Here is a 72,089-nt window from a genome sequence, read left to right as displayed (position 1 = left end):
GGTTCACATCACACACAATGGATGCTTTTTAACTCTGTATGGTGACCCCAGAAGCTCCAAAGCTCTCTTCCAGCCTCTGTGGGCAACTACACGAATGTTCACACACTCACACACAAACAGGCAACCATATTCATGTGCACATACTCACACATAGCCAGATACACACGTGTATCAACAAAACACAACAATAAGCAAAACAAAATCGATAAACAAACAATAAAACAATAAAATAAAATCTTTAAGACAAAAGTTGAGAACTTCTGACACCTCCCTCATTTAGACAACAACGGCAGTATCATAAACTAAAGTGGGCGGCTGAGGAAATATCAACAGACTTGAGTGGTGCTCAGGGACAACCATAGACTGGATAAACACTAACTCTACCTTGAGCATGATGTCTAGGATGATGTTAAAGTCTGTCACTCACAGTTCAGGTGAAGGCAGAGCCGTTAACCAGATAAAATCAGGAGAAAGGGAGGAGACAATGTACTCAGATTCAGACAGATAATTCCCTGGTGCCTGCAAGGCACCCCAGTGAAGATGACCAATAACATGGATTTAAGTGGGAAGTTCAAGTGAGAGAAGATAGACTATGGGTGTGACTGTCCCTGGCCCACCAGGTGCTCATACAAAAGAAGATGAGGGGGGTAGCATTGCAATCACAACAGCACAAGCCAGCCCAGCAGGCTAACCTGTCCCTTGCATGTCGGCCATCTTTTCTACTGAGTTTTCAATCCCTCATTTTAACTCAGTCATATCTTTTTCATGAGTGTTTTATAAAAACCTCACAGTATTTCACAGAAAATCATAGCCACAGAATACACACTATGAATGCAGATTGTAAATGCTTGTCTCTCTTTGGGCCAACAGAAATCTCCTCTAATATACGCTTGTTTTCCAGATAGAAAACCTGAACGTGCTTTTCCTGTATTATATTAACTCTTAATTATATTTCGAGTCTAAAACTTGGGGTCTAGATAGAACCTATTAAAAACCTGACCATCCACTGGTTATTCTCAGGTTGACTGATGACACTGCTAATGGCTCCAAGTAGAAATGACACCAAAGAAACATACCGTATGATTCAACTTTTCTAAGACTGTGATTATAATAGTGTGAAATAAAGAGGGATCGAAAAGAGACACGAAACACAAATGTGATCAGTGGATCATTTTCCTTTCTTTTGTAAATAAATTTTCATGCACAATTATATTTACACCTGCATGTGCTAAATTCATTTTTTCATGTTGAAGACCATGAAGCAATGGATGTAGTGTGATAAAGACGCTGCTTTCACAAGCTGAAGAGCTGGATGCTACACAGTTCAGATCAGCAGAGAAAAGTGACAGAGAGTGTGACAAGTTTTCTCTTTACTCCTGTTTCAGATCTCATTTGCATGAAATGTTTGCTAGTGTCAGAAGTGAAACTATATGTATTAAACATACCGTTTCTCTTCATTCAAAACCAGCTTAATTTTTCTAGTATTTCTGCCTGGGCCTAAGCAGATTACAACTTAGCATATAAGTCATTTTTTTTTCATCTTCAAAGAGCATAATAAATATTAAATAATTATTCTTCACAATGCCTCTTCAACGTAGGTATTTTTGTTTCAATCCCATTTTATAGACCCGAAAACTGAGGGATGGGGGCCAAACCAGGCATCCTCTGATCCTAAGAGATTAAAAAAATATATATAATAACAACCTTTCATATCTCAACCATCTTTTTCTCTTTTTACTTTTGTTCTTTCTAAGGACTTTAAGATATAAGAAAGAGATTAGGGGGGAAAAATTAACTCTGTGATGTTTTCAAAGGAAAGAAAAAATTTCACACCTTTTAAACTGCCATTCAGCTGCAGGTAAAGAATTTAACAGCTTGTGGAGTGCTAATTAGAGCCCATTACAACTTGATTGGCCTGCCTTGGCAACCACACTGCCTCAGTCTTTGCAAGAGTGAGATTTCCCTGCTCTGTATAGTTCTGATTCTGGTTACTTGTGCTCCTGACTATGGAAGCAGTGGTAATTCAGAGGCAGCAATCAGAATTGAGCTGTGTCAATCAATATTTAAAATGGAATTTTACCTTTGCATGCTTGGGGAATAATAAACGCCAAGTTCTGTTCAATACTTCCAACGGCCCCGGTGTTATCACCTTCCATTGCATGAAGAAACAGAAAATTGAGGTTCATTATCTGCCTTTAACTTCTTAATTAACAATGTTCAAAGAATATCTAAGAAACATAGTATCTGTATTTGGCCTTTGCGGCATTTGGTATTTACTATGTGCAGAGGAAATCAAGTATGTGTATTTACAGGGTAAATTCTTTGCACTCAAGTGGCAAAATGAGCTTTTCTGAATGAGTACATATTTGGTCCAAAAGTGTTTTCTCTTTGCTATGTTTGATTATTTTCTTGATGACCTAAGGGGATTTCTTCTGTCTCTGATAATTAAGTTTAATGATGTTCTGTGCATCTAGCCACTCAGTCCCACTCTTGGACCACGTTTCTATTTGCTGATTGCATAGAAAGCTTCTGTGTGGAAAGGCCTCAGTGCACCCAACCTCTCCCTTCCCAGATAGAATCCCCTCATTTGTTTCTTCATTTCTTTTCTTTTTTCTTGATATTACTTCAATATTTTTAATTGGTTATTTTATATATTTATATTTCAAATGTTGTTCCCCTTCCGGTTTCCCCTCCAAAAACCCCCCTTTCTACCCCCTCCTCCTGCTTCTATGACGGTGTTCCCCCACCCATCTACTCCTGCCTCACTACCCTAGCATCCCCCTACTCTGGGGCATCGCACTTCAACAGGACCAAGGACCTCCTCTCCCATTGCCAGATAAGGCTATCCTCTGCTGCATATGCAGCTGGAGCAATGGGTCCCTCCAAGTGTACTCTGGTTGGTGGTTTTGTTCCTAGGAAATCTGAGGAATCCAATTAGTTGATACCGTTATTCTTCCTCTGGAGTTGCAATCCCCTTCAGCTCCTTCAGTCCTTCCCCTAACTCCTCCATTGGGGTCCCCAGGCTCAGTCCAATGGTTGGCTGTGAGCATCTGCATCTGTATTGTCTCAGGGGACAACTGTACCAGGCTCCTGTCAGCAAGCACATCTTGAAATCAGCAATATTGTCTGGATTTGGTATCTGCAGATGGGATGGATCCTTAGGTGAGGGGCGGCAATCTCTGCATAGCCTTTCCTTAGTCTCTGTTCCACTCTTTGTCCCCGCATTTCCTTTAGACAGGAGCAGTTCTGGGTTAAAATTTTTGAGATTGGTGGATGGCCCCATCCCGTGATTGGGGGCTGTGCCTATTCACTGGATATGGTGAGTGAGGTAACCCAATTATTAAAGAAAACACAAGGTATGTACTCACCGATAAGTGGATATTAACCCAAAAGCTCAGAATACCCAGGATACAACCCACAGACCATATGATCAAGGAGAAGGAAGACCAAAGTATGGATGCTTCAGTCCTACTTAGAAGGGGGAACAAAATAATCACAGGAGGTAGAGGGTGGGGGGACCTTAAAGGGAAAAAGGACAGGAGAGAAAAGGTGGGGGGGAAGATCAGGTGTGGGAGGAGATGGGGGCAGGGCAAGAGGTACAGAGGTTCAGGCCATTGAAAGGAGGTTTGTAGCAGTGGGGGTAGTCACTAGAATGCCCCAAATGCCAGGGAAACAAGAGGCTCCCAGAACCTAAAGGGGATGACAATACACAACAAAGGGGAGATAGAACTCGCAAAGACCATATGGTTTTCTTCATTTCTAGCATCTCACTTCTTTGTCATTAGGTTGAATACTAACAAATATTAAGAATGAACACTACAAAACCTTGAGGAACTATTTCCAGCTTTTTCTCCTTTTTTAAAAAAAGTATTTCTTTTATAGTCTGAGATTATAACATAATTTCTCCCTTCCCTTCACATATATATGTATAGGTACTTCCATATATATGTGTGTGTATATAGATAGATAGAGAGAGATATATGATAGATAGATAGATAGATAGATAGATAGATAGATAGATAGATAGATAGATAGATATGGATATATTACTAAATACTTGAATATAACCTGCTCAATCTACATACTGTTACTTCTATGCATTTTTAGAGCTGACTATACAGTTCCGGGGCAGTTTGCGCCTTCACACTGTGGGTCAACCATATCCATCTTCAGAAATATTTTCAACTTGCCAAAATGAAACTTGGTACCTCCTCCTTAACTAATGGCTTGCCCCTCACTCTCCTTCCAGACCCAACAACCACCACCCCACTCTCCAGGAGCAGTGGTCCTCAGCCTATCGAACACTGTGACCTTTTAATACAGTTCAATATGTTGTGGTCACACCCAACCATAAATTATTTCATTGCTACTATAGCTTTGCTACCGTTAGGATTCATAATATAAATATCTGCTATGCAGATATCTGATATGCAAGACCTACAGGAACCACTGACTGAGAACCGCCACTCCAAAGATTCTGCATTGAGGAGAAATCATACAGTATTTCACTTACTGTTGCTCCCTCAGGTTTTACCTACATGTGCTGAAACGTCCTTCCTTTTAAATGCTGACAATATTGCAATGTAGACGCTTGTCTCATTTAGCTCAACATTTCTTTTGTGAATGGATGATTGGGTTGTGGTGCTTGTTGTAGTAAATAATGTTTCTGTCAATAGGGAAACAAACAGCTATATAATGTCAAAATTCAGAACAGGCCACCTCAATGTATGTTCTCTGAGCATTTGAGAAAACCGTAGCTGCAGAAAGCCATGCTCTATCATTCTGTCTTGAAGGAGACGAAATAATTCTCTTCTCTGATCTTCCTCTAATGCATATCTTATCATTATCATTCTAGAGGGCTTCTGCCTGTGCTCTAGGGAAGGAATAAAACACAGTCATGGATCTGAAGGAATGGCCCATATCTGCTTCATTCTAATCATCACGACTGCATTTGTTCAGCCTATGTCCAGGTAACTTCTTCATAAAAACTTAAACAAAAAATTCACTTTTCTTTATATTTTAGGTCTTCAGTTTTGAAAACCCTTTTCATGCAAAATATATAAAGTACAAGTGTATCCTTTTTTTAATGGGTCTTTTCCAGAGGTATCTCAGCTTCTGTTAGGTGAAGATATGGAACCGTGTGGGTGTTAGGCAATTATAGTTTTATTTTTTAAGAAACTCCAAAATCATTTTTTACAGAATCTGCACCATTTCACATTCTAAACCACAATTTAAAAGGTTCCATTTTTTCCACATCTTTGCAAATAAGTGCTCCTGTTGATGGTAGCCACCCTAACAGAGATAGTATCGTATTGTGGTTTTGAGTTCAAGTTCTTTAATTCTTTGTAATTTAAGCTTCTTTTGTGCTTTTTTTCTTTTTAAAATTTTTAAAAATTTTTTTGAAAATAAAATATATTAGAAACTATCCTCTAATTTATTTTTCTGATTCCTCATTGTTAGTAGATAGATATACTATATAGAAATGTCAAGATATGGATATGTTGACTTTGATTTTATTCCTTGCCCTATTAGTTCTAGCAGCCTTTGCTTTGTATATGGCTTTTCAGTGCTTTCTATACTTAATTAACATCATCTACAAACAAATATAATTTTACTTCCCCCCTTCTTTCGTTCAGAGGCTTTTTAATATCCTTTTCATGTCTAATTGCTCTGGCTAGAATTTCTAATACTCTAGTGTTTAGAATTAGCCAGAGTTGCTGAATTAGATGGATTCTTTTAACTCCTTCATTGCTGGGTGGTGTTTAATGTTCTGATTTCCACACAGGCTATATAATGCTGAGGCAGCTCCTTCTGTTTTTTGTTGAGAGTTTTTATTATAAGAGGATATTCTTTGAGGAAAATATGTTTAAGGTGATTTTTTCCTCCTTCATTGTAATTATTCTGGTATATTACCAGGATTGATTTTTATTTTATGAACCTTGCTTATTTTTTGTGTAATGATGCTATGCAATTATTAGAAGACATCAGTTTATAGTATTTTTAAATCAATGAGCAAAAAGAAGATCCATTTGTAGTTTTTACATAGTATCTTTGTTGGGTTTATATAAGAAAAATAGTTCAACATTTTTACCAGGGCTGACGAAGAATCCACTACAGCGAAGTTACCAAAGCTGATCACGATGGGCAAGAGAGGAATCTATACAATCATACACGTTACATCGCACTATCACTTGACATCACCAAATTGGAAGCAGCATACACCAGTGCTTGAAAATACCATAGAGAAATGACAGTAAAATTAGATTTTATTTTGCTCACATTTGTTTGTCATATCAAAAATGTCTATGGCAGCTGACCTAGATCATCTGCCTGACATGTACCTCTCTTCTGTAGCAGCAAAATGCACCCCCTCAATGAGTAAAACAAAGGCGGGAATATTACTTAGGACCATTGACACACATGCCTAAGCAGAACCTTGAGAATACACAATGAACTTGCCATGGAGGAAGGGTTCCTACTGAAGCAATGAGCTCAGTATAGGCACTATGGGCTCTATCTCCTGGCAAGCGAGTGTTTTGGGCCAAAGGCTAATGTATGAGACCCAGCAGAAGTTGAAAGACTGCATACATGAAACTTCCTTTTCCAGTAAGAGTATTTGCCTTAATTTTTCAGAACTCTGGGGAGAACTGGTATGAGTTCCACTGAAGTATGACACAAGTAAAACCTAGCCAGGCATGGTGGCACCACCTTTAAGCCGAGGCAGGCAGGCAGGCAGGCAGGCAGGCAGGCAGATCTCAATTCCAGGCCAACCTGGTCTACAAAGTGACTTCCAAGACAGCCAGAGTTACAGAGAAATACTGTCTTTGAGAAAAAGAAAAAAGATTTTTTTCACTACATTTTTAACTAGTGACTCTACCTTCTTTTTAAATGAAGTTATTTATTTTTAATGTGTGTGTCTGTGTGTGTGTGTCTGCGTGTGTTTGTCTGTGTGTGTGTGTGTGTGTGTGTGTGTGTGTGTGCACAGATATGCATGGTATGCATTCATCAGGCTTATGAATGTCAAAGGACAACTTAATGTTGGTGGCTCACCACCCCCATCTTTATTTCTGACACAGGATCAAACTCAGATCTCCAGGTTTAAACAGCAACAACCTTATATACTATCTGAGTCACTCAGTGGCCCCAGTCAATTTTCCTACTGCATATAAGTCATTTAAAATCATTCTATTTCTTAGTGGTTTAGCATCAGAAGGTTTTGCAACTTTTTTTTTGAAAAGCATGTTCTTTTATTAAAAAAGGAAGTAAAGGCCGGGCAGTGGTGGTGCACGCCTGTAATCCCAGGACTTGGGAGGCAGAGGCAGGCGGATTTCTGAGTTCGAGGCCAGTCTGGTCTACAGAGTGAGTTCCAGGATAGCCAGGGCTATACAGTGAAACCCTGACTCAAAAATCCAAAAAAAAAAAAAAAACATTTTATGATAAAATTAAAGATTTACATAAAAAATATTTCTGATAAAATAGAAGATATATAGAAAAACACATTAAAATTGATAATTTTTGTGTAAAATTAAAAAGTAAAGTGGTAGACATAAAAAACATTGCTAAATTAATTGAAATATGAAAAAGAAATATTTCATGATAGAATTGAAAATTTATGTGGAATATATTTCTAATAAAACTGTAGAAAAATGTAGAAAAATGTTAAAATTGAAAGTTATCAAGAAAAATTTTATGTAGATATAGTAATGATAGGCATAAAAATATTCCTAAGTTGATTGAAAGTGGAATTATGAACATTTTCTGATAAAGTTGAAGATTTACATGGAAATATTTCTCATAAAATTGAAGAAATACATAGAAAAACATGTTAAAATTGAAGATTATCATGGAAATTATAAAGATAAAATGGTAGGCCTAAAAATAATTTTAAATTGATTGAAAGATTATAAACAGTTTTAGATAAAACTGAAGATTTACATGGAAAATATTGCTGATAAAATTCAAGAAATACACAGACAAACATGTTAAAATTTACTATTTCATGGAAATTATACAGATAAAATGGGAGATATCAAAAACTTTCTAAATTAATTGAAGGTGTAATTAAAAACATTTTGTGATAAAATCAGAGATTTACATGGAAAATATTTCTGATAAAATAGAAGAAATACATAGAAAAACATGTTAAAATTGAAGATTATCATGAAAAATAATGCATATCAAATGGTAGACATGAAAAAATTACTAAATTAATTGAAAGATGAATTACAAACATTTTCTGATAAAATTGAAGATTTACATGAAAAAGTTCTTCTTTTAGCCTATGTCTTTTTATTGGAGGAATTGAGTCCATTGATGTTAAGAGATATTAAAGAATAGTGATTGTAGCTTCCTGTTATTTTTCATGTTATTTTTATGTTTGTGTGGGTATCTTCTTTTGGGTTTGTTAGAAGATTACTTTCTTGCTTTTTCTAGGGTATAGTTTCCCTCCTTGTGTTGGCATTTTCCATCTATTATCCTTTGTAGGGCTGGATTTGTGGAATGATATTGTGTAAAACTGGTTTTATCATAGAATTCCTTGGTTTTTCTATCTATGGTGATTGAGAGTTTTGCTGGGTATAGTAGTCTGGGCTGGCATTTGTGTTCTCTTAGGGTCTGTATGAGACCTGCCCAGGATCTTCTAGCTTTCACCGTCTCTGGTGAGAAGTCTGGTGTAATTCTGATAAGTCTGACTTTATAAGTTAGTTGCCCTTTTTCTCTTACTGCTTTTAATATTCTTTCTTTTTTTAGTGCATTTGGTGTTTTGATTATTATGTGCCTGGAGAACTTTCTTTTCTGGTCCTATCTGTTTGGAGTTTTGTAGGCTTCTTGTATGTTCATGGGCATCTCTTTCTTTAGATTAGGAAAGTTTTCTTCTATAATTTTGTTGAAGATATTTACTGGCCCTTTCAGTTTGAAATCTTCACTCTCTTTTATACCTAAAATCCTTAGGTTTAGTCTTCTCATTGTGTCCTGGAGTTCCTGGATGTTTTGGTTACAAGCTTTATGCATTTTGCATTTTCTTTGACTGTTGAGTCAATGTTTTCTATGGTATCTTCAGCACCTGAGGTTCTTTCTTCTATCTCTTGTATTCTGTTGTTGATGCTTGCATCAATGACTCCTGAATTCTTTCCAAGGTTTTCTGTCTCTAGAGATGTCTCACTTTGTGATTTCTTTATTGTTTCTACTTCCACTTTTAGATCCTGGATGGTTTTGTTCAGTTCTTTCACTTAATTGTTTGTGTTTTCCTGTAATTCTTTAAGGGATTTTTGTGTTTCTTCTTTAAGGGCTTCTGCCTGTTGACCCATGATCTCCTGTATTTCTTTAAGGGATTTTTGTGTTTCCTCTTTAAGGGCTTTTACCTGTTGACCAATGTTCTGTATTTCTTTAAGGGAGTTATTTAAGTCCTTGAAGCCTTCTATCAGCATCATGAGATACAATTTTAAATCCAACTCTTGTTTTTCTAGTGTGTTGGGGTATCTGGGACTTGCTGTGGTGGGAGAACTGGGTTCTGATGTTGCCAAGTAGCTTTGGTTTTTGTTGGTAGGGTTCTTGTTCTTGCCTTTCACCATCTGGTTATCTCTGGTACTAGTTTGTCTTGCTGTCTTTGGCCCGAGCTTGTCCCTCCTGTGGGTCTATAAGCCTGTGTCTGTACTCCTGGGAGACCAACTCTCTTCTGGCAGGATCTGTGCACAGAGGCTGTGGAGTCTCCTGGCTCCCTGATACAAATGGCTGCCTGAAGATCTCTGTTCCCGCTGCTCTGCTGATCATGTGACCTGTGCACTCCTGGCTGTTCCCCTCTAGAAGGAGGGTAGAAATCTCACTTCTGTGCTCAGAAGTGATAGCACTGCTAGGAGATTACTCTCTCCTGGTGGGCTGTGCATAGAAAGCTGTGGAGTTTCCTGGGTCCCTGGTGCAAAGGGCTGCAGGAAGTAGTTTTGCAACTTTTATCTAAGTTAGCCTGCTGGCTGCCACACAGCTGAGTCTCTCTCTCTCTCTCTCTCTCTCTCTCTCTCTCTCTCTCTCTCCTTTATTTCTATGGATTTGGTAGTAATGTCTTCTTTTTTACTATTTTAGCAAATTGAGCCTCTTTTAAAATTTCATTTCCATCAAACTTTACTGATTCTGTTGAGCTTCTGAAAGAACTATCTTTTGTTGAATTTCTTTTCTATATCTATTATTTTTCTCTCTGCTGTTCCACTTGTCTCTGCTGCAATCTTTATTATTTCCATCCTTTTTGAACAACTCTGAACTTAATTTGTTTTTCTCTTATGAGGCAATTGATTTGTAAAGTTGTTATTGAGTTGAAGTCTTTCTTGTGTTATGGTGTGTTTATAGATATAAATAACCCCCTTAGCACTGCTTCTATTGCCTGATACATTTGATATTTCAGGTATAAATTTTCATCTCCAACTCTTTCTCTAGTTCTCTTAGCATTTCCATTACAATGCAAGGCTGTGTGAAAGCATGCTCTTTATTTACTGACATGGTGACACATGCCTGCAACCCAGGCAGGAACTGATGCAAATAGATGACAGTTTTCAAGACAGCCTTGGTCACACAGAGAGTTCAAGGTCATTCTGGGCTTGATAGCAAAACCTTTTTTAAACAAGCTCCACCTGAGGAATATCGAATGGTGGAGAAGCACCTAAAGAAATTTTCAACATCCTTAGTCATCAGGGAAATGAAAATCAAAACAACCCTGAGATTTCACCTCACACCAGTCAGAATGGCTAAGATCAAAAACTTAGGAGAAAAACAGGTGCTGGGAGGATGTGGAGAAAGAGGAACACTCCTCCACTGCTGGTGGGGTTGCAAGCTGGTACTACCATTATGGAAATCAGTCTGGCCGTTCCTCAGAAAACTGGTCATGACCCTACTATACCACTCCTGGGCATACACTCAGAGGATAACCCAGCATATAATAAGGCTACATGCTCCACTATATTCATAGCAGTCCTATTTATAATAGCCAGAAGCTGGAAAGAACCCAGATATCCCTCAGCGGAGGAATGGATACAAAAATGTGCTATATTTACACTAAGGAATACTACTCAGTTATTAAAAACAATGAATTCAAGAAATTCTTAGGCAAGTGGGTAGAACTGGAGAATGTCATCCTGAGTGAGGTGACCCAATCACAAAAGAAAACACACTAATAAGCAGATATTAGCCCAGAAGTTCAGAATACCCAAGAAACAATTCACATATTAATGATGCCCAAGAAGAAGGAATGAGAGGCCTTCTTTCAGGTCCTGGAAAGGCTCAGTGCAGCAGTGTAGGGGAATACTAGGACAGGGAAGCAGGAAGAGGTGGATTGGGGAACAGGGGGAGGGAAGAGGGCTTATGGGACTTTCAGGGAGGGGGGAATCCAGGAAAGGAGAAATAATTTGAAATGTAAATAAAGAATATATCGAATAAAAATACGAAAAAAACAAGCTCCAAAGAATTTAAAACACTGCTGCTTAATGACTAAAAATTCATGAATTTTCTCACTTTCCATTTTTACTTCACCCCAGTGTGATCTGAGAAGTTACACTGTTGGTGTGGAGTAATTCTACAAATACTCAGTTTGTTGCCCAGCTTACAATCTTTCCTGGAAAGACTTGAAGCAAACACACATTCCATTGCTATTAAATAAGAACATTTACAGTAAGGCATTTATCTGCTTTCTGGTTATTTTATCCATTTTGAAATTATTGGAATTTCCAGTTTCGACTGCAGAACTCTGTTTATGGTCTAATTGGTTCAATCTTGCCTTGTATATTTGATGGACTGTTGTTAAATGTATGATGCTGATAATTATTTTATATTACTATGTACTAACATGTCATTCGTTATACACTGCCCTACATATCCTAACCTCCTATTTAGATCTATTTGGATTGATAATATCATTTCCATATGTGATCTTGTTTCTATACTTTCATGTTCAATGGATTTGCATCTTACAAAGTGAATCGGCTGTTGAAAGAGCACAGCTACTTAAGGTTTGCAAATCCATCATGCTATTCTGACTTTTAAAACTTTAATCCATTTACATTTAAAATAATTGCAAGTGAAGAGTAACTTCTGTCACTTTCTATTTGTTATCCATGTTACAAAGCTGTTTACCCTTAATCTCTTACATTATACTCCTTTTTATTTAATTTTTAAATAGAATGCTTAATCTATCTTCTTTATCTATGTCTAATCTATATTCTTTAAGGATATCATGGATATTATAACATCTTAAATTTATACCACTCTAATCTGAATTTATGCAAGTGTAGCATCAATAACACAAGAAGGTTTTCTCCTTTAGCAGCTATACCCAGCTGCTTTCTACTGTAGATTAATTACATCGACATATATTATTTCCAAAATATAAGCTATTACTTTAAAAATATCAATCTGCTAATATTTATAGAAAACAAAAGGTAAGATACAAATCATTATTACTATACCAGTGTTTATAATTACCCACGTGTCTGCATTTCCTGAAACATTTGTTTCTCTCTCACACCCAAGTAACTGTAGAGTCCACTATGCATTTCCGTCCACGGGGCTCCCGTTACTGCCCTCCATGGCCTAACTAGTGGCAGTGAAGTTCTGCTGCATTTATTTGACTGGGCATGCCTTACTAGTTCTTTCTCTTTTAAAGGATGGCTTTGCTAAATATATGATTCTTCCAACACTGACATGAGTTGTTTTCTGGCTTAGTTTTCAACTCTTAGTCCACTGACTCCGTGTCTCCGAGATTTCTGATGAGAAATTTTTTGGCAGTCTGATCAAAGATCCCTTGTCTGTGATAAGTCACCCCTTTGCTTGTTTCAAAAGCTTTTAACAACATAATTATAAAGTGCTGTGGTGTAGGTCGCTTGTAATTCATCCCATTGAAGTTTGCTGAGTTTTGCAACAATTATATTAAAGTATTCAAATTTGGAAAGTTTTAAACCACTTAAAAAAGTACTCTTTCTACACTTATTTTTTTCTTTCTTCTCTTACCCAAAGTGTCTGTGATGGTTTTCCCGAGGTCCTACTTTTTCCAGTAGACTCCATTTATGTTTAAATAGGTTTTTGTTTGTTTGTTTGATTTCTGACCCTCAGACCCCCAAATTTCCATTGTCTCATCTTCAAATATGCTGATTCCTACTCCTCTGATCAATTTAAGAAATTGTCTTTGAATCCTTGTCATGAAATGTTCCTTTCAGTTATATTAATTTATTTTAATTAATAAACAAAGACTTCAGCATATAATTTGTCAGCAAAGTTTGTTTGTTTTTTGTTTTTTTTGGGGGGGGGGTTGTGCCATTTTCTTCTCCATCCCTGCCTCTCCTTTATACACTCCCACCACCCCAACCCACTTTTTTATTTTTACATTACCTTTGTTCTTACCCACTCCTCACTTCCTCCACATTACCTTCCTCCCTTTCATGTTATAGGTAGAGTCCCACCCACTTTGCCAGCTATTTGCTCTGCTAATGCTGTTCTTTGTTGGGCAGAATCCTTTTAACTTCCTGTTGAGAAGGCTAGGGTGATAGCATGACAGGCTTCAAATTTTCAGTTAAGGAGACTATGCCTAAATCTGTCTCCAAGAACTGGGCAATTCCAGGTAAGTCCAGCCCTCACAAGCCGCCTGGCCACCTGGCCTGAGGCAAAGAAAATGGGTCAGTAGCATTTTCCAGACTTCCTCAGCTACAGTTTCCAGACCTCCCCAGAAAGTTCTCCCCCCACCCACCCCCCATTCCAACAAATGGAATGTTCATAGAGATGGACCCAACCGATTATCACTGAGGTCACCTACCAAAATTTCCTAATGTCTTTTCAATCATGCCTTCAAGCTCACTTGGTTGTTTCTCTATTCTGGTAATATGAGACCCCAGCATGCTGGACTTCTGCAGAATAAAACACTCTTTGCATTTACCTACTGTTTGAGTCCAGGATATCATTCTTCAGGGGATCCTGGACCCTTCCACTGTAATCCATGTTTGTTATTTTGGGGGATGCTTACTTTTTAATTCAGAATTAAATCAACTTTTTTCTATACTTCTTTTGATTCATATTTTTATTCATTGATTGTTCAGTTTTGTTTCTTTTTTTAATTTATATTGTTTGTTGATAGTTCAGTTTTGCTTGTAGATAATTTCTTTGTTGTCTTTCTATAAGATTTTGCTCATTATGTCTAAAGTGATACTTTTAATTCACATTTAATAAACTATCAAAACTGATTCTTACAGATCCACATCCCAGGGAGACCTTGGCTTTGCAGCATGTTTTTGTCTTTCTAACTGTGTTCTGCCAATTCCCAGGGGTTTGAGAAGAAGGTGACTCATTTATTTTGAAGGGCTTGATGATGTGCCTGATTCAGACCAAGATTTTGTATATATGGGAGACCTTGGATGATGTAGTCATCAAGGAAGACATGTGTAAACCTCCTCTGTCCAAGGCAATCATTAAAATTATTTCATTTGCTAAATCATGTTCTTTCTTTGTAGGATGTTATCAAAGTCCTCACACCTTGGTTCCTTCTGTTGTTAATCTTATCCCTGAGTGCTTCACGTTTTAAGTCTGTTTTTGTTGCTTTTGTTTCTGTTTGCATTTGGTTTGGGTTTTAGATGTTTGGGTTTTGGGTTTTGTTTTTGGGTTCCCAGGTTTTGTTTTTTGGAGACAGAGCTTTTCAGTGTAACAGAGCTCTGACCTTGCTTTGTAGACCAGGCTGGCATCACACAACACAGAGACCTACCTGCTTCTATATCCCAAGTGCTGGGATTAAAGGTGTGCTGCACCATGTGCAGTTTTAAGTTTGTGTTTTAAGTATGAGTCATAAGAATACGTTATAGTTTGAACATTTCACAAAATAGCTAGAAAATTTACACATCTAAATGAGAATTGGTTTTGATCTCAATCATCTAAATTTAAAAATATGTTTAATTCCATTTTAAAAATTAGTTTTAAAGTTTAAAGCATTCATAAAAATGCTTGACTTACATCATATAAAAGGAAATTCGGATTTGATGAGACAATCAAAAGCCATATTGAGCTTTGAGTCATATTTATTTTAGTTTAAAAAATGTGCTGACTAAAATAACAAAAATATTCCCTTTCAGAGAAAATAGTATCTAAGGGAAAATATGCAAAAGTTATATGACATGAAAATTCATTATAGCAGAGGCAAAGCTTTAAAACTTAAGTCTTTGGAGGAAAACAACTCTGTGCTTATTCATGCACGTGTGGGTTGTGTATATTTGCATTAACATAGAATCATGATTTTGTAATTATACCTGCATGCAATGTATGCTGCCCGCTTATTGTTACACTTGATAGACATTTTCATCGTTTTCCATGCAACTTAGCTTTTTGAATAAACTGATATTTTATTATTTTTCATGTTAAAATTTTCTTTATTTTATTTTTATTCTTCTCTCATACAACACACATGAACCTGAAGCCATATTAAGGAAAGTTCTAGGACTCATGTGAAGGTCTTTAATTTATTTCAACATTCAGCACTGCTACTAAGGAAGCCAAAAGAGACAGGATCAGTATAGGAAAACAAAAGTTCAAAAGACAAATTACGACATAAGCTGCCAAACTCTCTAATGAGAGATAAATACAACGGAAGATCTGATTGCTTTTGTTGACCTATCATCAGATGATCAGGTATTTTTAATTGCAGCCGCCAAGTGCTTTCACAGAAGCATGTAGACTAACATGCTTCTAACTAACATAGTAATCTATGGATTATGTAAAAGAGGTAAGCATGCTACATGTGGCTGCCTCCCTCTCATCTGAAGCTGTTTCTGAATTTCCTGTGTGGGATTGGAGAGAATCTCGCTGTTCTTGTAGAGGACAGGATTCAGTTCCCAGCACTACATGGCACTTGGTTAACTGTCTGTAACTCTAGTTCCGGGGAATTCGGCTTCCACTTCACACATGTGCTACATATTCATACATTCAACATAGTTGCTAATGCAAATAAAATAAAATTAAATAAATCTTCTTAAAAATTTATCTTCTGAGATCAGCCTAACTAGAAACCCACCAGAGAAAGCAGTTCTGAACACTATGGTCTAGCCCAAGTAGACATGTGCATCATACGTGGATAGTTTATAAGAAGAGGATTTGGCCAGACACAGTTTTGTAGCTAAGAGTATTTGCTGCATCAACTACCCCTAAAAATAAAGTACAGATAAAGTGTAATGGAAAAATTACCATTTCTAATTATATCTAATATTTACTGACAAAGCACATATCCTGTGACAGTTACTGATTTAGATACCTTATATATTAACACATTATTAAGCACCTTATGACCTAAGACACTATAAATAACAAATAACACTATTTACTATAAGAGACACTGAGGTACAGATAGATTAAGTAACCTGCCTTAAGTTAACAGAGCTTGTAAATAAGAGAACTAGCTTTCACTGAGAGAAGCTAACTACAGAATCTATTGGTATCATGACAGTGATGACTCTGCGCTACCTAGGTATCAAAGGTCTTCAAATTTTGTCCCAGAACCATTTTAAATATCCTAGTTCTAACTTTTGGGACTTCCATTCTTACTAAACTTGTTTTTTGCGAGTTGCTTGTTTTATTTTTTGTTTTTAATGTGTGTGTGTGTGTGTGTGTGTGTGTGTGTGTGTGTGTGTGTAGTAAGCCATCATTTCAGGACAAGAACTCAGCATTACTTTCTTACTATGTCTCTTTCCAAGCTGTTATTTCTTGTAATATCTTGACCCGCACCTGGGCAGATAGCACTCAATGAGAAAGGATCAGGAAAAGTTTTTAACATCTCTGGTCTCCCAGGAGAAGCATGATCTGTACTCCGTTGCGATCTTGCCGGGTGTATTTTTGGATTATGTGTGATGCTGTCCATCCCGATAGAGCCAGATGCAAACATGCAGTGAAGGATGAAGGAGACATCAGTAGGCTGAAGGATTTTAGTGTAACCACTTGCTGTACGTGTGAATGACTAGGATGAAGAGTCTGACAGCACACAAAGCACTGAAAACTCACCAGTTTCCACCGTCTTACATCACCCACACTGACGTGGTTCCTGCAAATGAAAGCACCGAGGAGGCCAAGGATTTCCTTTCATAGGGCTTGTGCTATTAAGAGATTGGAAAATAGGGGTGTCATTAGGTAGGCACCTAAAGGGGGGAGGCCAGTTCAATCACCTTCTATCATACTACCAGGATATACAAAGATTACTCCAGTAGTTAGCACATTAATTAGCAACCCACCTGCCTGATTTTTCGCCCTCAGTACTTTTTTCTTCCTGGAAGCAATACACACAGTTTATGTCTGAGTTCTTAGACAGTAAAATGGTTGCCATAAAACAGGAGATGTGAAGGGCTTCTTATGGAATAATGGAAAAATGGAAATTACTGTCAAAATGATGTCATGGCTTCAAAACATTGTTGGTACAAGTGCCTGACAGGCATCCTTGACACAATCTGTAATGACATAGTAAGAAAGCAAAAATAATGTGACAATGGCTTTCTCTCTAGGACTTTTGAAGAATTACTGGGTGGGTGCTGCACTCCACATGCTGATCTCTAGTAGAAGATGCAATTCCTCCCAAAGACATCAATATTTATGAGATTTATTGATTATCTTGTCATGTTTAAAATATGTGCTTAACAGTATATTTAAGGGTCAAGTGGAGTCACAGGGACACATATGAAAGAGAGTAGTAGCTACTCACAGAATGCGACAAACAATGAGACATTTTTTGTTAGGTATTTTACTTTATATAATAGGCCTACCTCTCTCTAAATAAAGGTATCAGTACAAATTTAAGATAATTCTCTGCAAATAAACAACAAAAACAAACAAACAAACAAAAACAAAAAACCTACCAAACAAGCAGATGCTATGGATGAATTAACTTAAAAATATTCAAAAATCCAACAATACTATAATCTTAAGCATATTCTTCAAAAGAATGATTACTGTATGATTGGGAACACGCTGGCTTTTTATACTCTGTTTAAATCGTAAGATCACAGCACTTTAGGCCCAATAAAACTTTAGGAATTATCTAACTCAGTCCTTAGACACAAAGAGCTTGTTCAGTGCAGATCTAGGAAATGTTCCAGCTGGTGGCTGTTCTAGCCACTAGAGCAGAGTCATTTCCTGTATGCCGGATTAACTTGACTGCAAGTACATTTGGCTAGCAGAGCACATGCCACAGAATCTAGCAATAAGCAAGTCTCACCATCACTGTGGATCTAGGACTCTTTGAATATTCCAACAATTAACATGTAGCTTCAGACCTCATACAATAATGATGGTCATTACATTTATAGATATAAACACTGTGTCCCAGGAAGGAAGAAAATACTAACCAACTCATTGGCAGATGTTAATCATGTGACTATTATAATTTAAAGTGGGAAAACAATAAACTGTTATAGCTATAGGATATAAACAGCAAGCCAGAGGGCAATGAAAGGAGGAGTCGGGTCAACCAGATTAGCCAATGATATCTGTGGTATTAGTGATACATTATAGGAACTTAGGGAACTTTGTCCTCCTAAAATTCATAGACTGGGCTCTTATGTTCCCATAGGAAAGAACTGGCTACTGGGAAGCCACCATTCATTTTAGATGAAGACTTTCCAGTGCAGTTCCCTTGGAGCACTCTTGCTCTTTTGTGTCCTGGTGATCATGTAAGGAGTGGTAGACGGAAGAAATTCTCAAAAGAGCAAGTATATAAAGTTAAATGATGTCACAGAAGGTGAGCCCTCTTCTAATGCAACTATGACCTCGAGATGAAGAAGAAAATAAAATGTATAATAGACATATTTTATGAAAAAGAAGAAGACAAAGAAGAGAAGATAGAGGGAAAGGTAGAAAGAAGAGAGGAGAAGGGGAAGATACCCCTTCATTCCCCTATCCCTTCTGTCCCTCCTCATCCTCTCTTTATTAATTTAGAGGCACTAACTGTAAAGTTCTCAGGTAGGATGAAAACCCTTACCCAGACACTGAAGACAATGAAACCAATTGGCACCTTGGTCTTGGACATTTTTGCATCTAAAACTGAGAAAAAATTAATTTTTAGCCTTTATTTACTTGCTCTTGAGAAAGATTTTCTATGTGAGATTAACTTGTTGGAACTCATTATATGGACCCAACTATCCCTGAGTTTTTGATCTTTGCTCTGTGTCTGGGATTGCAAGTATCACAATTGCCAAAAACTAAAAAACTAAAAAACTAAAAAAATAAAAAAAAAACCTCAATATATTTTTTAAAAAGAAATATTTGGTTTACTTGAATCAGGATCTAAAGATGGTCTACACACTGCATTTTGTTTTCATTTTGAGACTGCACTTTAATTACAACTTCTCTTCCTAAATATAACCTATTGAGTCCATATGTTGTTACACGTATGTATCTTTCAGGGCTGATTGTTTGGAATTAGAAAATCAATTGGTCTGCTCTTCCCTGTAAGGTATACCTCTCCTCCTCTCAGCTTTAGTAGGTGGCCTATAGTTCTCTATATAGGATTGAGTTTGAGGTCTCTTAGAATATTTCCTCATACAGTTAGGCAGGTTCATTTGTGTCACTGTTCTTTAGATCATGTTTGGGTAGTCATGTTGGTAAAACTTTACAGGTATAGCTTCTGATGTTTCTAGCAGGATTGTCTACCATGATATTCTGAGGTTCCTAGGAGGATAGTCTCACAGAAAATCTCCTCATCCTCCAGTTCTTCAATCTCTCAACCCTTGTACAATGTTCCCCTAGGTGACAGAATATTTCATAGACGTATCCACTGGACTGAGCGCCATAGCTCTTTGTTTTGATGTGGTATAGTTTTCTGTAATGTCTCTTTCAGTTACAAAGATATGTTTGTTGGTGACATTACCTGTGACTATAAGGACAAATGTGTATAACTTGCTGTTAGGGATTATGCTGGATTTGTGGTTGATAGGCATTATAGCTCAGTAGAACTGTTTGGTTACCTGGTTACTTTGGAAGTTTGTGTGATGCCTTCTGGTACCATTAAAGCTAGTCCTCAAGGAAGTGTAATTAGATCATTTCCAATCAAGGGCCACTGGGAAGTGTTTCTGCAGTGTGTGGACTGGGCTCCATATTCTACTCTTTAGGAATAGGGACTCACCTTCTACTTCTGCTGTGTAAACCAGGACAACAGCAATAAGCTACACACATTGCGATTCTCTTAGATGGCCATGGTCAACACCTAAAAAGAGGGCTTCTAATGTCTATATTGGGGTTTGTTATGTGGTCTTTAACTATTATTGCTGGGAGTGCCATCAGTCCAGATGAAAAAAAGTTCATTTAATATATGTGTGCGTGTGCGTGTGCGTGTGCGTGTGCGTGTGTGTGTGTGTGTGTGTTTATACACTGAATGTGAATTGTGCATATTTTCTTTTTCTTTTTAACCTTCTTCCCTCCTTCCCTCCTTCTCCTATATATATGCACACCCACTTCTCTAAGAAGGCTATACCTTTTTCATTTCCCCAATCCAATCACTTGTATCCCCCTCACGTCCTTTAAGCAGCCCAAAATGTGTTATTTAGTAGTACCGTCTCAGACTGAAACACTAGAATATGCTGAAGACATGGGCATCCACTCATTGATTTAGCAAGAATGTAGCCAATACCTAAGACACTGTAATTACCAAGAACATATATATGATGGTGAAGTGAGTGTGACACAGACCTATTTAGTTGGCAGATAGCAAGGCACACAGTCAACAACAGCAATTGTGCAGAAATTGTTTTTGAATGTAATTATAGATTGTTCTTGAATATGTAGGGAAGTGAGCAGAGGTTTTACCTGGCAGCTCAGTCATATGGCTTCAAAGAGTTTTTTTAGTATTCAGTAACTTCTCAATAACAGACTGATTTTTTTTAACATTTATAAACTTCAACTGAGAAGAATCAAATGAAAATCAAACCAATACTATATATTTGTTGCCTCAATGTAATGAAATAAACCATGCTAATGGGCTAATGAGATACACCACAGCAACTGACATTTCGTGGGATTAAGGAAAGTGTAATCACATTATGAACAACGTTGTTCAGGGTCAGTAATCTTTTTGCTTAATGGGACTGACAGGCAATAGTATAGTCTTTGCATGTTCTCTTGTCTCTACTGCTAATAATCTCCTTCTCCATTGTAGTGTGAACTCAGCCATAGACAATACATAAATGAACGAGCACACTGTATCCCAACAAAGCTTTATTTGCAAAGACAGATGACAGAGAAGACTTGAAGGATATTAACACAGATATGTAATTAGAAATAACTTCAGCCATTATTTTAATAGATTACTTCTTTTTTTATTTATTTATTGGGGTTATTAAGTACACTGTAGCTGTCTTCAGACACACCAGAAGAGGGCGTCAGATCTCATTAGGGATGGTTGGGAGCCACCATGTGGTTGCTGGGATTTGAACTCAGGAACTTCAGAAGAGCAGTCAGTGCTCTTAACCATTGAGCCATCTCTCCAGCCCCAACAGATTATTTATTTGTCTTTGAAATTCACCCTTAGGATAAAGTCAGGAAAGGCTTGTATAGTACATATAGTTGTATATGTACTTTGTCATAAAAATAAATAATACCTGTGAACACTTAACTGTTCAAAGATATTCTGTCTATTCTAAAGTTGTGTAACTGGCCAGAGAGACCTATCCTGTGACCTACTATGTTAGGTGAGGGTGGCTGTAATTCATTTAAATTATGTGTGTGTGTGTGTGTGTGTTCTAAAATATGAATTAATCTCCAAAAGTCCATCCCAGGAAACAAAAGAGTGAAATGAGAAAGGATAAGGTTTACAAGCACAGTTTTCATTTACATTTATTTTTTCAGGCTCTACATTAAGAACTGAGGAAAAGACAACATACATGTGCATGCCTGTGTGTGCGCGCACACACACACACACACACACACACACACACACACACATACACACACACTCCTCTCAAAGATTTTTCATTCTTCTGTTGGTTCTGGGGACTGAACTATTTGTTTTTTCAGTGAAAAACCTGATGTGCTGTCTCCTTTCTCAAGAAACCATTTTAACTTTTCTCCAAAGCAGCTGTATTAAAGCTGCTACAATGTCACTCCCTTCTGATGACAAAGGTTGAGGGAGGCTTTTAGTGGTGGGCTATAATTTCATCATAATTCAAATGTTGCCTGTTCAATTTTCAATCTCATAACTCCACAGTTCTTTTCCTTCAATTAGCAAAATAAATCACCACAGAGCAGAGCTGACAACTGGAAATTTCCAACTCGAACCATGCAGTCTCTTTTTTTTCCACAGGGAACCTTGACATTCTCTCCTCACAGGTCTTCATTTCCTCTCCCTGAAGTTGTCTTCCAAAACACTAAAGAACCAAGGACAGGGAAACACCATGGGGAAAGATCTGCAGGGAGAATATTACCATCTTGGGAGACAACTAGCTGAGGAATTCACTCTGCTTTCTTTAATACAGAAATAAAACAGTTGAGTTAAGCTCCTGTTCTCTGGCGGCCCAGATGCTCCTCTGCTTTTCCTTTTGTTGTATATCTGTGTAGGAAAGCTTAACTTTCTTTGTTCCAATGACGGGGGAGTTGGGTCCTTTCAGCACAAAGAATCTACTTTCATTTGCTTTATTGAAATGGATATTTATTCCCAAGGAGAATGGTCCATAGCTGTCTCTGGTCTTCCCTTCTCCATAAGCAAATCTCTCGGTTCTGTTCTGTTTCTTTCTTTATTCCAAGTCCACATGGCATGTTTCCAGTAGTGTTTATCCACTCCAGCCTAATTGACAGTCACATAAGTGCAAGTAATGCGACATAAGACTGGGAGAGAATTCTGTTTGGCTCTTTAATTAAGGAGTCGCTCACAGGTGCATACAGTTACAACAAAATTAATTGATAGCTTTCTATCTCGCTGCTTTAGCCCACTGCTATTTGATGCTTGCAAACACAACTATTAGATTTGTCTTTTCTTGCATAGAAGGATTGTTTCTCATTTTCTTTCATCAGAGGTTAGGACAGGTTGCCCCAAGTACTAAGAAAATATATCAAAGCAGCAAAGATAATTCCACTAAGGAGGAAACAAAGTGAAATGTTTATTTATGAAACATGTTATCACCCCTGAGAAGCCCTTTATGTTGCAGGATATACTGCAAGTTTCCTGAATGTCAGAAATCATTGCTACCCAAGCCAAATAGCTTCCTGGGAAGTCTGCGTGTTTGTTTTTCTGTGATGCTTGGGAGGTACACATACTGACAGCAGCAGCCAACTGGCATGTTTCAGGGCTATATTTATTCATAGTCAGTTCTCACTTTTATTTTTTCTGCATTTTTATCTGAGCACCAGCAAGTCCCCTTCCCCTCCCTATTCGTAATGTGGCTCTGCTCCCTGGAAAATGTAAATGGCTCCTCTGATTCTGGGTCTGTGCTTAGTTAAAGTTGCCGGAACTTAAAGAGGAAGAAGGCATCTATCTATTCAGTCTTCTTGTGTTAGAAGCTGGCAGGTGCAAAGTGCAAGGGTGGAGGGAGACTTCCTGAATCTTCCTTGTTACTAATAGGCTGTGTGTTCTGGACAAGTAAGTGACTGCCGTCTCTGTGTCTTGGTTTCTTATAGGTAAAAGGGAATAATTGGGATGATTATATGGCTTAGTGCAAGAAATTGAAAGGGTGGCACATGCAGAGTAACTATGCCGATTACAGGTAGTAGATGTCTGATTTTAGCAGCTGCTGTTCGTCTTTTCCAACTTAGTTTATCGCAGTATCCTTTTGGATCTTAGTACTGATTTGTTAATTGTATACATGCTACAAAAATATGAATAACTTCACTGCTGTTATTGTGAAGATTCCCGGACATTCAGAGTCGCTTGTAGGCATGCGGCAACTGCGTAAGCACTAGTTGCTATGAACTAAGTTCATCTCTAATGCTGTCTCTTGTCGTTTTGTTTCTCTTCCCCATCTGTTTTCCCGCCTGTGGATTACTCTACTGTGGCAGGTGTTGAAAACAGGTGAAACAGAGTTTCCCGTGAGTCTGAATTGGGTGCTTCTTTATCCTTAAAGTTTCAACATCTCCTAAGGCCATTTGTGCATTTCCAAACTACTTGCCTTAGCCATTTAATAGAAATTTTAACACTTTATGACAAAAATTTAAAAACAATCAAGTGAAATATGTAGTTGTTTAAGCCTTAGGAGTAATTTCACTTGTTTGGGAACTGAGGATACACTGGAAGAGATTGTTTTATTAGATTGGCTCCCTCGCTTAGAGAAGGGCAGAGTGTTAAGGGAGTGTGAAACTGAGGAAAGAGATTGGATTAGGGACAGAAGGGACTTGCTTATTATGCCTTTAGGATGGCAAAGTGTTTAATTCTAACAACTCAGGCTGAGGAAACCTCCAGTAGTAGATTTTTCTCTAGAAGGTATTTAGTTGGTGTGTGTGTGTGTGTGTGTGTGTGTGTGTGTGTTCACATATAGTCACAATGTAGACACAAACACTGATCAGTATAAAATCATATTTGAGAGAGAAACACCAAAGATCATACTAGGACACTAAATCTGTCATCAGATTTAAGAACTCGATTTAGGCTCTAGAACAGATGATGGAATCTTAAAGGTCAGGAGTTTGCAAATTCAGGGATGGAGTTAGCGTGAGGGAATAGGGAAAAGGAGGGCAGAGAACAGGCCTGCACAATGAACAGATCATCCCATTACATTTGCCTTTCAGTATTTTTGAGACAAAGTCTCACTATCCTACCCAGTCAACTTATAATATTTCTGCCTCAGGCTCCAGAGTCTGAGATTATAGGCACACCACTCACCTTGCTGTAGATTGTAATCTTATTGATGCTATGTCTAACAGACAGAGGACATTGTAAACTCACAGGATGAACAGAAAAGTAACATCATCATATTTACCATAAATAGATCATCAGTACCTCTACATATTCCAATATCTCAACAGAAGGAAGAGAAAGAATTTAGAGAGTGAAGATGAGGAAGTGTGCTGTTAAATGCTGTGCTTTGGATGTGACAGGTCTACTGCATTCACACACTCACAGCAGTTATGGCTATCTGAGCAAGACCAAGACAGTTACAAGTCCATAATGGATGGAGAAGGAGCTCACAAGGCCCCAGGCCTATCTGAGGAGCTATTGACAAATCATGCCTCCTCTGGTAGGGATAGCATGATTGCACTCTCCTTTGGGGTTATGGCCACTGATAGGCTGCATAGGCAGCAGTGAATGGCTTTCCTTCTAAGTATCCATGGATTAGGGATGGACCTTCTCTATTTTACAGGAATAAGAGCCATGATACATTATCTAATCCCAAGTAGTCAGCCCTAAAATTGTATAGAAAAACAACACAACAGGATTCAGTAGGTTGTGTGTGTTTGTAACAACAATGATTATGAAATAAGGGTTTATGAATTTGAGATGGAATGGGGAAGGACAAGGTAGAAATTGGAGGTGGTAGAGGGAGGGGTTGAAATGATATGAATTCAGTTCTTGTATGAAATTTTCAATAAAGGACAACACTTCAATTTTAACAGGGGCCAGAAAAATTTTTTAAAAGAACATAAAACAAAGCTAGGAGAAAACTTAATATAGACAATGAGAAAACATCGAGTACCTAGTAGTGAGTTTTCCAAACATGAAGAGGAAATTTTGATCACAGTTCCTACAAAGGAAACATGATTCCTGTAAGGGAAACACAGTGTGATGTGATCTCCATTATGTGTGATAAAAGTGAAAATGTCCTCGATATCCCTTGGGCTAGTCCTGTTAATGATTGTTGCTTCTTATTATGTTTTTTTTATTATGTTCCCTAATGATGTCAGTGCTGTTCTCATGAGAAAACTCAGTAAAAAGTAATCATTATTATACTAAAACAATGTGTTGTAAGTATGCAGCTGGCTTGACCTCAGAATAAAATTACAATGTGTAGAATAATCTGTGGATCATATATCTTCATGAATATTGTTTTGTGAAATGAATCCTTGAGACTTGGAACTAGAGTGTTCAAGGTCAATATTATTTGACAAGAAAAAAAATGTAGACTATGAGAATTCAACACAGCAATTTTAAAGTGAAGTTACATGCTTGACACTGAAAGTATCATAAACAACACTTAAAATATGCTTTTGAAAATAAGCCATGTTGTCTTTGCCTGGAAGAGGGCCAAAGCAATGACAAGAAGGGTTGAGATCATCTTCAAATACTTTCCCCCTCTGCTTCGACAAATAGACATATAACGAAAATGAATTCCAGGCTAGCATTTACCATTATTCCAACCTTTTCATCAACATAAAGTATTTATCAAGCTGTATCTATAAGCATACCACATCTTTGACAATTAACTCCAGGTGAAAGAAAGATTAATTGGCAGAATAAATCCATAGAAATCAGAATGATTTGACCTGTTACTCAGAAGTGTTGGATACTCGCCAATTACTGCTGGAGAACATCTGTCAGGTTCATAATTTGAGTTCTGAACAGTTGATCTTTTGGTACTATTTCTAACAAAAATTAAAAAGCAGGATCAATTATGTTTTGGGATATTTTCTAATGTGAGGAAATCAAACCACTTCATTATCTGGAAGAGAATCCCCCAGAACATTTTATCAGTTATTGGGTGACATGTAAATGTTCAAAAGCTGATTCGGGTTATTTCTCAAATATCTCAGAAATCATGTCTGCAGGTTGAGCCTGGAGTAATATTAAGGTGACCACTCTGTGTGAACAACACGAGGCCTCTCTGTCTTGTGGTCAGCATGCCACGAGTGTTTTTAAGTCACCCAAGTTCTTAATTTTAGCACCGTTCAATACCAATGCCATTGTCCTACAAACCATCTCACATACATTGGAGGCTAACTCTTTCTTTGTTAAATAAATGGAACTTTGTGATAAATTGTCACTTTCGAAGTCCGAGGTTCCTTTATTCCTTATGGAACATTATTTTGAGAAAATTCAATTCGCAATGTATCAAAAAGCTTACAAGAATAAACTTTAGAAAAAAATTAATGCAGCTTCCCTTCCTTCATTTTAGAAAATAGCTTGCGATCAAGCTTTAAAATAGAAACACGATTCTGTATGAGGCCTACCTACATGAGATCAGAGCCAAAGAGTAAAAAGCAAACAGAATATCAAGGAACTGTCAGTAAGCAGGTGCCTTGGGTACAAAGACTTTGCCAGTATTTTTAAACTAGAGTTTTAGCAACAGATGTTTTGCTCACAGTGCCTTTGGGTGCTGAGAAGAGATAGCGAGGCAATAGTCAAGCATGGCTCAATGGAAGCACATGAGTTCCCACCGCTTGCTGAAACGCTGGGACTGGCTACTAGCTTCTGCAGAAACGAGAGTCATTTTTTTATATACTTTTATTGTTTGAGATTATAATGGCATCAATTCCCCTTCTCTTTCCTCCATCAGAGGATTGTGGCCCTTGATAAGTATCTGCACTTCAATGGCTGGCCCTATTAACTCATGCATGCAGAATGAATTTGGCTCAGAGGGTCATGAGAACTAAAGTAACAAGAGGTCAAGAGTGGGGTGTGGTGAAGGTTTGGGAGGAGTTGGGGGAGGGGGATTGGGAGGTGAATTTAATCAAAATACTATGTTGTAAGCATATATACAATTCTCAAAGAATAACTAAAAATACATTCTTAAAAGCATCACAGTACTGTTATCTGGTACTGGGAAGGGTTCTTATATAAATAAAATAAATAGCAATATAGCTCAGAGTAGACTGCAGCCTCTCAGAGATCCAAGACAGATTTTCTTAACATGTGTGAGGCCACATTGGAACCTTAGCACAGCTCCCACATATCCCCCCAAAAACACTAATTGATGCCATTTGAGAGTGATATGAATTTGGATAGCTCTGAGACTAGAGACCTATGTCAGGGAAGCTATGAGGAGTCAAAGGGATGGGGGACCCTACCTAAGACTCCTACCAGCTGAGGATATGGAGACTGAAGTGGTCACCTTCTGTAACCAGGACTTCCAGTGGAGAGAAGGGACACCAAATCATCCATAAAACCTTCAACCAAATGCGTCCTGCCTAAGGATGAGCAGGGACAAAGAGCAGAGAATGAGGGAACTGCCAACCCATGATGGACCCAACTTGAAATGAATCTCATGTGTGAGTGCCAACCCATGACACTATTAATAATACTCTGTTATGATTGCGGATAGGAGCGTAATATAACTATATCCTGAGAAGATTCACAGAGTAATGGATGAAAACAGATCCAGAGACCAACAGTCAAACATTAGATGGACCTCGAGGAGTCTTGTGTTAGAATGGGGAATAGAACTGAGAAAGCCAGAAGGATCAAAGACACCACAAGAAGACCCACAGAGTCAATGAACCTTGACCCATGGGTGCTCACAGAGACTGAAGCACCAGCCAGAGAGCATGATGAGGCTAGACCTAGACCCACCCCCAAACATTTGCAACAGATGTGCATTGTTACCTCCATGCGGGTCCTCTAACAATTGGAGCCAAGGCTGTCTCTGACTCTGTTGCCTGCCAGTGGATCCCTTTCCCCTAACTGGACTACCTAGTTGGGCTTCAATGGGAGAGGATGGACTCAGTCCTGCTGCAACAGGATGTCTCAGGTTGGGGTGGTATCCAAGGAGGGTTTTCCCTTCTCTTTAGAGAAGGGGAGGAGAAGTGGAGGGAGGAATTTATAAGAGTGAGACAGGGAGGAGAGCTGGAGAATAGGGTGGACTTCATAGGAATGCAAAGTAAACTAATTATTTGATAAAAATATTTTACTTTTCATTGGTCTCTGTAATCTCATCTTTTAAATAAATAAAAATCACAAATTTAAAAGGTCAACATTTGTTTTCCAGCAGTACTATGAAGTAAAATACTAAGGATATTTTAAATAACCTTCCTAAAATGTCTTTATAGAAACTGCTGATGAAGCATAAAAAAAGGACTAAAAGTATTTGCATGTATTGAGAAGGTTGAGAAATGAATAAAACACATCATAAATTAAGCATATTTTAGAGAAAAGACTCAGATGCCCTACATGGGGAAACTTGTGCTCAATTAAAAAACAATTCCAAGCTAAAAGATAAAGGAAACACATGTAAATTGTTAAGCCAAGAAAAATAGAAATTTCCTTTCTGAGAATTCAATAGACATCAAACTTCCTTAGCCACATTCTCTGGGGTTATGGTGTAAGAATAAAATATCAAAATATGCATTATTTCTTATCTAAAAGACAATATTTGGTTCCTTTTGCGAGGGTTTATTGTATTTGAGTTCTCTGGATCAAATCAGGAATGTTTCATTAACAACTCTTTACAAAATTAATGCAAGTGAAAATTCATTTTCATTGCCTTTTAATGAATAACAGAGTTGTTTTGACTGACCAATCCTCTGAGTACCCTAGCATTATGTAAAGTCTTTCTGTTTATTCTGGAGGTCAAATTCAAAGTTTCATGTTTTCTTCAAGCACGTTTTACTGATATCAATATCTCCGCAGCTCATTTTCATAGACTTTTATGCAGACCTCACAGCGCTCCATCAACCCTGTACTCCATGACCTGTCAATATATGGGAATTCAAGAAGACTAGAAGTGGGCAGAGAGATGGCTCAGTGATTAAGAGCACTGTCTGCTCTTCCTAAAGTTCCCAAGTTCAATTCCCAGCAAGCACACTGTGGCTCACAAACATCTGTAATGAGATCTGATACCCTCTTCTAGTGTGTCTGAAGACAGTGACAGTGTATTTACATATAGAAAACAAATAAATCGAAGAAGAAGAAAAAGGAGGAGGAGAAGGAGAAAAAGAAGAAGGAGAAGAAGAAGAAGAAGAAGAAGAAGAAGAAGAAGAAGAAGAAGAAGAAGAAGAAGAAGAAGAAGAAGAAGAAGAAGAAGAAGAAGGGAAGAAAACTACAAGTAAGAGCCAAGAGGATTTGCTGCAGCTCCTACTGAGCAGTAAATGGTGACTTCTTCAATATGTTACAGCATCTATTCAAAGCAAGAATAGCTTCAAATACAGAAAGATGCACAAAGAACATACTATTAAATATAAAGGACTAAGCAATCCTGAATAATTTCATAGACATCTTTGTCCTTTATATTAAAATCTGCTGAAAATGGTGACTAAGATGGAAATAAAAACATAGAGCATCCATAATCCCTTGACATTCTGATCCACCTTCACCTATTAGCCCGTTTTAAAAGAAACATATGCACATCAAATGAATGCATCAAAATATTATCGAATGAGATCTTCACAGTTTTCCAATTTACTGGCAATGACAAAATATGCATGCGCACAGGCCTCAAAACAAATTAGTTGCATAGTTTTGGGCATTTCAGTGTATATGTAGAAATGCTTTTAGATTGGTATTGAAAACTAAACTGACCATGTACAAAATGGTCAACAATTTGTTCACAATTTAAATTTTAATGTATTAGTTCTTTGACTTAAAATAAAAAACTTAAAATATCCATTATAAATAAAGAGAAATGTAGCTTCATAATTGCTTATTCTGCTTTTCAAAGGCAGGGTCCATATGTGTGTTTATACTAGGCAGGTTAACTTGTTTTTCTGATTCTGAGTATTAGAAAACAAAACACCCATTTCCATTTGTATATATGTGTGATGGTTGAGAAAAAAATCTAATGATGCAATTGAGGAAACCTAATAGTATAAAACACTTTAGTCTTACAGCATAAAGGTTTTTTAAAAAATGTATGAGTATGGTTATAGTTGTATAAAAATATCATAGTGCATAAGTGTATGCATGAGCCGTGTGTGTGTGTGTGTGTGTGTGTGTGTGTGTGTGTGTGTGTATAGCCTCTCCATATAGCTACTCCACCAGAACACTTGGAAGCAGAAAGCCTAAGATTGGTTATTTTACTATGGCTATTTTGTCATGACCTGTAGCTGAATTCAAATCTCTTCTTTTCAACTCTCTGACATTTCCCACCTTGCCTGTGCATTCTTCTTCCTGTTTCCCAGATGTTGACGTTCTTCCTTCATGAGTGAGTAACTTCACTCTAGCACTGCCATGTTAGCTGACCTCTCACTTCTGAATAGCTGATGTGAAGGAAAAGAGGGGACACAGCTCTAGGGGCCCTGCTCAGCACTTGGGGATTTTCTTTGTACCTCACTTAACTGAGTTTTACCCTAACTGCCATCAAGTGGTAGAATCTGAAACTACAGCCCATCATGAAGAAGCCACATTGGCTATGTATGATATATGTATGTAGAACATATGTCAAATTCTGTCGATTATTGATGAGGGACAAATGGGGCGCAAGGTAGAACTCTGAAAGGATGGTGAGAAAACATGTCGAATTCGCTGTGCTTATGTTATGCTGTCTGTTAAAGATGCTCTGCATGAGCAGGTCTCTGACGCCATCTTGGTTTCATTAGTCTAGGATGAATGAGCTGGAGGCTGTTCTCCATCAGCACTTTGACATTCAGAAATCTATAATTCCAAGAAGAATAGTTATCAGCAAAGAAGTTAAGTGTAAGGATGATTTAATTTGCAGATAAGTCTCCCTTTAAAGCTGTCTAAATTTGCAGCTAGATAGCATAGAATATAAATAGGCGTGTAAAAATAATGCAAAGAAGAAAGAAGAATTCAGAACTATACTCTGTAAAAGAAATATCTTTCTCATGCTTAAAGAGGTCAGATTTTAATGGAAATGGCTTGAGTTTCTTTCCCTTTATACTGGTGTTGGCTGTGGAACTGTTGAAAGTTGCCTTTATTATATGTTATAATAAATACATTTATACAATAAATTTATTTATCATATGTTCCTTGAACCCCTAGTCTCTTCAGAACTTTTATCATGAAAGCATGTTCAATTTTGTCAAAGGCACTTTCTGCCTTTAATGATATAATCACATGGTTTGGGGTGAAGTTTATTATTGAAAAATTTAAAAAAAATTTTAGGTTACATCAATTACATAATATGATTTATCATAGCATATTGACTATAAATTTGATTGCACAGATATTAAATTATCTAACCCTTCTCTCATAAGGTACGTGCATTATTATTTTGCCGGTTGTGGTGATTTGAATGATAGAAGCCTCCGTATATATGTTTAAATGGTTGGTCCCCAGTAGGTTGAAACTGTTTGGAAAGAATTCAGAGGTGTGGTCTTGTTCAAGGAGACATGCCACTGAGCCTTTAGGCCCTTTGTTTCTAGTCTGCTCTCTTTCCTCTTGCCGCTGAATTAGGATGGAATCTCCCAGCTATTGCCCCTGCACCATGACATCCTGTCTGTTGCCATGATGCCCTTCCTTATGATCACAGACTCTAACCCTCTGGAGCCATGAGCCCTAGTAAGTCACATTATAATTTATAATAAGTTCTATTATAAGTTTGTCATAGTGTCTTCTCACATCAGTGAGGACCGTAACTGATGAAAGGTCTGGTTTTATGGCAAAAATCATATTACAAGAAGTATAAGAGGAGTAAAGCCATTTAATATAAAATAATCATACCATGTAGAACAGTGTTATAAATTTAATTTACTTTTGTGTCAAATTTTATTTCATATATCTAGTATGTACAACTTGATAATTTGAATGGATTCAACATGGCATGAGCACCATATCCAAGACAATGAATATATTTATCAACTTATGTAGTTGCATCTGTGAGTATACACTGTGGCAGATAGGAAATTGTGCATGAATGTATTTAGGAACAGTGGGAATCACACCACTCTCTGATTGTGTGAATTTCACATTTAAGCTCAATTTAAATTAGGCATATCTTTCAAAACATTGCTTTCTGCATCATTTATTTAATGATTTGTATATTTATCTTCTATGGGAAGCATAATGGTTTTGGATTGATTCTCAGACTCACTCTCTGAAAATTTAACACTGGATTAAAAAGAAAAATCACAAGGCTTTACTTTCAACTGCCAGCTGGGAGCTTTCCACCTTCTTCCTGAACTCCAGGTTCATTACCCGTAAGATGTTTAAGGGTGATAAGTTTTGGACTCCTTCCTGCAGTCGTGCTTAGGCAGAGCAGGATTGTACACAGCAGGTATGGGCATCTCAACACCTGGCTACCCTCGCTACTAAGGATTCAAATATTAGAGAACATAGTAGAGCTAATTCGTCTTACACAAGGTAAAATGTCACACAAGTAAGAATTCTTGTCGTCTAGGAATGGATCCAATGGCTATCATCATCAATGACCAAACAAATCTGAGCCAAGTGCAAAGGAAAGACTAGCTATTCCAAAAGCGAAAAATCTCTTTATATAACTAATCCATGCATTGAGTGATTTTACCCTCAAACTATCTTATAGACTGTTATTAATATATTTATTCTTACTTTGTTGCAGTTGCAGAGGAATTTTGATCCAGCAACATGGCTGACAAGGGACCATATCCAAAGACCTGCTAGGTCTGTGTGATCTTGGTGGAATGCCCTTAGTATATACCTTTAATCCAAAACAGTGACATTTGAGGGGCAGACTCAAATAGACTGTGGTGAATCAGAGAAAGATTTGACAGAATGAGTCATAGATAGGCTATGCCCACCTCTCAAGAGAACAGACAGGACAGAGAGGCGACTTAAGAACAATACAGGGAGACAGAAATAGTTCAGTTTAGTGCATTTCAGTTTAGAGCAGTTAGGTCAGAAGCTTTGCTTGCTTGTTTGTTTTTTGTTTGTTTTTTTTGTTTGTGTGTTTGTTTGTTTGTTTTGTTTGTTTTGTTTGTTTTCAAGCACAGCAATTCAGTAAGAACCCAAGAGAATCCAATTTCGAGGAGTTTGAGCCAGAACAACTGAGTTAAACCAGCCAACCAGAGTTCAGAAAAAGCTAGAATATGTGAGTTTATTCAGCAGTAAATTTCAGAGGCTGAAACATTCTAAGCCTAGGTTAGGAGATCAAGGCCTGGGCTTATAGAAAATTAGGCTGTATGGAGGCTAGAATTTTCCAGGTCTAGGCTGAAGGATAAGTAGTAACCCTCTGGGCTCAGCGCAAGCCCTGTGTTTGTAAAGCGTGGTTGTGGTTCTCATCTCATCCCTTCCTCTGAGGAAAAAAAAGTAACGTTTGCAGCAGTTACTGTAACTCTGCTCTTTTTAAATTAAGACATTTTAGAAGGGGATTTTGACAGTCATACTGTCAACTTGACTAGATATAGAATCACTTAGGAGACATAAAACCTGAATGTGTCTGTAAGGGAGTTTCTAGATCTGGTAAACCAAGAAGGGAAGACTTCCCGTGATCCCTCCCTATCCAGCACCTCACAGACAGTTGTCCTTGGCTAAATAAAAAGAAAGTTAAGCTGATCACTAGCATTCATCTCTCTGCTCCTGACCACAATGTGAACAGCTGTCCCTGTCCCTGTCCCAAGATCCTGTTGCCAAGACATCCAAGTATAACAGACTGCCCTCATTCTTAGTGGAGGAAAAAAAAAGCCTCTTTCTTTCCTTAAGTTTCTTTTTGTAATAATCATGACAGAAAGTGACTAATGGGGGACAATGAGAAAATAAATAAATATAAAAATTTGGAAACTTTTTTTTTTTTTTTTTTTTTTTAGTGAGTCACTGCTGTAGCTGAATCTCAGAATCAGAAGCCACGAGCATCACACCCAAGCCTTTTTCTCTGCATTCTTCCTTGGCAACTTCTCGGCTTTCAAGTCACGTGGTTAGAAGTTAAGCTTCTCAGCACTGTCTCTTGACGGTGCCTTTGAATTGTCTTCTTGGAGTCCTTTTGCCTTTGTCATTACACTTGCTGACACATGAAACTCTCTGGAGCTCTCAGACTATATTGGACAAGGGAACTGTTATGACCACAATAATAATGAAGATTCACAGTAATAATAGCCTCCCATTGGTACAAAAATGATAAACTATATTAAAGCAGTGTTTTGTGACAGAAATCTGTTATGCAAATCCAAGGCACTATCTCCTCTAAGGCCTGCTGTCCTCTGCCTATTCACATCTCTTACCACTCTGGCATCTTTCTTCATGAGGCCAACATGTACAGACCTTTCTAGGCTCCAAAGTCTAGAAAATTCAGCATCCTTAGAAGTAGAATATGTCCTCCCTGTGTCAAATTGGTGAAAATGTGAATCAACAGGAAAAGCAAGCTTCTTTGATTTTTATCTCATTGCCAATGTCCCAACCCCCTTCCCCCCCCCCTGTACCCGGGCTCTACTTTTCTGAAGTTTGTGTATCCAGACCGTCTATCTAGAGTGAACCCTTCATCCATTCCTACATCTACTCTCTTCGCCTCATCCAGAACAAGGACGCCTTTCTTCTCCATCATCAGTGTTCCCCCTCCCACTACAGAAAATAAACATGATGCAATTGCTCTTGCTCTAAAATTAGTCTTCTCTTATTAGTCCTCATCCTCGTCAGCCATTGCAGTTCTCAGATTCAAGGGGAAAAACTCTTCAAAAAAGTTATATGGGTTTTTTAGTGCCTGATCTCTTTCTCCGCACTCTCTCTAATTTGACTCTGTCTAGTAGAACTGACCTGGCAAAAATCCATTGAAGTAAATCCTACAGTCAGTCCAAATCTTCGAAAACCAGAGGTTCTCAACCTTCCTAATGCTGTGACCCTCAAATACAGTTCCTCAAATATAAGAATATTTTTGTTGCTACTTCATAGCTCTAATTCTTGCACTGTTAGGAATTACAATGTAAATATCTTTGTTTTCCAATGGCTTTAGGCAAGCCCTGCGGTCCTTCCCCACAGGTTGAGAATTACTGCTTTAAACAGTATTCTGCAACTCCAAATCCTCTTTCTTCCTAGCTGTGCTGTTTCCTGTTTGCTTCTGGTCCCTTCAACTAGCTTTTTCCTCATCATGTCCTCTGGACTTTTGCTTATTTTTCTTTCCACACTGTTTAGAATGTAGAACACAGGAACTTAGATTCATCCCTTTATCATTTACAAACATTTCTCCATTTTCTTTTTTCTTACCGTGTTCTACAGTGTTCTAAATGCCAAACATTTCCAAATTCCCATGCCTACCCTAAACATCTTACTAGACTGACATGTCCACCTGTTTCCTTGACATATCCACTAGTCCATTTAACAGAAATCTCTAGCTCCATATGTCTAATTATGATCCCTTAATGGCCTTTTGTCCCAAATCTATTTTCATAGCATTTGAATCCATCTCAAATAATGGCAACTCCACACTTCTAGTTCCTTGGGCCACAGACAGGTAGCAGATAGTTAACCATATCTTAACTTTACATTAAGTGGGTTATGTCCAATGAATCAGAAAATTAAAATCTATCATTAAAAATACTTTTTATTAGATATATTCTTTTACATTTCAAATGTGGTCTCCTTTCCTGGTCCCCCCCCCCCAAAATGAAAATCCCCTAACCCATCCCCCTCACTTCCTCACCCATCCGCTGCTCACCAATCCACCCACTCCCACATCCCTGTCCTGGCGTTCCTCTATATTGGGGCATCTAGCCTTCTCAGGTCAAAGGGCCTTTTCTCCCTTTGATGTCCAACAAGGCCATCCTCTGCTACATATGCACCTGGAGCCATGGTGTACTTTTTGGTTGGTGGTTTAGTCCCTGGGAGCTCTGGGGGGTACTGCATGGTTCAAATTGTTGTTCTTTCTACAGCACTGCACATCCCTTCAGCTCCTTGGGTCCTTTCTCTAGCTCCTCCATTGAGGACCATGTGCTCAATTCAATGGCTAGCTGAGAGTGTCCCCCTGTGTATTTGTCATGCACTGGCAGAGCCTCCCATGTGACAGCTATGTCAGGCTCTATCAGCAAGCACTTGTTGGCATCCACAATAGTGTCTGGGTTTTGTAACTGTATGTGGGATGGATCCCTAGGAGGGGCAGTCTTTGGATGGTCTTTCCCTCAGTCTCTGCTCCACACTTTGTCTATGTATGTCCTCCCATGGGTACTTTGTTCCCCCTTCTAAGAAGGACCAGAGTATCCATACTTTGTTCTTCCTTCTTCTTGAGCTTCATTTGGTCTGTGAATTGTATCTTGACTATTCTAAGCTTCTGAGCTAATATCCACTAATCAGTGAGGGCATACTATGAGTGTTCTTTTGTGACTGGGTTACCTCACTCAGGATATTTTCTACTTCCATCCATTTGCTTAAGAATTTCATGAATTCATTGTTTTTAATAGCTGGGTAGTATTCCATTGTATAAATGTACCAAATTTTCTGTATCTATTCCTGTTGAGGTTTATCTGGGTTCTTTCCAGTTTCTGGCTATTATAAATAAGGCTCTTATGAACATAGTGGAGCATGTGTTCTTATTACATGCTGGGGAATCCTCTGGGTATATGCCCAGGAGTACTATAACAGGGTCCTCGGGTAGTATCATGCCCAGTTTTCTGAGGAACTGCCAGACTTATTTCCAGAGTGGTTGTACCAGCTTGCAATCCCACCAGCAGTGGAGGAGTCTTCCTCTTTCTCCACATCCTAGCCAGTACCTGCTCTCTCCTGAGTTTTTTATCTTAGCCATTTTGACTAATATGAGGTGAAATCTCAGGGTTGTTTTGATTTGCATTTCCCTGATGACTAAGGATGTTGAACATTTCTTTAGGTGCTTCTCAGCCATTCGATATTCCTCAGTTGAAAATTCTTTGTTTAGCTCGGTCCACCATTTTTAATAGGGTTGTTTGGTTCTCTGGAGTCTAACTTCTTGAGTTATTTGTATATATTGGATATTAGCTGTCTGTGGAATGGAGGGTTGGTGAAGATCTTTTTCCAATTTGTTGATTCCCATTTTGTCCTATTGACAGTGTCCTTTGCCTTACAGAATCTTTGTAATTTTATGAGGACCAATTTGTCAATTCTTGATCTTAGAGCATTTTATCACTTCCATTACCACCAATTTTGATCTGGGTTAACCCCACTTATTTCTTGATTTACTGTGATAGTATTATAGTCAGTCTCCTTTTTTAAACTTACCATTATAGACTGATATGTGTCCCTGCAAAAAACATATGCTGAGGCTTGAAACACCAATGTGACTTTATTTAAAATAGGGCCCTTTAAAAGTATAAATAAAGTTAAATATGTCCTAGCATGGGACTATAATCAAGTAGAAGTAGAAGTCTTCTAGATAAAACAAACTCAGACAGTGTGCATACAGCAGAAAACCATGAGAGGACAGGAGAAAGAAGGACATACACAAACCATAGAAAGACCTCACCAGGAACCAACTGATCAAAGCACTTGATCTTTGATTTCTGGCCTTCAAAATTATAAGGCTTCTAATGAATAAGCCACCCAGTTTCAGAGGTTTTGTTGTGGTAGTCCAAAAAGATGAATATATCCTTGATCTTGTCAAGCAAATTTCCAATGCAAAGGTCAAAGTTGTCTTAAGAAATACCTCAGCTCATGCTTCAAACCATGCTTACCACCCTGTGGTAGCTTCCCTTTCCTTACAAAGGCCTGCTTGCTCATAATGGACATTTAGACCTTGTGTGATTTGACATCATAGCTCCTGTAAGAATTCTTCTTTGCCCTCCTTTTTCTTGTTCTACTAGAACTGTCTTCATTACTGTACCTCAGGTATTAATAGACAGAATTACAATTCATGTACCTTGTATTGTTATTTCTTCTGCCCTATTTCCCAGGTAAAGCCAAGGTCTTATCTCCTTCAGTCTTGAGCCAAATGGCCTCAGGTCCAAAACCAAGTTTCCCCTTCAGAATGAAGCCTATTCTGCCAAGGACTTTTACAACCAGCTGTTCTACCCTCTTACTTCGATCTTACCTTTCATTTTATGACATACTTGTCTGTATAGGTTTGCCACTATGGGTATTTATTTTTCATTGTTTCTACCTTTTATAAGAGTGATATAGTGTTAAAAACTGCATGGTATTGGTACAGTGACAGGCAGGAGGATCAATAGAACAGGATTGAAGATCCAGAAATGAACCCACACACCTATGTCCACTTGATCCTCGACAAAGAGGCTGAAAACATCCAATGGAAAAAAGATAGCCTTTTCAACAAATGGTGCTGGTTCAACTGGAGGTCAGCATGCAGAAGAATGCGAATTGATCCATCCTTGTCTCCTTGTACTAAGCTCAAATCCAAATGGATCAAGGACCTCCACATAAATCCAGACACTCTGAAGCTAATAGAAAAGAAACTGGGGAAGACCCTTGACATCGGTACAGGGAGAAAGTTTCTGAACAGAACACCAATAGCGTATGCTCTAAGAGCAAGAATTGACAAATGGGACCTCATAAAATTACAAAGTTTCTGTAAGGCAAAGGACACCATCAAGAGGACAAATTGGCAACCAACAAATTGGGAAAAGATCTTCACCAATCCTACATCAGATAGAGGGCTAATATCCAATATATATAAAGAATTCAAGAAGTTAGACTCCAGAAAACCAAACAACCCTATTAAAAAATGGGATACAGAGTTAAACAAAGAATTCTCACCTGAAGAACTTCGCATGGCTGAGAAGCATCTTAAAAAATGCTCAACTTCATTAGTCATTATGGAAATGCAAATCAAAACAACCCTGAGATTTCATCTTACACCAGTCAGAATGGCTAAGATTAAAAATTCAGGAGACAGCAGGTGTTGGAGAGGGTGTGGAGAAAGAGGAACACTCTTCCACTGCTGGTGGGGTTGCAAATTGGTACAACCACTCTGGAAATCAGTCTGGCGGTTCCTCTGAAAACTGGGCACCTCACTTCCAGAAGATTCTGCTATACCACTCCTGGGCATATACCCAGAGGATTCCCCACATGTAATAAGGATACATGCTCTACTATGTTCATAGCAGCCCTATTTATAATTGCCAGATGCTGGAAAGAACCCAGGTATCCCTCAACAGAAGAGTGCATGCAAAAAATGTGGTATATCTACACAATGGAGTACTATTCAGCCATTAGAAACAATGAATTCATGAAATTCTTAGGCAAATGGATGGAGCTAGAGAACATCATACTAAGTGAGGTAACCCAGACTCAAAAGGTGAATCATGGTATGCACTCACTAATAAGTGGATATTAACCTAGAAAACTGGAATACCCAAAACATAATCCACACATCAAATGAGGTACAAGAAGAAAGGAGGCCCCTTGTTCTGGAAAGACTCAGTGAAGCAGTATTCGGCAAAACCAGAACGGGGAAGTGGGAAGGGGGTGGGTGGGAGGACAGGGGGAGAGAAGGGGGCTTGAGGGACTTTCGGGGAGTGGGGGGCTAGAAAAGGGGAAATCATTTGAAATGTAAATAAATTATATCGAATAAAAAAATTTAAAAAAAAAGTGATTTGCAGCACAATCTTTGTTCCGTTTCTTGCATCATGCTGATGCTCTAAACATAGGGTCTACCACCATGTAAGAACACATTATTCTTCATGGTAAGGAGAAAGAGGAAGGGGTAAAGGTAGTACAAACATATGGATTAAATTCACTGTAACAGTTCTTAACCTCTCAATTGTCAATTTCTAATTTGTTTAAGGACTGGGTTTAAAGTCACTATCCGTGTTTGTAAATGATGGAATAAAATAAGAAAATAAGTTAAAATGGATGTTGATCAATAATCATACACATATCTACTCTTACTCATTCTTCAGTTGCTTCTAAATAGGAGTTTGGAGATTATATCCACGCAGCTTTCAAAGAACAAATATCGCTCGGTGACAAGTGCACTATAGGACATGTTTTGTATGGCAAGAAAAATACAATGCCAAAAATACTCAGGCATTTTTCACTCTTATAAGTCTCTAGATTTATGCTTAATTTTTTCATCAATATTAATAATATAATTTAGTAGCTATAGATGAAATTTTATACAAGAAGATCATTAATTTTTAGAGATATCATCTTGTAATGACCTTGGAAAATTTGGTTTCCATTGTTATTGGACAAAATTTTATAATGCAAAAGTATTACACTATATGTCAAGTTAGCTTTCGATTAAGGTTAATATTACTGAAATAACTACATCTGCTTTCCTCTCACTGTGATGTTTATCACCTAATAAAAATGCTAAAGTTACCAAGGAAAGATGTTTAATTTGTTCTCACTGCTCTGTTGTATGTTGCATCCTATTTTGTAGTAAATGGCATAATGTCCCAAGTGGGCTGCCATACTGTCAGATACATTATTTATATATAACATTACTGGTTAATCAATGAACAACAAATGCAATAGCCTTTTCCCCCCTCTTTATTTTTAAAGAGATAGCAAGGTGAAATGTGTAGAAGATTCTAATTTTTCTGATGTCAAATATTTTTGTGGTGATAAAAAAGTAAAGCCTGAAAATAGGAAGATGATAATTAAACACATACTGCAGCACTTGCCAATGACGAACAATTAACTAATCAAAGATTAATAAGCTTCTGTTTTGTTGCACATGACATGCAGAAAGTGCCTTTTATTTCAGATTACATACTTGGACGTATGATTCCCCCTTAACACAGTGTATAAAGCCCATGTTAGAAAAATCATGTTTGAAAGGTAGCAATGATCTGCTGTGAATCACAGGTTCTGAATCAAGCCGTATAGGAGACAAAAGGAGAACGCTGTGCCTGAATAAAATGCCTCTAGTTTAATCCAACGATAGTTTCACAATGAACCCATATGTACTTGACTTCGTTTAATCTATGGAAGAAGTGTTAGCTCTTTCTACAGTTCCTTCTGTGCTTGCATTTTGCTGTAAGGGAAACAACATTGGGAAAATTTGGTCTTTTTTGTATGTTTGTTTTCAGGCATTCTTCTCTGAGAAATGGCTTTGTAAAGTCAAAGAGTTTTAGTGGAGAAAGCTGTAATAAATTAGTTACTTTTACAAATCCTGACTCATTTGTGGAAGAGTGATTCCATTAAATCATAAAACAGTAGGTAGCAATAAGTTATTTATGTCGAGAAAATAATGTAGTGTTCGTACTACATAAAAAATAAACATCTGGACTGATAAACAGCTGTACTGTCATAGAATAGGTGACCCTTTCTTCTGATATGGGACTTGAATTGTTCCAGTGCCATATGCCACACCAGCATATTCAAAAACAGAACACAAAGACATATATATTTCTTTGAGCTGGCTTTTTACATAGTCCCACATATAAACATTTAAAAATGGAATCTCAAATCTCTGGGTTCCCAAATGCAGAAGCATGCTTTCTGCGAGAATTACAATGGCATTCATCAGAGCACATTAAAAAAAAAAAAAAGAGGAGAAAAGAAAGATGGTTTGTTTTTACTTGAGCTCATTTTGTTGGGTTTTTATTAATAGAAGTTTTAGATCAATACCAAATATTCTGCTCTGTTCCAGTGATTGAATGTGAATACATTATGTGCATACAAAAATAGTGATAATCTAAGTTGATACAATAGTTCATTTTGCATTAGTGTCCTAGATGGGACAATGTTAAGAAGCAATTTAAATGAAATTCATTTAAATGTCAGCTCTCATGCTTGCGATTTTTCTATAATTGGTTATTTAATTAAAATAATTCTCATAGTCATTAATTTAGACTAAAACTTGCTGTGCACTGACATGTTTTAATTACATGGTATTAACAAAATTGATATGCTTTAAAAAAGCATGGTTAAATTTTAAACAAGAATAAATTAGAAATCTCATAGATCATCCTACTTAGTGTATTTATGAGAAAGTCGGTCATTTTAAATGTTTATTACAAACAAAGCCACAGCGTTATTGTGCATATGCTGCAGTTTATGCCTCACATCCTTTAGAGAATGCAACGTAAAGACAGGGCTCTGATTCTTGGATGTCTTATGAAACACACAAAGTGAACTAAATTGTACCAGGAATGCTCACGCTGCTCCACAGTGTGCACAGATGAAGAGTGGATGCCCAGGTGCTACTAAAACTCATGGAGATCTTACAAGAGAAGTACCATGAACCTAGACGGGCAGGCATAATGACTAAACACATATTAACAGGTTATAGTCAATGATTTTGGCTGTAACCAGCATCTCTGATCCTCCTCTCAGAGACAAAGACATAGTGAATCAGTTCAGCCTTTAAGAAAAATTGTTCTTCCCATTACATTTGTGAGGTTATGTTTGCAAGGTTACATCCGTGACCAGTCACATCCTTGTTTCAATCTCTGTCACAGGACTAGATAAATATTTTACCCTTTTCAAATTGCAATGGCAATCTTTGTCAGGAGTATGAGAAATCAGAATTTTAGTGTTTTCTATGAATTAGAGGACTTCTATATTGCTCTGACCTTTTTAATATTCTGTAATTTAATTGGACGGACAGTCTTCTTTTACAGGGGATTGCCAGTCTTTCTATTCAATAAACTTTCAGACACAAAGCACCCTTTAAAATGGCTGCTTCTCCTTTGTTCCCTGAGTTGAAGATTTGGAACAGGTTAAGACGCCATGCTTGTATTATTCTATTTACTCGCAGTCAAGAGATTTTCAAATTCTGGTGTGGCTGAATCCTACAACTTATTTTGCTTATGCCATATCTCAGCCTTCGTGTTTTTCAAATGCTGGCCACAACAAGAACATGGCATCTATTATTTGGGTCTTGTCTACTATGAGACTGAGTATCCACTAGTCTGAAGACAGGAATAAAAGACAATAGTGATGGTTTACTATTTTTTCATAACCTAAGGCAATCAGAACAACATGAATATATGGGAACTGGTTTAGAGAATGCTGTGACCATTTAGCATTCTTCTTCATGTTCTAGTGACCTTTAACCATAAAATTATTTTGTTGCTATATCACAACTGTAATCTTTCTATTGTTATAAATTATAATGTTCATATTTTATATGCAGGATATCTGATATGTGAGTAAGCAAAGAGGCTGCAATGCACCACTTGAGAACTGTAAAAGCAAGCCCTTTTTTGCTTTCCCTGTTTTGCTCTGTTTCCACTTTATTTTAAAATTCATAACAGTCCATATTATAAACAAGTTGATAAACATGGAGGGAAAACAGGACAGTGTTAGTTTTTAATACACTCAGAATTAGCAAGATTAGGGAATGCATATTATTCTCCTTTTTATACTTTCTTTCACTTATTGTCAAATGAACTGACTTAGTGGTCAATATGATACAACATAGCAAGTTAATGTAACAGTATAGAAAATCCATGAATTCATCCATGAAACCTTCTTCTTTGAGTAATTTTATTTATTTATATTTCAAAGCCCTTCCCTTCTGAGATTCCACTCTGCAAAACACCCATCCCATCCCCTGCGCCTTTGCCTCTATGAGGGTGCTCCTCCACCCATCTACCCACTCCTGCCTCACCCCTCTACCAATCCCCTACTCTGGGGCATCAAGTCTCTATAGGACAAAGGACCTCCCGTCTCATCGTTGCCAGATAAAGCCATTTTCTGCTACATATGTATCTGGAGCCATGGATCCCTCCATACGTATTTGGTTGGTGGTTTAGTCCCTGTGAGTTCTGGGGCGGGGGGGGGGGGGGGTCCAGTTAGTTGATTTTGTTGTTCTGTCTATGGGGTTGCAATCCTTTAACTCCATCAAACCTTCCCCTCTCTCTTCCTTTGGGGTTCTTGTGCTCAGTCCAATGGTTGGCTGTAAGTATATGCATCTGTATTAATCAGGTGCTGGCAGAACCTCTCAGGGGATAGCTAATCCAGGTTCCTGTCTGTCGGCAAGTGCTTCTTAGCATCAGCAATAGTGCAATAGGTTTGGTAACTGCAAATGGGATGGATCCCTAGGTGGGGTGGTCTCTGGATGCCTTTCCTTCAGTCTCTGTTCCAGTTTTTCATTCCTGCATTTCCTAGACAGGAACAATTCTGGGTTAAAAGTTTTGAGATGGGTGGTTGACTCCATCCCTCAACTGAGGGCACCCGAGGTAGTCTCTACAGGTTCTATCTCCCCTTTGTTAGCTATTGCAGCTAATGTCATCCCTGTTGAGACCTGTGAACCTCTCACTTCCTTGGTGTCTGGGACTTTCTAGTGCCCCCCCCTTCGTTTTCCACCCTCGACTGCCACATATTTCTATTTATGTTCTGACCCTTTGGACTTTTCTCCAGTCTCTTCCCATAACCGATCCTGTGACAACCTACAGATTGGGATATCTTTATAAATGCTACAACTTATAGAGGACTAATATCCAAAATACACACAGAAGTCAAGATAGACTTCAGAGAGCCAAATAACCCTATTAAAAATGAGGTACAGAGCTAAACAAAGAATTTTAAACTGAGGAATCTTGAATTGCTAAGAAGCACCTAAAGAAAAGTTCAACATCCTTAGTCATCGGGGAAATGCAAATCAAAACAACCTTGAGATTCTGCCTCACATGAGTCAGAATGGCTAAGATCAAAAACTCAGGTGACAGAAGATGCTGGCAAGGATGTGGAGAAAAAGGAACACTTCTCCATTGCTGGTGGGATTGCAAGCTGGTACAACCACTATGGAAATCAGACTTGTAATTCCTCAGAAAATTGGGCATAGTTCTAACTGAAGACCCAGCTATACCACTACTGGGCATTTGCCCAATAGATGCTCCAACAAGGATCCATGCTCCATTATGTCCATAGCAGTCTTATTTATAATAGCCAGCAGCTATAAACAACCCAGATGTCTCTTAACGGAAGAATGGATACAGAAAATGTGTTACATTACACAAATGAGTACTACTCAGCTATTAAATACAGTGACTTCATGACATTTGCAGGCAAATGGATGGAACTAGAAAACATCATCCTGAGTGAAGTAACCCAACACAAAAGGACACAGTTGGTATGTACTCACTGATAAGTGGATATTAGCCCCAAAGCTCAGAGTACCCACAACACAACTCACAAACCATATGGAGCTTAGGAGGAAGGGACACCAGGGTGTGGATGCATCAGTCCTACTTAAAAAGGGGAACAAAATAATAACAGGAAATAGAAGGAGGAAGGGACATGGGAGGGAGGGAGAGGGCAAAAGGCAAGTGGGATAAAGTATGGGAAGAGACAGGAGAGAAGCCCTGGAACTTTCAAGGCCACTGCCTAAACCTCCTTAGTGCTGTTGCAATACACAATGGCCACCATGCAGCCATGAACATAATGATAATAAGAGTGGAATTCCAGTTAGGATTGTAAAATATTGGCAAGAGAGAATAATGATCTCTGAAAGAACCACCAGCACCTGTGGAGAGAAGCTAGAGAGAACTTAGTCTCGGAAGATCCATTCCCCTGCTGTAGTCTGGTCCCCATTGGAGAGCCTGCTCTAAGTGAGCTTACTCACACACAGACATTTTCATCCCTATGAATTTTCTGGTTCTCTCACATATTTGCATATTTTTAAAAGTCCTAATTAATCTGCCTTGTAGCTTACGATTTTAGCAATCCGGGTGCCCTGAGGTCTGAGATACAGATCATGTTAGTAGCTTCTTCCTCTAAAACTTGCAATATGTTCAAGTAAGAAACAGAAATGAGATGAAATTTTTATTTTTTTCATGTTCTCCTGAGAAGAATTTACAAGATGTCCCAAAACAGCCAAGATTTTAATCCTTATGCAAACACCTCAACTTCCATGGATTTAGGGAATCATTTTTCTGTAAGCTGCTGCTGCTGCTGCTGCTGCTGCTGCTGCTGCTGCTGCTGCTGCTGCTGCTGCTGCTGCTGCTACTGCTGTCCTCCTCCTTCTCCTCCTCCTCCTCCTTGTTCTTCTTGTTCTTGTTCTTCTTGTTCTTCTTCTTTTTCTTCTTCTTGTTGTTCTTGTTCTTCTTCTTCTTTTTCTTCTTCTTCTTCTTGTTCTTCTTCTTGTTCTTTTTGTTCTTCTTGTTCTGTTCTTGTTCTTCTTCTTGTTCTTCTTGTTCTTGTTCTTCTTCTTCTTCTTCTTCTTCTCCTTCTCCTCCTCCTCCTCCTCCTCCTCCTCCTCCTCCTCCTCCTCCTCCTCCTCCTCCTCCTCCTCCTCCTCCTCCTCCTCCTCCTCCTCCTCCTCCTCCTTCTTCTTCTTCTTCTTCTTCTTCTTCTTCTTCTTCTTCTTCTTCTTCTTCTTCTTCTTCTTCTTCTTCTTCTTCTTCTTCTTCTTCTTCTCCTCTCCTCCTCTACCTCTTCCTCTTGCTACTCTATCTCTTCCTTCTCCTCTTTCTCCTCCACCTCCTCCTTCTTCTTAAAACAACTCACTAGTAGTTTCTACCTTGTAGATTCAGTGATGAGCTGACATTACTATTATACAAACATACTCCACAGTTTTATTAAAATTTGTGGGTTGTTTTTTATAAATTCTGTATTTACTACAAGATTCCCTAGAAGAGTGGACAACATGATGGAGCTGAGTTCCAGCTTGCATGTAATCTTCCAGATTCATCCATGCCTGACTGTCAGTACAATTATTTTGATGTGAGACTCGCCCAAGCACTATGATCAAACATGCTATCCAGGAACATCTGTGAGAGAAGACGTTTGATTTTCAAACTCCAGCATTTCCTTTAAATCAGAGTCCATGGCTTCAACTGGCTAGTAGTAGACACACTCAAGGTTCAGAGAGTATTGAACCCCATTCAGAAGACCATGCCATCATCATGGAACCCTGGGATCAGTGCTGTACTATCATGGTTTCAAAACATAATGGAAAATAACAAACCAGCCATAAAACAGTATATGCATGGATATTTTAGGGGAAAAGAACAAAACAAATATTGTCTCAAGTCCAGTAATCCACAAGCAAGTGACACTACAATTGAACCAAATACATAAAAAAATATCGTTGAAAGAATATCAAAAAATGATGGATCCTTGCCTAATTTTTGTATGATGGATATAATCCTAAAATATTTTTAATTCTTATTTTTAATTTTATTTTTTATTTTTTACATTCCAAATTTTATCCCCCTCCCAGCCCTTCCTCTGACTGTTTCCTATCCCATACCTCCTCTCCATGTACCTGTCTCCATGAGGATGTCCCCCATCAATCCCCCACCAGACCTTGAAACTCCCTGGGATCTCCAGTCTTTGGAGGGTTAGGTTCATCTTCTTTGACTGAACCAAGACCAGACTGTCTTCTGCTGTATATGTGTTGGGAGCCTCATATCAGCTGGTGTATGCTGCCTGGTTGGTGATCCAATGTCTGAGAGATCATGGGGTTCCAAGTTAATTGGGACTGCTGGTCCTCCTATAGGGTCACCTACCTCCTCAGCTTCTTTCAGCTTTAACCTAATTCAATCACAAGGGTAGCAGCCTCTGTCCATTGGTTGGATGCAAATATTTGCAACTGACTCTTTCAAATGGGTGTTCGATCTTTCGGAGAGCAGTCATGATAGGTTGCTTTCTATGAGCACTCCATAGACTCAGTAATAGTGTCAAACCTTGGGACTTCCCCTTGAGCTGAATCCCACTTTGGGCCTGTTGCTGGACCTCCTTTTTCTCAAAACCCTCTCCATTTCTGTCCTTGAAGTTCTTTCAGACAGTAACAATTATGGGTCAGAGTTGTGATTGTGGGATGGCAACCCCATCCCTCACTTGATGCCCTGTCTTTCTGCTGGAGGTAGACTCTACAAGTACCTTATCCCTTTGAGTCCTGAGAATCTCTCACTTTGAGGGTCCCGCCTACCTCCTACCTCCTGAGGTTGCCTGTTTACATTTTTTCTGCTGGCCCTCAGAGCTTCAGTCCTTTTCCATCACCCAATACCAGGTCAGGCTCCCTTTTCCCTCCCTTCCCCTTTGTGGTTACCTTCTTCTTCCCAAATAGAATTAAGGTATCCTCACTTAGGCCCTTCAGCCTGTTGACCTTTATTGAGTTCTGTGGACTGTATCTCAGATATTCTGTACTTATTTTTGGCTAATAAACACTTATTAATGAGTATATACTATGCACGTCCTTTTGGGTCTGAGGAACTTCACTCAGGATAGTATTCTCTAGTTCCATCCATTTGTCTGCAAAACTCAAGATGTGCTCATTCTTAATAGCTGAGTAGTATTCCACTGTATAAGTTAACCACATTTTCTGTATCCCTTCTGTTGTGAGACATCTGGATTGTTTCCAGCTTCTGGCTATCATAAACAAGGCCACTATGAACATGAAGGGGCATGTAGAAATCATGCCCCTGTGGAATGATGGGTATCTTTTGGGTATATTCCTAAGAGTGATATTGCTAGATATTCAGGTAGATCTATTTCCAATTTTCTGAGAAACCTCCAGATTGACTTTCAGAGTTGTTGTACCAGTTTGCAATCCCACTAGCAATGGAAGAGTGTTTCTCTTTCTCTACATCCTTGCCAACATGTGCTGCTACCTGAGTTTTTGATCTTAGCCATTCCGATTGGTGTAAGGTAGAATCTCAGGGTCATTTCGATTTGTATTTCTCTGATGACTAAGGACTTTTAATATTTCTTTAGGTGCTTCTCAGCCATTTGAGATTCCTCTATGTGGATTTTCTCTTTAGTCCTATACCCCCTTTTTTGATCGGTTTGTTTGGGTTTTTTGGTGGTTAGCTTCTTGAGTGCCTTATATACTTTGGATATTAGTCCTCTATTAGATGTGGAGTTAATGAAGAATTTTTTCCCAATCTGTAGGTTGCTGACTTGTCCTATTGACTATGTCTTTTGCCCTACAGAAGGTTTCTAGTTTCATGAGGACCCATTTATCAATTCTTCATCTTAGAGCCTGAGCCATTGGAGTTGTGTTTAACAAACTTCCCCCTGTGCCAATGAGTTCAAGGCTCTTTCCCACTTTCTCTTCTATTATATTCAGTGCATCTGGTTTTATGTTGAGGTCATTGATCTACTTGGACTTGAACTTTGTGCAAGGTGACAAATATGGGTATATTTTTGTTTTTCTATATACAGACAGCCAGTTAGACCAGCACCATTTATTGAAGATGTTTTCTTTTTCCATTGTGTATCTTTGGCTTCTTTGTCACAGAACAAGTGCCCATAAGTTTGTGGTTTTATTTCTGGTTTTAATTCTATTCCATTGATCAACGGATCTGTCTCAGTACTAATTCCATGCAGCTTTTATCACTATTGCTCTGGTGGGGGAAATCATGATCCGTGACCTCAAGTTATAATACAGAGCTACAATCCTAAAATTTAAAGTTATATTTAGCATTGGTTTTATTTAGATGCAGAAAATTTAATCCTATAATTAATTTCTTGTAGATAATATCTACATTTATATTATTTATATTTATATTATTTATATTTATATTTATATTTTGTACATATAAATATTATGTTTTAATTATGTTTTGTACTAAAACACTTTAATATATTTAATTTTAATATAAGGCATCAGATAATTAAATTTAGTCACAGTTTACTTTAAGCATAGCTCAGTTGTACTAGGTATCAACAATGGATGGCTGTTTTGCTATCTTTTTTTTTTAAACTTTATTCGATATATTTTTTATTTACATTTCAAATGATTTCCCCTTTTCTGGTTCCCCACTCCCCGAAAGTCACATAAGCCCCCTTCCCTCCCTCTGTTCTCCCACCCATCCCTTCCCACTTCCCTATTCTGGTTTTGTCTTATACTGCTACACTGGGTCTTTCCAGAACTAGGGGCCACTCCTCCGTTCTTCTTGTACCTCATTTGAAGTGTGGATTATGTTTTGCATATTCCAGTTTTCCAAGCTAATATCCACTTATTAGTTAGTGCATACCATGATTGATCTTTTGAGACTGGGTTACCTCACTTAGTATGATGTTCTCCAGCTCCGTCCATTTGCCTAAGAATTTCATGAATTCATTGTTTCTAATGTGTATATATACCTCATTTTTATATCCATTCCTCCATTGAGGGATACCTGGGTTCTTTCCAGCTTCTGGCTATTATAAATAGGGCTACTATGAACATAGTGGAACATGTATCCTTATTACATTCTGGGGAATCCTCTGGGTATATGCCCAGGAGTAGTATAGCAGGATCTTTCAGAAGTGACATGCCCACTTTTCTGAGGGACTGCCAGACTGATTTCCAGAGTGGTTGTACTAATTTGCAACCCCACCAGCAGTGGAGGAGTGTTCCTCTTTCTCCACATCCTCGCCAACATCTGCTGTCTCTTGAGTTTTTAATCTTAGCCATTCTGACTGGTGTAAAGTATTGAAATCTCAGGGTTGTTTTGATTTGCATTTCCCTGATGACTAGTGAAGTTGAGCATTTTTTAAGATGTTTCTCTGCCATCCAAAGTTCTTCAGGTGAAAATTCTTTGTTTAACTCTGTACCGCATTTTTAATAGGGTTATTTGGTTTTCTGGGGTCTAACTTCTTGAGTTCTTTGTATATATTGGATATTAGCCCTCTATCTGATGTAGGGTTGGTGAAGATCTTTTCCCAAATTGTTGGTTGCTGGTTTGTCCTTTTGATGGTGTCCTTTGCTTTACAGAAACTTTGTAATTTTATGAGGTCCCATTTGTCAATTCTTGATCTTAGAGCATAAGCTATTGGTGTTCTGTTCAGGAACTTTCCCCTGTACCGATGTCCTCAAGGGTCTTCCCCAGTTTCTTTTCTATTAGCTTCAGAGTGTCTGGCTTTATATGGAGGTCCTTGATCCATTTGGAGTTGAGCTTAGTACGAGGAGACAAGAATGGATCAACTCGCATTCTTCTGCATGCTGACCTCCAGTTGAACCAGCACCATTTGTTGAAAAGGCTATCTTTTTTCCATTGGATGTTTTTAGCCCCTTTGTCCAGGATCAAGTGGCCTTAGGTGTGTGGGCTCATTTTTGGATCTTCAATCCTGTTCCATTGATCTGCCTGCCTGTCACTGTACCAATACCATGCAGTATTTAACACTATTGCTCGGTAATATTGCTTGAGGTCAGGGATACCGATTCCCCCAGAATTTCTTTTGTTGTTGAGAATAGTTTTAGCTATACTGGGTTTTTTGTTATTCCAGATGAATTTGAGAATTGTTCTTTCTAACTCTATGAAGAATAGAGTTGGGATTTTGATGGGTATTGCATTGAATCTGTATATTGCTTTTTGCAAAATGGCCATTTTAACTATATTAATCCTGCCAATCCATGAGCGTGGGAGGTTTTTCCATTTTTTGAGGTCTTCCTCTATTTCCTTCTTCAGAGTCTTGAAGTTCTTGGCATATAGATCTTTCACCTGTTTGGTAAGAGTCACCCCTAGGTACTTTATACTGTTTGTGGCTATTGTGAAGGGGGTCATTTCCCTAATTTCTTTCTCAGCCTGCTTATCCTTTGAGTATAGGAAGGCTACTGATTTGCTTGAGTTGATTTTATAACCTGCCACTTTGCTGAAGTTGTTTATCAGCTGTAGGAGTTCTCTGGTGGAGTTTTTTGGGTCACTTAGGTAGACTACCATATCATCTGCAAATAATGATAGTTTGACTTCTTCCTTTCCACTTTGTATCCCTTTGACCTCCTTATGGTGTCTAATTGCCCGGGCTAGTACCTCAAGTACAATATTGAAAAGATAAGGAGAAAGTGGGCAGCCTTGTCTAGTCCCTGATTTTAGTGTGATTGCTTCAAGTTTCTCTCCATTTAGTTTGATGCTGGCTACCGGTTTGCTGTATATTGCTTTTACTATGTTTAGGTATGGGCCTTGAATTCCTGTTCTTTCCAAGACTTTAAGCATGAAAGGATGCTGAATTTTGTCAAATGCTTTTTCAGCATCCAATGAAATGACCATGTGGTTTTATTCTTTGAGTTTGTTTATGTAGTGGATTACATTGATGGATTTCCGTATATTGAACCAACCCTGTATCCCTGGGATAAAGCCTACTAGATCATGGTGGATGATCATTTTTATGTGTTCTTGGATTCGGTTGGCAAGAATTTTATTGAGTATTTTTGCATCGATCTTCATAAGGGAAATTGGTCTGAAGTTCTCTTTCTTTGTTGGATCTTTGTGTGGTTTTGGTATCAGTGTAATTGTGGCTTCATAGAAGGATTTGAGTAGTGTTCCTTCTGTTTCTATTTTGTGGACTAGTTTGAAGAGTATTGGTGTTAGGTCATCTTTGAAGGTCTGATAGAATTCTGCACTGAAGCCATCTGGTCCTGGGCTTTTTTTGGTTGGAAGGCTTTCTATGACCCCTTCTATTTCTTTAGGGGTTATGGGACTGTTTAGATGATCTATTTGGTCCTGATTTAATTTTGGTATTTGGTATCTGTCTAGGAAATTGTCCATTTCCTCCAGATTCTCCAGTTGTGTTGAGTATAGGCTTTTGTAGTAGGATCTGATGATTTTTTTAATTTCCTCAGTTTCTGTTGTTATATCCCCCTTTTCATTTCTAATTTTGTTAATTTGGATACTTTCTCTCTGTCCTTTGGTCAGTCTGGCTAAGGGTCCAGCAGAAGGGTCATTAGCAGTGGAATCAAGAAGCCACATCAGAACTCTGCCTCCTGCCAGTCAGTTACAAGAGTCTCTCCGCCATCCTGGATCTTGGGCACCAGAGAGATCAGACAGACTGAGGTACACAAATATAACCCAAGGCTATCTTATTTGTATATGTGAGGACGTAAATTTTTAATCTTCCCATATGTTCCAGTTTCATCTCTTTTTCCACTTCCCTTTTATGAATGTGAACAGCACTGATATTGATTAGTACAAGAAAAAGATTCTCAACAGTAGTAGATTCTGTACAAGTTCTCATAAGCAAAAGATAGCAGAGTTAGAATCCTAGCACATAATAATACAATGGAATTTATGTTAAGTGCTTTCAGTTCGATATTTATTATCCATAACTAATTTTTAAATAGTTGCATATCAGCATAAACAAATTGCTTGTATAGGTAGATCCAAATGATCAATAATAAGAGTTTTTTATTGGAAAATAATAAGGACTGTGTGTGTAGAGGGGGCTGAATAGCTAAGAGCACTTGGTGCCTTTGCAAAGGTCCTAGGTCCATTTCACAGCTCCATGAGGCCACTGAAAACCATCTATACCTGCAGTTCCAGGAGACCCAATGTCCTCTTCTGGACTCTGTGGTCTTAGGCACACACATGGCATGTATACACACATGTAGCCAAACACTCATATAGATAGACATATGTAAAATAAAAGGTCAGAATGAGGACAAAAAGAAAGAAAACATGTGTTACAATAAGCACAAAAAGAATGCTTAATGACTGATCCAGAAAAATGACACAAAATGTTAAAATCACAGTTCTGATCCACAAGAAAACGAAAAGTAAAGGCCCTGGTACTACACTCAGTTTTGTTGAAAATATGAGAAAGAACGACATCTTTTACGTCACCACCACAACGTATTTTTGTGGGGTTTTTTGTTGAGATTGGATAATTCTGTATAGCCTGGCTATACTGGAACTTTCCCTGCAGAAAAGACTGAACTTCAACTTAGAAATCCTCCTGCTTCTGCCTCCCAGGTTATGGGATTAAAGGTATGCACAATGACCTCCCAGACATAATTTTAAATCTCTATGTAATTTTTTTTAACAACTTTACCTTTCAGAAAGCACAGAGAAGATGGACCTAACTCTCAAGAGCCTGGAGGCCCCAAGAAGTTTAGAGGTGTGGTGGGGTGCAGGATGGGCACATTTTTGTGGAAATAGGGGGGCAGGAAGGAGTTATGGGATGTAGAACAGTCAGAAGGTGAATCAGGAGGGAAATAAAATCTGGAGTTTTAAATAAATAAATAAATAAATAAGATTTTAAAAAAGAAAAATAAAGCATGGTTAACAAGAATACACACAGTTATAGTCATATACAAATATATATGCACAATACTAGATATTTGAATGACTCACAAATACAAAATAGAGATCATTTTGTGAATACTATTTATTTATTTAACTCTAGAAAGATAATATATTGTGATGATTAATTGTCAAAATTTGGTTTTGCAATTTAGATATTAGAAATACAGGGATGAAATCAAAGGACCAGGTTAGAAAACTTCTCCATCATTAACCATTTCATTTGCTAACTTCCCGGTGTCAACATTTATGATGTATGAAATTATTTCTGGGACATCTAAGTTCTATAAATGTACTTTTACTTATGCATTTTAAGTATATTCTTCAACTGCAACTAGAAAACTCCCTTTCCAATCTCCTCAGGTTAATGTCTCCATACAAATCAGATAGTTTTATTCTCTTGCCTTAGGAGACAGGAAGAAATTAGCCAGAAATTAATCTATTCATTTGTCCAGTAGAAGTATATCTCAAATCTATACTGGGTCTGGATACTATATCCCAGAGATACACATATGTATAACTGTTTACCTGAGCAGCAACATCCAGTAAATACACACACACACATACACACACACACATAAAATCCAAAGCCAGGTGACAGTATTTCTAACTGAGAAATTGATGAAGGAGATAAACAAGAATTTAGGGTTCAGGCTGAGCATTCAGGAGAGCCTCACACATCAAACAAATAAGTAAATAGGAATTCATTTTCTCCTTTTTCTTGAAGTTAAAATGTGCTTATATGTCTGTTTATATAAACTATCACAACACTAAGTACGTCTTGGACCTCCAACTCTACCAACAGATTATCGGAGACCAAGAGATTGCTTGCTGAGCACTCTTCAAGAACTATCCTGCTTCCAATTTCACCTTGTAGAACGAGCAAGAGCATCTGCTCAGATTCCCAGAGGGTCTTATTTGGTGGCCCCAACTTGGTTCACTGTCTCCTCGTGAACACAAGAGACGCAGGCCAGCTTGGTGACGTCTATGCAGGGTGACTGCTGAGTGGTAACAGTACTTCAAGTTCATGTCCCTCAGGTAACATACTTAAACCTAGGGCCTGAGAGAGGGTGCCTGTGTATTCTTATGTCCTGTAGCAGGGAAGTGTCCCCTATTGTCCAGCGTTATAATGAGCTGGGGACATTTCTTGCCATAACTTCTATTTCAGGCTCCCGTGTCATTGTTCTCCTGGGTTCTTTGGTATGACCTCCTCCCCCAGGCACAAGCCAGTCCTCGTTCTCTTTGACTCCAATCCTCACTGATTTCCTGTCAAACAGTGGTAGACATTTCCTCCCTGGGGAGCAATGCTGCCAGATTACATATGTAATAGGGAAACGGAAATGGAGATAAGCAGCTTAGCCATCATTTCTGGCTTGAGCACTTCATGCCAGCCTGGGTGGTGGAAGACGGCCTGTGAACAAAAGCTGCTGCTGAGGAATGTCACACAGCCCTGGGGAAGCGAAAGATGGCAGTCTCAAGTATCTAAGGACTGTTCTGTTTTCATAACAGTTGGGGATTTGAATTGTTATTTGGACCGAAATTTTCTTCTGCTAGGAAAAAAAAACCTTACATTTCTATATACTTGTTAATGAAAATTTCTTTCTCAAATATAAATAAACATTTATTAGCATACAATAATAATATATAATTGTAAATAAAGAATGTTGAACCTTTCTGAAGTGGATAACAAGGGATAGTGTGTGTGTATGTGTGTGTTGTGTGTGGGATGACAGTTTGTGCAACTTCTTGGTTAGACTAAGAAGTAAAGGAAAAAGGACACTTCTGGAATATCAGCAAATACAAGAATCAGAGTTCTCATCTAGCATGTCAGGACACCTCAGAAAGATTTTATATATTTGTGTGTGTGTGTGTGTGTATGGTTTTATATATATGGTTTTGTATATACATGGTATGTATATGTATATATATAACCAATACACTAAAACCATGGCAGCTAACCTGCACTGTTACTTTTATAATTTAGGCTTACAAACTGTAGCAAGTTATCAGGTACTTTGATAATCAACAGACGACATCTTCACACAGGACAGAACACATGAGATCTAGATAGTACGTTTGAATCTCACATGAGCAACAAATTATTTTTAATGAGTCAATGTCCAAAAGAGTGCCCCAGGTATCCACACATACTAAGGAAAGAGCTTGAATTGTTTAGTTGGGAATGTTAATGGATTTCCTGCCTGCAGCAAACTCAGACGCACTATGCAGTTCATGCTTTCTTCAGGAAACGAGTCTCCATCAAGTCTCTTCTGACATGTTGCTCATGGTACTGAAGCTGTAGGTCAGCAGCTTTCCTCAACAGTCATCTCTACCCTGTTTCTTTTAAAAGCTTTAACTTTTGCAGCCTGGGAAAGTCAGATACACTGTTTTCTTTTCTTTTTTTTAAATTAATATCTTCTTTATTAACATTGCCAATGGTAAAACCTTTCCCGATTTCCCCCCTCCAGAAAGCCTCCCAACTCCTCCTCCCACCCCCTGCCTCCACATATATGCCCCTCCACCAGACACTACAACACACTCCCACCTCCCCCCTTGGTTTCCCTTTGTTGGGGCCTCTATTGAGCCTTTACCTGACCAAGGACCACTCCTCCCACTGATGCCCAACAATGTCTTCCTCTGCCACATTTTTGTCTGGTACCATGTGTGCCCCTCGGTTGATGGTTTAGTCCCTGGGAATCCTGTGGCGTCTAGGTGGCCGAAGTCATTGTTCCCATGGGGCTGTAAACCCCTTCAGCTCCTCCGGACCACCCTCCACCTCCTCCATTGGGGACCCCACGCCCAGTCCAATAGTTGATTCCTAGCATCTGCCTCTATATTTGTGGGGCTCTGGCAGGGCCTCTCCAGAGACAACCATGGCATGCTCCTTTTGGTATACGTTTCTTGTTGTAGTGTCTGGGTTTGGTGACTGTTTACCATCGTTTTGTAGGAGTCGCTAGAGGACTGAATTATAAGTAAACCAGGAAGTAGATACAGGGTCTTTAAGCTATAGCCCTCTTCTAGAAGATAAAGACAGCGTTTCTCGTGGAAAATACACGTTGACCTTCGTAGGCATTTCTGGTGTGTCCTCTTAGCACTGACTGTGTGCACCGTATTCCCTTTCCATGTCTGACTATAAAATGGGTATGGATGCAAGTAAGGGTGGAAACCTCCAGAGAGGTGAGACTCTCCCATGTCACAGATGAGCAAGGAGTCTCTGTGACTTGGCCCCTAGTATCTAGGCCTCTGGTTATTGCATGGAAAAACCATCTGTGTCACTGAAAACTATTGCACTTAAAGCTGCTGTAGGTGATTGAAATCTTCACTGACACCTGTCAGAACTGCTACCCACGGAGAGCTGTTGAGCTTTACATAATAGCTACAACTGGGTTGTTTTAAAAATAAAAAGTAGAATCATGGGAAAACAGATTGACTCTTCTGAAAATGATTAGAACTGAAGAGAGAACACACAATAAATCTGATAACCCTCATCAGATCTTTAAACGCCTGTATCAGGGACTTTATGACCAAAAGATTTAGGACAGAAGTAGTCCCGGTGACTCTTGGGTATGCCAGTCAGCATCCTGTCTCTATAACAACAAGAAGATATTCTACTTGCAAAGATTAGTCGTATGTTTTGGGGAAAGGTTTTGGAAATTCTGGTTTCTGATATATGTGAACCCTATGATATTACATGTAAGCCTATGGTTAAGTGGAATGCCTCATGGCAGGAATGTGTATTAGCATAAATACTATTATGCCCAGTAGACTGTCCAGTAAATAACCCAGGATACTATTCGCTACTTTATATCTCATGCAAAGTAATGAAATAGGCAACAAAATGCCATAATGTGGTTTTGAGAATTAAAAACTATGCCTGCATAACCTTTATTGGATGTACTTGTTGCCTATTAAATGAACTATCATCACAATTTTCTAAAGAGATGGTTTGTGTATTGTATTTTAATTCTCCAAATGCACAATTTTAAAAATTATTGTCTTATTCTGATATATGTTGCTGTGATTAAAAAATAAGTCAAAACCAACTTGGGGAGAAAAAAGATTTATTTCAGCTTATAGGTCCTTGAAGACTTTAGATTTTTGAGGAAGGCTAGGGCAGGAAAACAAACAAAGCAACAAACAAACAAAAATAAACAAAAAAGTGAGATATTTGTGAAGTGATAGACACCAGCTAATCTCCTTCTGGGCCAAGTGACAGCTTGTAGTAGAAGTTAGAGATGTGTCTTCTCTAACGTTGCAAAGAATACAGCACTGACCTGCTACTCAGGGTTTATGGTTTAGGGACTATGCAGAGACAGTCAGTCGTTATAGCATGAACTGTGACCTCCTCACAGTGATCTCACTACAAGGGCCCCAGTGGAGTCTGGGTAAGAACATAGGAGAGCATGACGCTTGGAGGACAAAAGGATGACAAACTTTTGGTGAGCATGTGTCCCTTTGGGGAGTCTTCAGAAGCACAACATTACACTAGCCGAATAATTTGATCACTTTCATTTAATATAAATTGATTGATATTTCACTATGCCATTTTGATGAGGCACTATTTTCATTTAGAGAATTGTTAGAGTTTGGGCATTGGGGCTGGTTGTTGTTGTTGTTGTTGATTTTCCATGGAGACTGGAATGTATATTATAGATGGCCAGGCTCTTTGCCTAAGTTTTTTTAAATTGTCTCCTAAAAAAAATTAATGTAGTATCTACTACCTATCTTGCTTTTGTCCAAATTCTTTGTTATTATTTTCACAAGAGGAGTTTTGTCTTGATTTTATTCAAATTATTGGTTATTATTTTCATAAGAGGAGTTTTGTTTTGTTTTTGATTTTGAGTTTCTGTCTTTCTTTCATTTTTTTTTAATAATCATCCCCCTTGGTGCATCTTTCTTATGTTCTGAAACAAACTGTGGAAGATGCAGAGAGATCTTGTAACAATGCTCCTACAAATGATGTCAGTTCAATAATTTTAAACTTTGAATTATTCTGATTTGTTAAGCAAATCCAAGTAAAGTAACTTCTGCAGCGTTTTCTCTGCTGCCTACCCAAGTTTGTCTTACCATCCAAAGTAGACCTCTACTCTGCCTGTGTACGCACACGCTCCTCTCAGTGAGTGACAGAGGGTTTTGTTGTTGTTTGTTTGCTTGTTTGCTTGTTTCATTTTAACTTCATTTAACTCACTCCATTACTTGGGGAAGATGATTCGTACTTGGTTTCCATCCTTAACTCTTCTTATGGACCGTTTAGGACTGGTCAATTCTTACTCAGTACTGTGCTGCCATAATGCTGTACCCCACAGTTTCATCCTGGCTTGTGACGTAGTACTTATAGAACTTGCTTCTATGTACCATTCATGTATTTCCTGAGGCCAATTCACCTAATTTCACTTATAAATATGATTCTAATCGCATAAAGTAAGCGGCCTGCTCTGTTCTGAAGAGGAAACAGAGGATAAGTAAATCTGGGGGAGACAAGGTATGTATGGGGAAAGCTGGAAGACAAAAAATAAAATAAAAATAAGAAACAAGTAGCTAAATACTAGGTTTTTGGTAATTTTGAGTTATATAAATGAATTACCCATTCTACAAATAAACTCTTGTTCAGGTCTCATTTCTGAATGTTAAGTATTTACCAATATGATTATTTTACCACCTAATACACTAACCGTTTATGATTTCAGCAATTACTTCAAATTGTTTTCATTGGAAATGTTCAAGTAATGTTTCCATCCCAATAGTTTTAATAGTGAGATTATTCCACATAACACATTAGAACATGCAGCAATTTTTTCCTGACTCTATTCCAATGAATGACCTCTAACATCCCCAGAAAAAGAATTGTCTGTATCTGGCAATTTGTTAATATTCCTAAAGGTCCAGAAAGTTTGTGAGGAAGAACTATGCAAAATATGTAAAGAGAGATGATACCCCATTACTAAACACAGTGTTGACCATCATGAAACCCAGAACTTTTTGAGCACTTACTGCGTACCAGAAATGTGTTAAGTGTTCTGCTTGCTTAATCAACATATGTTTATTCTACTATCTTAATTTGAAAAACAGAGATAGACAAGTACATCCTCCAGATGATAAATGAAGAGGTAAATCCAGGAAGGCTTACCAAGTGGGTTATACAACTTCTGTCCTGGAAATTGCTTAGCTGTGTTCATCACTATAGTTCTTTGGTGAGTATCCTCTGTAAATATGACAGGTGCCCAGAACTACCACAAGGATTGATCTCTGCAGATAGATCAACTGTCTCCCACTGACATTGTAATGAAGGAGGTAGAAGAGAACTTGAAATGCCTATTATTAAATCTCAATAATAACTAAAGGATAATGGCATTAAAATATGTATTGATTAAATCCATGTTGTCACATAAAGGAACAAACTGAGATAAGGGAAAAAAAAGACTTAGTAAGATTTTAAAAACACAAAAATAAACCCCTGAGAAGAGTGAAGGAATAATGAAGGAGTGTTGACTCCCACCAGAGTTACTAATCTTAAGATCCAACCTCAGAAACTATATGAGAATCTAGAGTCAAAAGGCACTGAATTGCAAATTATGAGAGAAAAGGGAAAGCTAAGGTGATAGTTTGACAAAACCTGATTAAAAGGGTTTGAATAGAAAATTATTCCCTGCATTGAAGGGGTGAAACTATAGATATAAAAGACTATATGTACAGCCACAAAATTTTTATACAGCATATTTTTAAAACGAATGTTAAGCAAGAACCATAGTCCAATAAAAATTATAGATTGACAAAATTTTCAAGATAGAAGAAAAGAGTGGAACTCATGCCCACAGCTCCCACTGCCCTGGAGGGTGAAGAAAAGAACAGTAAGTTTGAAACTAGTCTGGGTAATTTGGCGAAACCATGTCTCAACACTGAGACACTGCAATATTGAGACAGCACTTTCATTGGATATCTTGTACAGCTCTTCCTCACAGCCTTTCTAGACCTGCAGATAATATTAAAAAGTTGCCAAATATGGATGATTCCTTTTCTGCAACTGTTAGAGGTGACAGAATCAGGCCTCTTTCGTTTATTGAGATAGATTTAGGGGAAAATGTGCTGTGTGTTTCCATTTGTTATATGTAATAATCTCATTATTAAAATACTTGGGATGAAAACACAACTAGAGTATTCACAATGATTTCTACCCCACCTAGTGATCCGTCCCATATACAGTTACAAAACCCAGACACTATTATTGATGCACACAAGTACTTGCTGACTGGAACTGGATATAGCTGTCACCTAAGAGGCTCTGCTAGTGCATGACAAATACAGAGGGGGACACTCTCAGCCAGCCATTACTCCAAGTACTCCCAGAGCTCGCAGGGACAAAACCATCAACCAGATAGTACACATGGTGCTACCCATGGATCCAGACACATATGCAGCAGAGGAGGATGGCCTTGTTGGACATCAAAGGGAGGAGAAGCCCCTGGTCCTGGAAAGGCTAGATGCTACAGTGTAGGGGAATACCAGGACAGGGAAGCAGCAGAGAACTGATTGGGGAACTGGGGGAGAGGAGATGGCTTATGCGATTTTCAGGGGTGGCGAACCAGGAAATTTACATTTGAAATGTAAATAAAGAATATATCTAATAAAAGAATAAAAAAAATAATTTGAAATAGTTGTTGAAATCATAAACTCACAGTATTAATATGTGCACTGGCTGGTTTTGTGTGCCAACTTGACACAGGCTGGAGTTATCACAGAGCAAGGAGTTTTAGCTGGGGAAGTGCTTCCATGAGATCCAGATGTGAGGCATTTCTCAATTAGTGATCAAGGGGGCAGGGCCCCTTGTGGGTGGCACCATCTCTGGGCTGGTGGTCTTGGGTTCTATAAGAGAGCAGACTGAGCAAGCCAGGGGAAGCAAGCCAGTAAGAAACATCCCTCCATGACCTCTGCATCAGCTCCTGCTTCCTAACCTCCTTGAGTTCCAGTCCTGACTTCCTTTGGTGATAAACAGCAATTTGGAACTGTAAGCTAAATAAACCCTTTCCTCCCCAACTTGCTTCTTAGTCATGATGTTTGTGCAGGAATAGAAACCCTGACTAAGGGCTGGAGAGATGGCTCAGAGGTTAAGAGCACTGACTGCTCTTCTGAAGGTCCTGAGTTCAAATCCCAGCAACCACATGGTGGCTCACAACCATCCGTAAAGATCTGACGCCCTCTTCTGGTGTGTCTGAAGACAGCTACAGTGTACTTACATATAATAATAAATAAATCTTTAAAAAAAAAAAGAAAAGAAAAGTAACCCTAAGGCAGTATGTTAAGTGGAAAACTCAACAATATTAAGAAATATTTAATCTACAAAATTATGAAACATGGGGAAGAGATTATTTGTCGAATGGGTCATTTGTTTATGTAATTGAAAATTACCGAACTCCTACTATTTAGCAACTTGTTTTTTATTTTTATTTACTTTATGAATGTAGTGTTGGGGAAAAGCGGAGGGAAATAAATAGTATTTGTTCAACATATATAAGGGTCCAAGTTTCAACCCCAGCACTAAACAGAAGAGGAAATGGAGGAAGCAGAATGGAGGAAGGAAATGAAGGGGGAGGAAGAAAGAAGAAAGAGGAGGTAGAAGGAAGAGGAACAGAAGCATCTTATTAAATTCTTACGCCAATCAAAGCAAAGACTTGGTTATTTAATTCATAATATTAACAAGCAAAATGTTCAAGTATATTCTAAATTATGTACCTGTATATACTGTTTATTCTGATTTGAAAGGTTACTAAGAAGAGCTGCCCACTATCTGCCCTGTCTCTGCAGTCTGCTCACATGACACTATATCAACATCATCGTCCCTGATTACCTACCAACAGTCTTTAAATAGCATTTTCCATCAACATTAACGACTTACTTTGATAAACCTCCATTTGCATATATATTCTTTCTTTATTAGCTAGAGAACAGGACTAAACTGCTTTCCTTACTATTTTAACCACAATGCATAGCAGAATACCTGACGTGTGTTTTAGACACTCAACATGTGTGTGTGTGTGTGTGTGTGTGTGTGTGTGTGTGTGTGTATGGTAAACCAATGAAAAGATATCATAGGTCATAAAAAAGATTTAGAAGATTAGCAATAGTCTGCTTGAACTCTCTGAGAAGAGAGTAAAAAAAGGTTCAAGGTCCATTTTTATGTTCCATCATAAAATCAAGAATATCAAGTTTTCCTATTGAAATATTTTTGGAATTCTCTAAGTAAAATTTAAGTTTCTGTCACTTTTATGAAAGAGAAAAAAGAAAGTATGTGAATCCTGTAATAATTCTGTCCTACTTTTGGGGTTTTGTATTGCAGTCTTACAGTGATATCTAACCTTCTAAAGTCAATAAACAGTATTAGAAGTGAGTATAATTTTTATGTTGATTTATTTATTTTGTGTGTGGCGCGCGCGCGCGTGTGTGTATGTGTGTGTGTGTGTGTGTGTGTGTGTGTGTGTGTGTGTGTGTGTACACAAATGCCAAACTGTATGTGTGGCAGTCAGAGGATAACTCCTGTGAGTTGGTTTTTACCTTTCCCCCTTGTAGACTCCAGGACTAAATTCAGATCTTAAGCCCTGGTAGTAAGTTTCTTTACCCACAAAACTGTCTTATTGGTCCAGAATTGTAGTTTTTAAAAGAATCTGCGAAGCAGGTGTCTCAGCAGTCAAGTCTTCCTTGCAGAAAGTCAGTTAAAGACATGACTGAGGCTGATATGCTAGCATGTCTTTAAGGTTGTCTTGCCTACAAAGCGATGGGCTGCACTGCAGATATATGACCCTGCACTACTTCAGTTTGAGTTACCACAGGTACATTTACCACCCATCTGTATAAAGGCATGTCTTGGGATGTGCTCAGAATACAGTCCAATTGCTCCTGATTTTAAATAAAAACAATTATATCTTCTTGCTTCTGATCTTTGTTTAAGATCTTCCCTCTGTCCACAAGCCCTCCCCTGCCTTCTTTTCTTAGTGAATCTAGAGTGATTTTTGAGACACAATTTCATGTACGATCTTGTATGAAGTCTCTGTCCCCTCCTCAGGTGGATTAGTTTTGTTTGTTTGTTTGATACCTTTGTCAAGGTATCACCCAGTAGCTTTCACCACACTGTAGTGTGATTGTCTTCTGCAAGTCTCGCCATCTCACCTGTTTTCCCTCATCCTTGTTGGCCTTGTCATCGCTGAAGCCACATTTAGTCCCTCACTCTCTCAGTTTAAATGTCCAAAGGTACCCAGGCCCAACTGGGAGTCTGAGATAAATGTAAAAGTTCACTGTTCCTTTATTCTTCTCCTTGATTAACTTATTTTCTTGGCTGCCAAGGTGAGCACTTACTATATTACCAGAAGTGAGGTGAGGTCCCATGTCATCGGTCAGCCCTGCTATTCCTGAAGCCAGAAGTTTCCTGTGTCTAATGAAACATTCTCACTAGTTCCTCATCCTTGAGTTATTACCTGTTGAACTCAGCCTTGCTGTTCTTGGTTATTTATTCTTCTCCCATGATTCTGCAGAAGAAAGAACACTTTATGACTCTTGGTTCCCAGGCTTGATTTCAATGTGTGTCCTTCCAGACTGTTCCCAAGAAGCAAACACTACTTGGATTCACCTAAGAATCAACAAATACAAAAGGCAAACCATGTACTGGTGAGCATGGAATCCTGCAGTCTCACTCCATCCTTCTGAACATTTTGTTTTCAACACCACTGGTGACTCTGATTGATCGTTTTCTCTCAGTTCTGTGTGATTTTCTCATTCTTCCCTAATTCTTCTTACATTTCTTTGCAAACTGTACCTCAGGAGTCCCACCTGACATTGCATGGGAGCTAAGACAAACCTGGCATCTTCAAAGGTATACTTGTTTTTTGTTTTTATGGATTTACAAAGTAAGAATGCCCAAGCACTTCTGTCACTCAGTCATGAAGTTATAAAGGATCCAGAACAGAGCCTAATATCTGATTGCATATTATGTCCATTCCAAACCTAATGAATAACCTGTAAACAGACACAGGAAAGGGTCCATGGCAGATGCTTTCCTGTGGATCTATAAGAGTATCTTATCTTAGTTAAGGTTACTATTGCTATAATGAAACACCACCACCAAAAGCAACTTAGGGAGCAAAAGGGTTTATTTGGCTTATACATCTATATCACAGTCCATCATTGAAGAACACAGTTCATCATGGAAGGAAGTCAGGGCAGGAATTCAATCAGGACAAAACTTTGAGGCAGGAGTTGATGCAGACACCATGGAGGAGCACTGCTCATTGATATGTCCCTTATGGCTTCCTCGGCCTGTGTTTTATAGAACCTGGGATCATCAGACCTGAGGTGGCTCCATCCACAATGGACTGAACCTTTGCTCATAAATCATGAATTAAGAAAATGCCCTATAGGCTTACCCCAAGCCCATCTTATACAGGCATTTTCTCAATTGAGGTTCCCTTCTTTCAACTAACACTTGATTATGTCACATTGATGTAAAACCTAGCCAGGACAGTAAGATAGAAAGCAATATAAAAATGGTCTTGCACTTGTGGTGCCTTTCTGCATGAGGTTAGGTGCATACCAACTCTTGAGCACCTCTAGTGGCTTTAGCAGACGGAGCTCAGAACTCAACAGTAGTATCATAAATAACAACTCCAAACATGAAATACAGTGTTTTCTCACATTTATTTCTTAAAACATTTAAATAAGACACAATTAACACAGATCATATGGAAGACAGAATGATGTTGTCAACAAAAGTAAAATGTCACACACTAGTGATGCATGTGGATATAATATAAATATAATATAAATAATTCATTATCAGCTTATAGAGAATACTCATCTTTAACTACTACTGGCAAATAATTTTATGGGATATATTTTTGTAGTTCGATGTGTATCTTTCTACATTTTCCTGATTGCATAATTAGGAAAACTTACTGCATTACTAAGCAAGAGAGATGGTTTGGTCATTAACAGCTTATACTACTCTTGCAGAAGGATGAAGTTCAGTCACCAGCATTCACATCAGATAATTCAACAACTCTATAACTCCTCCTTCTGGGATCACATGCTCTCTATGGATTCTGTGGGTACTGGCACTCCCAAGGGCATATCAATCCCCTAGCATATGCACATATACATATAATTAAAAATAAAATGTTAAAAATATTTAGGTAAAAGCATAAATATTGTCCACACAACTACAGAAAAATAGTTATATTACTGCAGTGGTTTCTCAACCTGTGGGACCTTTGGAAACCCTCTATCTCCAAAAATATCTACATTACAAGTCATAACAGTAGCAAAATTACAGTTATATTAGCAACAAAAATAATTTTGGTTGAGGGGGTCACTACAATATGAGGAACTACATCAAAGGGTCGCAGCATTAGGAAGATTGAGATCCATGACTGTAGTCTAGAAGTTTAATTAGATAATAAGCTTATACATTAAGTTGAAAACCAAAGAAAAAAGAACCCCTATGAGGAGGGTATAGACATTTTATCGAAGATGGTACATGTAGTATCTACAACAGGATGATTTTTTCAAACAACTGTGTTAAGTTATATTTTCAGTACTTTGAGAACTTTTTTTATTTCATTCTTGTCATAATGACTAATAAATATCTAACTATGTATGCAAGATGCTATAGATACATCAACATTAATTTGATCATATTTGAATATACAATCCATTTATATGTGATGTCAGAATTGTAAATGTATATGGTAAGAAAAACCCAGCACTATTTTAAATTTTATTCGTATTGTATTTTAAGCCGAGTCTCACAAATTAATATTTTCCATTCATATTCATATTAAAGTGTCAATATCAAATGAAGTAAAATATAAATGCATTAGGATATGCAATATAAACTATGAAGGATATTGTTGAGTTTTCATATGTGCAAATACTGACCTATTAACTGCACAAAGCCCAAAATACAATTCATTTGCTTGTCATAATCCAGTCAGCGTGATACTGTTCCGTGTCTGCCTATCGGGCTGTATGTCAGTCAGCCACATAAAATAACTGCCCTTGACATCTAGCCCTGCTACAAAGGGTGCAGCCTGCTTGGTTACTTTGGATGTCTTTCCTCATGTTTAGCTTGCTAAGTCACTGAGTTTGACAGGATTTAGAGTTCATGAAGCATATTCCCCCCTGCTGTTTAGAGGCTAATCCTTTTATTTATTTATTTTTTTACTGCTCAATTGTCATAGTAAAAATGTGGTATGTGAAAGAATACTTCTCACTTCCTTTCATTTCCCTGGTTCATGAAAATGAAACAGTTTCAATGTTGCATTGGGCATTAGTCTTTTCCTTAAAAGCTGCGGATTGTCATTAACTGACAAAATACTCTGCTGCCAAGATCTTGCAAGTATTGTATTTGTTGTCTGGTGCCAAATATCCTCTTTAAATGCTAATGAACAAAGTATGGTATGCATTCTGTTCTTGATAGATTAGGGCTATGCCTTCTGTGGTCAACAGAAGGGGAATTCCCGGCCCATATGATTTCCATTCTGGCGAGCTCATCCCATCCCCACTCACAAACCCGTCAGCATTTAGACATAGTACTCAATCTCTCCCTCACATGGAACACAACACCCATAGCTTAGTTCATCCACTAAGCTGGAAGAGGCTATGATGGGAGGCAACTCCCCCTGGAACCCTACACCTCCCACTGAGGATGCCACATCTAACCTTCACCTGGCTGTATCCGAGTCACCGAATTACAGAAAGAGCCATGACCACACTGCCAGCTCATCTGGCTTTTTTTCCCACAAACCTTTAGGAGGGACCGATGTATTTGAGACAATGTGGTGATGTGATTTGGTAGAAGATTAAGGCAGAGGGAAGATGTAAAAGGAGTATGGAACAAAAGCAGTATTTTTAAAAAAAAAAATCATAGCATTAACTCATTCATACAGTTTTGGGAAAGGCTCAGCAACCCGTTAGCCTCAGGGGCCAGCCTAGTTTGCCATTTGTAATAATAGCATATAGCCCCGTTGATGTTACAACGAAACCTTTTAAAAGCTCTATTCTGCTATCTTACAACCTAAACTTCAAAATTATAATAAAATTGACATGAGATAGTGGTACTAAAAATTGTAGCATCATGCTTAGCCTGATGCACTTGGAGTCTATAGGGATTTTCCTCTGATGGAAGAAAATTTACCTTGAATTTAGAAGCTCACAAGCACACATTTTCATTACATGTTCTACATCAGTGCTACAGGCATGTAGATTAAAGTGCATAAAAAGTTATGCTCTGGTAAAAGTTTAAAATCCAGTGTGAAGTGCTGCATCTTCAGAGTGGCTTTTCTAACTGTGTAGATCGTTGAGATATACAGACCCTAAGGCTGGCTTTGTGTGTGAAGTTTTGTTGTTGTTGTTGTTTTCATTGTTTGTTTGCTTCTATTTGCATGGTTTTGTTTTTATAATAAAGTTTAAATCTTAAAAAAAGATATAGCCAAAAATAATGTGAACTTTGGCTCAGGTTCCTTCAGGTGATACATGGGGGCCTTTCTGGGGTGCAGAGCCTAACCAGCTTCAAAGTTTGCCTAGTATTTCGCAGAGTTCACCGTCTTGCTTATAGGACTGAGCTTCCCACATTATCCATGTCTACCAGGGAAGATACTCAGTTCCTTGCTGGGTCGTGCCCTCTCAAGTCCTCTAACATCATGACCATGTACTTCTTCAGTTTCATACTTTCTTAAGTTAATTTGGGAAGACAGAGTCCTACAGCATAAAATGATCAAGTGAGAAACTCTACCATCACATTTGTCATATTCAATTGGTACAAAGCAAGCTACAGATCCTGTAACTCCATATGTAGACTTCTGTATAAAGATGAGAGAACGTAAGTTTATTTAAGTCTACTGCCTACCACTACATGATACATAAATGCATAAATGCATGTGTGTTTATTACTTTTATATGTAATGTTAACTCTTGTTAATCAAACAATTTTTATTATATGACATAGAAACTTATCCTGAATTTGATTAACCAAAACAATATTTCAAAGAGAGGAAAATTCATTAAAATGTTCTGAAATTACTTAGGATAAAAAGGACTATGCATAACATTAGTTATAATAGTAGGATAACATTAATGCCATAAGAAACCTGAATTGGGTCAACTATCTCAGGAGACCTGGTGTCCCAGCACGGAAGGAGGCTCAGTTTCCCAGTGTGTTGATGGTGTCACTGCTTTCATAGTGTGACATTAACCGTCTCTGGTTTCTTCTTCATCTTAATTCGGGATTTCCTGCATTAAGGTTCAGACAGTCTTCTGTAACTTTTAGAAGGAACATGCTTGAGAAGGCCAGCCAGTGGCTTGTGATAGATAATGTGAATCCTTGGAGACCAGAAACTCAGGCAAGGTCAATGGAAAATCATGAATGATTTGTCAAAGCTATTGTGGCTGCCAAGAATAGAAATGAAGAGTATTAGTCTCAAAATGTGGTAGACCGACCACAGAAACAGGCCTTCTGGTGTTTCTTTTACACCTCAATAGAATATTATGAACAGCTAAAAAAAAAAAATAAACATTTAAGAAGTCCACAATAAACACTCAGATACTCATTTACTCATCCTGGCATCTTTAACGTGTTTCTATGCTTGCTTTACTGAACGTCTCTGGTTCAAACATGGTGTAGACATCAATGTACATCTCCTCAAACCCATTTTCTTGGCTTTCACTAGAGTTTGGAAATTTGAGTTTAATGTTAAATGTCAAAACATAAGCAGTCTGTTTGGGTAAACTCTGATTTGTAAACCTTCCCAGCTAAGTAAGCCCCAAAAGAGAATGGCTACAATTGGCATTTTATGAAAATGGAGAATTTGTCTGACTATAGTTAAAATGTCCACATGAATCATTATTAAAGGGGAAAATTATACAGAACCCTCACTCTTCAATGAAGTTATGGCACAGTGTTCATTTTTATCTGTCTTTAGAATCTTTTGAAGAAAAATCTCTGGTAGTCAGTTGGTGGCAAGGCAACTTCCAGTCCTTTAGGCATGCCCACTGTCTATGCCTTCAAATGTTTTTCTGTCTTCTAAACTCCATTGTTGCTCTGGATAAGGAGCCTCAAGGACTCTTAAATTGTCCCTGTCACATGAGGAATGTTTCTCAATAAAAAAATGAAAATTTAAAATAGGGTTTAGCATTCTAAAAACAGTGTTGCTTTTAGAGCTTTCATTCCCTCAGAGTGAAAACTTTTCTTTGTTATGAAAGAGAAAATCTAACATATTAAAATGGTGCTCAAAGTTCAGGAAGTCCTAGGTATTTTGTAAATACTTTTTGTTCATAGTCTAAATAATGGTAGGGAACATTGACTTTTATTATCCACATTTAAATTCTTGTCAACTGTTTGTCTAAAATATCTGCTGATCTTGATTCAGCTCCCTGTGGACCTCTGGCTCAAGCTGATGTTGTCATATATTTTATTATAATGTTATGGAAATAATACTCACATGAAAAGGAAAAAACAAATACTGGGTTAAAACTCTTTACTGGGTCTTCTTCTTTATAGCATTTATCATATAATAAATTATGGTATATGATGCCAAAAAACAATGTAGCTATTCTACCTGGCATATTTTTAGATAATATTCCAAAAACCTAAATTGAAACTACACTATTTAATTCAAATGAATGAAAATTAAAATTGATTAAAAATTGTCAACCTAAACTATATTTATGTTTTTTCTGTCTTCCAAATTCCATTGTTTTCTACTTCTTATGGTACTCTGGATATGGAATCTCAGTGACTCGTGAATTGTCTCTGTCACCTCATTAATGTCCTCTCAATAAAACCTAAGATGAAAATGGGGTTTTCTAACTGTGTTTAGGGCAACCCCAACTATGGCTGTCTCAGTTGGGCTTCTATCTTCCTGTTCTCTCTCTCTCTCTCTCTCTCTCTCTCTCTCTCTATATATATATATATATATATATATATACACACATACATACACACACATACAATCACACACATACATACACACACATATATCCTTATAGATCTTTATTAAGGATTTTTTTCATTAGATGTACTTCTACTCTTATTTATTATGATGCCTTAATTATTTATAAAATAAAAACTCTTTAAAGGGCATATATTTCATTTAGTTGCAAATAAATACATTAACTTTTAGCCAAATAATATAATATCCTCAAAAACTTAAAGCACAAGTTTTCTATTTTGTATGGCATAGTAATTTGAAATAAATAAGCTTAAAGACACCTTGCTTTTGGTTTTTATATGCAAGTATGCTCTCATTTGTTAATGTTTCTGGTTCTTATGACTACAGCATTTATAAATTAGTTTTTAGACGTAATTAACAAAATTCACTGGATGCCTAAGATTTCTTACAAAAGACCATGTACATTTCCTAGTATATCCTGGTAGAAACTGGGGTTACTATAAAATCATTCATATCAGATAAAAGAAATAAACTATTCAGATATAATAGAAAATATTTATATGCAGCAAAAGAATTTATTATAAAAGCTTTTTCATGATTTTAATGATCTATCTTTCCTAATACACTTTACAATGAAAT

The sequence above is a fragment of the Apodemus sylvaticus genome, chromosome 8 (assembly GCF_947179515.1).
Source record: "Apodemus sylvaticus chromosome 8, mApoSyl1.1, whole genome shotgun sequence".
Classification (NCBI taxonomy): Eukaryota; Metazoa; Chordata; class Mammalia; order Rodentia; family Muridae; genus Apodemus; species Apodemus sylvaticus.
Note: the sequence above shows the minus strand (reverse complement) of the source record.